The sequence below is a fragment of the Coenobita brevimanus genome, chromosome 45, assembly GCF_032717465.1.
Source record: "Coenobita brevimanus isolate Jiangsu-jjx chromosome 45, ASM3271746v2, whole genome shotgun sequence".
In the NCBI taxonomy this organism is placed as follows: domain Eukaryota; kingdom Metazoa; phylum Arthropoda; class Malacostraca; order Decapoda; family Coenobitidae; genus Coenobita; species Coenobita brevimanus.
Window position 1 is genome coordinate 12,274,178 of NC_136998.1, and position 72,089 is coordinate 12,346,266.

Below are 72,089 nucleotides of genomic sequence, written 5' to 3' on the forward strand. Positions count from 1 at the left end.
AAATTCTCATTTTCCTCCCGTGACGCCACCAACCCCACACCAGGCGCTAGGGGATCTGTACACACACACACGAGAGAGAGAGAGAGAGAGAGAGTAAATATAAAATTGGCAAAAACAACGTGGTCCCTTGCAAAAGAGGAGATAAGGTGTGACAGCCATCGCTCTTCTCTCTCTCATTGTCCATTCCATTCCTTCTCTCCTAGAGAGAGAGAGAGAGAGAGAGAGAGAGAGAATAAAATAGAGGACTGGGAGAATCAGCGTCCCTTCATCCTTTGTCCCTTCGAATGAATGAATCACGTCCCTGTTGTCTTTCATTCTCCATTCCCTGCATCCTCTTTCGGAGAGAGAGAGAGAGAGAGAGAGAGAGATAAAGGGCATTTTTCTGAGTGAGGGAGAGAGAGAGAGGGGGGGGGATCTGCGCGTGCGCACGCACGCACACACACACACACACACACACACACACACACACACACACACACACAGAGGCAGTCAAAGGAGGCAGACGTGCGACATCGGCGCTCCGTACCGAACCAACATGGCCAGTGGCATTACCTAAATTAGTATATTTGTATGAGTCAAGCTCTGTACCAGGTTAGACTAAATGATTTTTCATTATTAAAAGAAAAAAAATAATAAGAAGGTTAAACAAGACTTGTTCAAACAGAAAAGAGAACCAAGACAAAAGAATGCGCTCAGTCAGCTGAGGTTTGTTTACAGCAGCACGGGGAATGTAAGTACATACTCTGTACTTTTAGTATTGCAAAATGGATACAAACTTTAGTAAAGCAAATTTGGAAAAGAAAAGGGATAAAGGTAGAAAGCAAAATGATGATTTCTACCAAGAACTGGTTGAAGTAGAGACTCACAACAGACTGGTTGAACGTGTACACAAACTAGAAATGGCTTTCAAAAATGAAATTGATGAAATAAAGAAGCAGATGCACTTGCAAAAGGAAGGAATAGAAAAACTAGGAAGGGAGGCCAACAAGAAAAACACAACCATCAGTGAACTAACACTGGAATTGAGTACACTTAGGAAGAAAATGAGTGAAATGGCAAGTACAGTAGTCAATCACGAGAGTGTTATGGAAGAGTTCAAAAATGACACAGAGACAATTAGGCAAGTAAGCAGTCTGATAGACCAAAAGCAGTGATATTGAGGAGAAGATAACACAGGTGAATAAAGCTGTGCAAAGCTACAAAAATGATGTGGAAACCACGTATGCTGAAATGGTGAAAGTAAAGAAAGACTTAGAAACAAGGGTGGAGGAAAAAAGCATTAAACAGGAAGTGAAAAGAATAATCCTAAACAATCCAAAGTTAGTCAGAGATTCAGTAGATATAAACAAATCTATAGTAATCACTGGTATAGAAGAGGAAGAAGTAAACAACAAGATCACAAGAGACAAAAAGGAGATGGCAAATGTAATGAGCTTACTGAAAGAAGTATCAGAGGAAATCTGTAGTTAAGGCATAGAGGAACACAAAAGGTTAGGGAAATACGAGAAAAGCAAGGCAAGACCTCTAAAGGTGACTTTCCAGAGTGTAAACACTGTGGAGGAGATACTAAGAAATGCAAAGAATCTTATGGAAAAAGAGGAGTTCAAAAATGTATGGATATAAAGATGCCTAACAAAAGAGGAACCGGAATTACTGAAAGAGAAAAGGGAGGAAGCAAAAACAAAAAATGAGGGAAGATCAGAAGAGGAGAAGAAGAATTTTTTTTTACAAAGTAACAGGATTGCAGGTACGAAAGTGGTACACAAACAGGATGGAATAAAAAGGAGGAAGATAGTAAAACCATGTCATGACAAGTATATAAACAAGATGATAAAGTTGATGTACTCAAATGTGGATGGAATGGTATCTAAATTACTTGAGATGAATGATTATGTCAGAGAAAATGAACCACAAATAATATGCCTAACTGAAACAAAATAAACACCAAGGATATCCAATGACATACTAAACTTAGAGGAATACAATATATGGAGAAGAGACAGAAATTTAAAAAAAAAAAAGGAGGAGGAATTATAATATTAACTAAGAAAAATCTAAAAGTCAATGAAATAAAACTAGATATACCATCACAAGTAGAACTGATTGCAGTAGAGATCAACACATCTGAAGGGCAAGTAATTGTAGCCAATTTGTACATGCCACCCAGATCAAACACATGGGAAAGAGATGAATATGAGGACCTGGCAGAGAGTACAATTCAGAATTTAAGATCATTACTACATAAAATGGAAGAGAAATCGGAAAGAATTATACTAACTGGAGATTTTGATACAAATATAAATTGGAATACTCTAGATATAATTAGCCAAGAAAGCTGTTGGGACCAAAAGCTCCTGGATCTCGTGCAAGAGTTTTTCCTAACGCAACATGTGAGGGAAACCACCAGAAAAAGAGGACTCAATGTACCTTCAGTGCTAGATCTAATATTTACTAGGCAAGAAAATGATATTGACAGTTTAATATATCACCCTCCACTCGGCAAAAGCGATCATGCAGTACTAAATTACAACTTCAGGATAGCATAGGACATAGTTAACAGCAATGAAAGTTACAAAAAGAGCTTAAACTATAAAAAGGGAAATTATCAAGACCTAAAGAAGTATTTCTTAGAAGTTGATTGGGAAAATGAGCTTAGAGGACAAGATTTAAATGCTGTATATAAAAAATTCTGTGAATTTCATGAAATAGGAGTCCAGAAGTACATCCCACAGCACAAAGAAGCAGATAAGAAAATACAGAAATGGTTCAATACAGAATGTAAAAAATCAAAAGAAAGAAGAGATTTGTTGTGGAATAGATACAGAAGACACAATAGTGAAAGGGCATATAATAATTACAAACCGGCAAGAAACGATTATACAAGAATAAGGAGGGAAGCCCAAAAACAGTTTGAGGAGGATATAATAAATAAAAGTAGTGATCAACCAAAGCTGTTTTACAGCTATATCAGAAGCAAAACCAAAGTAAAAGATATAATACAAAACATTACGGACAAGGGAATCACTTATACACAAGAAAAAGATATTTGTGAAGCACTAAATAAGAATTTCCAATTAGTTTTTACAGAAGAAAAAAATTTTGAGAGGGACTATGTGGAACATGCATGTCCACACATATTACCAGATATACAAATAGCAGAAAAAGTAATACAGGAGGAGTTAAGTAAATTAGACAGAGGAAAAGCAAGTTGTCCTGATGAAATTTCATGTTTGGTACTATGAGAATGTGCAAAGGAGTTAAGTAAACCATTATTTTTAATTTTCAAAAAATCCTTGAGTCAAGGTAAACTACCTGATATTTGGGAAAAAGCAAATATTGTCCCCTTATTCAAGAAAGGAAATAGACAAAATCCACTCAACTACCAACCAGTATCACTGACCAGTGTTGTAAGCAAGGTATTAGAAAAGCTTATAAGAAAAGTTTGGGTAAATCATCTAGAAGAACACAGTATGATAACAGAAAGACAGTTTGGTTTCAGAAGAGGAAAGTCATGAGTAACTAATCTGTTGAGCTACTATGACAGAGTAACAAACATAATACAGGAAAGAGAGGGATGGGTGGACAGTATCTATTTAGATTTCAAGAAAACTTTTGACACAGTACCACACCAAAGACTTTTATGGAAACTGTACCATCAAGGAGGAATTCGAGGCAAACTGTTTCGTTGGATGCAAGATTTTCTCATAAAAGGAGAAATGAGAACAGTACTGAGAGGAAACTACTCATCATGGAAAGAAGTGACTAGCGGAGTACCACAGGGTTCAGTGCTGGCACCAATCATGTTTTTAGTGTATATAAATGATATAAACAGTAACACTGGAAATGAGAGCTATCTGAATATATTTGCAGATGATGCAAAAATACAAAGGAGAATTACTAACAGACTCTTGTAAAGAGCTACAAGAAGAATTAAATAAACTTCATGAATGGAGTAATACATGGCAAATGGAATTCAATGTGGACAAGTGTCATGTAATCAAGTTTGGTAAAAGTGGAAAAAGACCTGATTGGGATTATAAGTTAGGAAATAAAACCCTATACACATCAGAAAGAGAGAAGGACCTAGGTGTGATTATCAAAAACAGACTATCTCCGGCTGACCACATCAGCGAGAAGGTACGGAACATGTATACAATGCTTGCAAATATGAGAATAGCATTCACATACATAAATGAAGACATGCTAAGAAGGATAATAACATCATTCATTAGACCAACCCTGGAATATGCATCAGTAGTCTGGAGTCCTCATCTCAAAAAACACATAGACAAGATTGAAAAAGTTCAAAGGGCCGCTACAAGATGGATACCAAGCTTAAGGGACCTAAGCTACGAAGAATGACTAAATAAACTGAATCTACCAACACTGCAGGAGAGAAGGAAAAGAGGTGACATGATAATGCTACATAAGTGCATATCAGGGAAGGAGAAAATAGACATAAATGATTACTTAACATATGGAGAAGCATCAGCAAGAGGACACTGCAAAAAACTGCATAAGAAGAGAGGTGATAAAGACGTAAGGAATTTCAGTTTCCCAAACAGAGCAATTGATCAATGGAATGCACTACCGAATGAAATAGTGGGTGCCAAAACAATTCACAAATTTAAGGATATGTACGATAAATATGGTTTAAGACACGGGACAGTACGAGCTTGACTCATTCCTGTAAAGATACAATTAGGTAAGAACAATTAGGTAAGAACACACACACACACACACACGAGACAGACAGACAGACAAAGGGTTGATGATACAGTAATCACGTCATCCTTGCCGAAGGCCATTGTAAATATAGGCTGTTTTTCCCGGCCAATCACCAACCTCAATCACCGCTGGTGGTGGGTTGCTCGCACCACCAGCTGTTCATCTTCTGACCATTTTATATCACCACCACATGACTTTATGTGGTCATATATATATATATATATATATATATATATATATATATATATATATATATATATATATTGCCGGAAGCACGCGAACATTTCTAAGACGATGATGTGTGCTTCATTCAATTCTGTAAGACTCGTACTTTCGGCCAAATCGTCGCTTCCAAGCAGGTACATTACCTACAGAACGATCTTTGCTCTCCACAGGTTAAGAACAGGACTGTTAATCATAACATACATGCTTTGGATCACTTATGGCTGATTACATTAGGGGAGGACGTAGTGCTACTAGGCACGAGTAATGATGGTGATGACTGATCATATACATTGCTGTACATTACAAAACTTAATGCTTTAATCACTTGCCAACCTTGAAGGCCTGATTGTTTATTAAGAAGGCTTTGCAGCACCTCTTCCTTACCATGTATGTTTTCATCTCTTCTGTTACTATACTCATACAGATTCATTTTGTAACCCATGTCCCTCTAAAAAAATCATATACAGTATATATATATATATATATATATACTGCATCCAACCGAATAGTAGCTGCATTATGATAAATAAATCACAGGTTAGGATGTCCTGGAAGCCTTAGGAGTCCATAAAATACGGGTATCAGTCACACTCCACGCCATGATACTGACTGTGAGCACCACATTAACGATTTGAAATATAGCAGAAAGACACCGATACTTTCTCATCCATATCACTCATCCAACCCTCCCTCTGCCTCCAACCTCAGCTCATGACGTATACTATTCCTCCTCCTCTACCGCCCTCCTCTCTGCTACTCCCCTCCCCAACTCTTCGTATCTCAGAAGCGGCCAGTGTGCAGTAGTTGAGAGTCTTTCTACTTTTGTGTGTTGCTGATCATGAAAAAGTCTGGTATATATACTGTAGAAACTTTAATCCTCATATACTGGATGGCTACTTCAGCAAATTATAGAAGCAAGTAAGCAATAATTTTTTCGTTTGCTGTTGCTGTTGACGTTCATATTCTGAAGTAAGTAATGATGTGCTATGATTATGGAAATCTACATCACACTGACTGATGCCCATCTGTATGGAGCAAAACAACGGATCTACACATTTGAGTTAAAATTTTGTCTCTGTTCCACACTAGTATATTGTGTGCCGTAAAGTATGAGGTACAGCTAAACACAGGTTTATTCAGTGATATGTCAGTTGTAAGTTAAAGTCACTGTGCGGCAGTATGAAAAGATGGTGTCAACAGGAAAGGATATTTAGAGCCAGCCTACGCTTTCTGATGTACTGTGTTTTTGAGCTGTGCATTTGTGCGTACCTTCCTCTGATAAAAAGCTTTTGGTCTACAGTATATGGAATACCACATGGTGGTCAGTATCTGTTTGGATCTATTGGTTATACCACCTTACATCTGTCGTTGTAGCAAGTTGATGAGAGGTTGTCTTGGTGTAAATGTTATATTTAACATATCGTGACAGAAGTTTTGGACATCATCGCGTGATGACGATCGAGAATGTGACGCCTTTCAGTTTAGTTGGTCCATGATGCTTATGGAGTTTCATTATGTGAGAACTGCTGTATAGTTATGATTCATATGTTTTGAGTTACTGTAGTGCTTCCCTCTGTACTATTTGCATTGTTTTATTATGTATATTTGACAGCGTATGTGATCATACATGCCTGATGAAATCTGTTGTTCAACCAATAATATACTGCTAATAAATTTGAGACACTGTTTTGTTCTGAAGTGAGAATTCTGAGTAAACTGAGTCTTTGAATTCATTTGTTTTCTATTTTACAAGTTATTATCCAGCGGTGTGTGATGACAATCAGAGTAGTGCTGTATACACTAGGTGGTATTGGATGCTGCTTAGCAATCAGTGAGGTGTTGAACAGTGCCGCATACCGCCTATGTTCTGGCTGGAGTGGAATGTAATTGTTTAAATCGTGGGAGCTACGTTGAGTCTAGAGGTAGCAGTGGTACTGTTGGTATGGGCAATGTCCTCTGGGCAGAAATGTATCTGAACATTTAGATTTGTTCGTTAACCCGCCGCGTCCCGGAGACGTGAATTCACGTCCTCACTTGATGTGCACTTATATCCCGGAGACGTGAATTAACGCGGCAACATTGCAAGGTCCCTAATTTGCACAATTTTCAATTTTCGCAAACGATTTCGCGAGTGATTTTTGGCACGTATACATGGGACACCTTCCTCTATTCCTCTACAAGATGCCAAGCAGGGACAATGCCTTACACCGCATAACCCCTCCCCCCCCTGCACGCCACTGTCTTGGCAATTCACCTGTTACCAGTGATCTGACCAATAAAGACATTCAGGGCCAGAGTGATTCCCCAATCGATGACAATGTGGAGGACAAAGTTTACATAGCATTAGAGGAAGAAACAGTCAGAAATGATGATCAGGTAATGTGGGAAAAAAAGGTCATGAATGGTGATAAGTTAGTGAGTGAAACAATGCTTATAATGCCTATATTACTGTTTGAAAACCAATATACTCTTGTACTACATATAAATTCGTACCAAGTAAATAAATAAATACTGTTTATGAGTGGATAAAATAGTTACCCTCCCATAGAACTCGTTTTCTTTGGTGCCAGCCTGTTAGAAAACCCAGTCAGGTAAGGAGGTACTGGTACCTAGATCGAGTATTTTAAACCTCAGGTGAGCGATTTCTCTATGAATTTTCGATGTTTCACCAAAAGCGGATGTCTGAGCCAGAAAAAAAAAGGTCCAAAAATGTCAGGACTGGGGCGTACCAATGCCCAGAAAACATCGGGATGGGACGGGTTAAAGGGAGTGGGAAAGATTGCTGATCCTTGAGAAGCATCATTTGTATCTCATTCTATCATTGTCCTTTCTATCTATCTATCTATCTAGAACCAGACGCCATAATCCTGTAAGGGGTGGCCATTTGTCTCTGAGTTTGTTCTTTTACGGGGCACTAACACTCCACCAGCCCACTGCTTAACCTGCCGCATGCCAGCTATTTTTAGCCCTATTGGTAAAACCCATGCTGGCCATTTTTTGACCTTTTTTTCTTGGCTGAAATGATAGATTTTGATGTGAAAACGAATTTCACCATTAAAATAGTCACCAAAGCTCAGAAATGGGTTTTATTGAATCCTGCATACACGTATACAGGTATTCCCATTCTCTCACGCTTGCTACGTAGGTGAGAGAAAGCCATTTTCTGTGTAAGGTAGATTCAGGTATTTATGTTGGGAAGGTATAGTAATGTTCAGAACACTTTTCTGATTACTTATTACTTCAACATCTGTCACAATTTGCATGTCTCTCTCACTGTCAATGCGTTGTCTTAAACTTACTTGATTATAAGTACAACCTGACTTCACTGTGAACTCTTGGCACTTACAAGAAGGTATTTACAGCTAGACATCACTATGTACAGTTCTTACACTTACAAGAAAATATTTACAACTTGGTTTCACTATGTATAGTCCCTTCACTTACGTGAAAATATTTACAACATGCCTTCGCTATATACCGGTACAGTACTGGGTAAGGCACACAGGCAGAGTGAGGCAGAGCAAGTGTGAGGGGGAAGTGAGTGGGTGTTTGGCCTTGACTGCCTGGGGCATGACAGAGGAACAGTTAACATACATGCCTGCCAATTTTTACCCGCGAATCTTGAAAAATTTGGTCACATTGAATGTTTTAATTTTAAACCATTTTAAAATGGAACTGGCACTGGCAGCAGATATTGGTTAGACCGTTTTAAAAAGGCACTGGCATGCAGCGGGTTAACACCTGGGGAAAATGTATGTGTTGGCTATGTGGTTACAACCCACAACAACCCACCATTGTAAATGGCTTCCTAACTTACAGGAAATCATTAGGGTTTTCACTCAATGTAAAGCCACCAGAATATTTGACAGGAAAGATGGGAGAAATAGGGAGAGAGGAGGGCAACCACAAACAGAGAATGATAAAAGTGAAATAATGGACAGCACTACATCAAGTGGGCAGATGATGGTTGCCTCCACCTACCACTAATCATTCTCCTACAGATAAATTATTAAGCCATAATTTTATGTCGTGTATGTAGTTTGGCATGAGATAGTGAGAAACTTGTGGCAAATCGATAAGGATATAGCCTGTTCTAAGAAGATACGAGTTTTAAGCTTTTGTAAGCTGGCAGCTGATTGGTGGTCAGAGTGATTTCATGGTTAACGATGCATTTTGAATTATTTTTTTTTTTATAAGCATTACAATAACCGTTTGGTAAGATTACACAAATCAAATATTATGTATAGTTATTTGTATAGATTAATTTAAAAGCGGCACCTTACAAAGTTTATCAGATCATCTAGACACATTTGAAATTTTGATTTCAGGGGACAAATAAAAACACATTGAGGTAAACTTTTACGAGTACCTTGATTTTTTCCCCTCCATGTTCTGACAAAGTGAATTGTCGTTACTGCGACATTTGTAAAATCTAACTTAGTAAAACATCGGAATGTCAATGAATAATGACTGGTAGACATGGATGAAGAAGCTATATATCACCGTCCCTTTCAAATATTCCGCAGCCCATACCTTGTCAATGCTCTGTTTTAAGTTGTAACCAGATATTCTAAACTGGAATGGTGGAAAACTTACTGATGACAGTGAAAATAGAAAACATAATGTAAAGTGATGCAACAACAAAATGCTCTCAAATTAATTTGAATATTTGTCTGCTTAAACAGAACATCCCACGAACGGCCTAATACCCCCCCCCCACCATCATATTTGCTACGTTAGGTTTTACAGATTGAGGCAGTAGTTACAATTTACCTTAAAGTGCCTGAACACAAGAAAGAAATCAAGGCAGCCATAAAACATTACATGGATATGTTTTGATCTGTCCCAAGAATTTAAATTTTCAATCGTATCTAGGCCATCTGATAAACTTTGTAAGGCCCCGTTTTTTAATTAGTCTATACAAATAACAATATATAATATTATATTTGGGCAGCCTTATCATCAAACGGTTATTGTAACTCTTATAATAAAAATAATTTTAAATGTGTCATTAATAATCAGTAAGGGTTGCCATACGTCCCGACTTCCTCGGATATGTCCTGCATTTAGGTGCCTAAATCCTCGTCCGGGAGGAATTTTAAAAATTCTCCAGAAGTCCAGAATTTCAGTTTCCCTCACTTTTTCTCGAAAAAAATTTAATATACCGATAAATTCTGTAACGGCGAGAGAGAGAGAGAGAGAGAGAGAGAGAGAGAGAGAGAGAGAGAGAGTTGTTTTCGTCAGCTGGTAAGTGTTGCCAACTTGGCTGGCTGAGCGCTAGCAGCTAGCTAAAATGTCCTGCCTTTTCTTTTGATCAGGCACGAGCTTGTTTTTTTTTCCCTTCGAACTTAGTGTTGTTATAGCCATAAAATACATAGTAATTGCACACAATTATTGGTGTAGTTTTCATTTTTACACCGTAGCATTTGTTATTCTTCTGATCTTACCCTGCATCTAAGGAGCTTCAGCATTTTTCATTCATAAATTAGCCAGTTCTTTTCTTTGTTGTCCATTATAGGCTATTGTAAAAGGATTAAAGTTTGTGAGTACGGCAGTACTGGTTTATATATATATATATATATATATATATATATATATATATATATATAAATATATATATATAAAGATTGATAGATAGAATAGATAGACAGAGATAGATAGATGCTAGCTTGGATACACGGCGTTACAAGGACAAAAAGGCTAACACTCTAATCCTATTTGTTCTAGTTCAATCTTTCTTTCTACTCCAGAATGACTATATATTAAGAGGGATTATAGGAGGTCCAGGAACTTTCTATTTCAACTTTCGCAGACTAACGCTTAGTACATGCATGCACTTGTTTACTATTACCGGTGACCTCAAATGACCTCTGACTGGTGACCTGAAATGGCCTCGGAGGTCAACTTAACATAGCCTATGTCCGAACTGGAGGTCATGTGTCTCCATGCCAAAAATTGGGTTGCAGGGGCACCCGGCGTTGCCTAGGCCAAAAAGGTGAACACTGTACTGGTGGCCTCCATTGACTCAGATCTGAATCTTCACCCTCCTAAAATATCCTTGGGTCACCCTGATTCAGATCATATATGGGTCTGAGGGTTTCTGACTCATGGTTTGAGCGTGATTGAAGGACAAACAAACAATGTGGCTCTCTCTCATACATATATATATATATATATATATATATATATATATATATATATATATATATATATATACACATATATCTACTGTATATATATCCATATATATATCTATCTACATATATCTATATATATATCTATATATATCTATCTACATATATATATATATAGATAGATAGATAGATAGATATATATATATATATATATATATATATATATATATATATATATATACCATCGAGTTCCATATAATTTTCATTTAGTAGTACAGTTATCATCAGCAAATAACAGTACAAGAACTTCCAGAACCATCATTTTCACACTGAGAGTAAAGCGACATCCACTATCCAATCCTGTATTTCATTCATAACACACACACACACACACACACACACACACACACACACACACACACACACACGAGTTTATATATATATATATATATATATATATATATATATATATATATATATATATAATAACTATCTAGCTAGCTAGCTAAGGAGAAATAAAACAGTCCTGTTTCAAATAAGCATTCAAGTAAAACAACTTAGTTCGCGTTTCACACTGACAAGAGCCCTTGCCCTCTCATAAACACTATTATTACCATTAACAATTTTCCATCTACTCCATTATTTTCAGCACCTATATCCATTTTCTATCCCGTGTGTATGTCTTTCTCTGTGTCCATGAGAGCTATGTACAATTTCTTTCCCTTTTCTGAATAATTTTCCACTTGCATCTTAAAACGTATCTGATCTATACATCCCCTCCCTTTCCAAAAGCCCATTGTTCTTCGACAACTAGGTGCTCAGTCATCTCCCAAACTCGGCCAACAACAATCCTGTCATATATTTTTCCTATTACACGAAAAGATTGGTTTTTAATCTATGGGTCGCGGCATAAAGGTGGGTCGTGAGGAGAATTTCGTGGGCAGCAGAGGCAAAGAAGAGACTTTGCTTTCAATGTATATTCTTTACTTCACTGAAATTTTAATTTCCATTATTACAATATTCATGGTAACTGCAATAAGACTGTTTAGTGGCTCCAGGACTATTAGATTTGTTTGATATTAAACTTTTATTCCGCAAAGTCAGAAATATTTCAAACAGGGTCACACTCGAAAGTTTGAGAATCATTGCCCTAAGGACAAGTAACCTTATAACTGCTACACACCTCTCTTTGCCTTTTCTTTTATATTAGGGAACAATTATACCTAAATTCGAATCATCAGGAACTCTACCTTCATCTCATGTGAATCTGCACATGTTCCATATCCATTCCATTATCATCTTTCTTTCATTCTCCATCAGTTCCCAGGATTTTTCCAATTTGGCCTTCTTTAATAGCTAACAGTTCCGTCCTCATGATCTCATCATCCCGTCCCTTTTCTCTTCTTCTCCTAGTCATTCCCAAACCACTTTTACTCGCGCTACTTTCGTGACCTATATTCAACAACTTAAAATGCTGCCTTCGTCTGCTCCCTTTCTCTCACTTCTCCACCAGCAATCCAACATAATTATCTTTCCTCCATCGGAACCTTCCCTTATGACACTATCTAATTTCTTACTTCCTTCCAGAGCAGCTTCATTTGTTTCCTAAATGCTACACTCAGATTTCTTCCGAACTCGTCAGCCTGTATTTTCTTTTTACTGTTTCTTCCTAGTGTATGAACCTGTCTATTCCTCACAGCATAAGCTCATTTCCGTCCCTCTACATCCTCCATTTCTCTACTGCACTTCCAGTCACTGCAAGCTTTCTTCTTTTCCACTCCTCATTTCAACTCTCCATTCCACCGCGTTGTTCCTTTCGCCTCATCACATTTTTTCTTTGCACACAACCTCACGTACTGCACAAATGCTTTCTGTGAATACTTTACACATAACTTCTCCTCATTCAGTTTCATATCATGTATGTCCAGCTGCTCCAATACTTCTTCCTTGTACTTTTATCCCATAGAGCCTTTCTACTTACTTTACAGCAATTATTTCCTCCTGTCTTTCACTACTGCTGTCCATCCATCACTTATGCACCTCTCACTTTGACACTAGTATGTGGAGATCAGACACTCCACTTCTGCAATCTGTGCATTCTCGTGTCGAGCACAAACCAATCACTATTACATGCTCGTGTCGAGCACAAATCTTCTTATTCGATCAATCCTCACAAACATAATAATTACCTTACGTGCCACCAGCTGTGCCCCCGGTAATCCTTATCAACTGTCACTTATACCTTTGGACTCTTGCTAAGCCCTTTCTTGCACGGTTAAATGTATATAGATAGATAAATAGATAGATAGATAGATAGACAGATAGGTAGATTGATTGACTGATAAAGATAGATAGACAGATAGATAGAGAAAGAGATAGATAATGTTGGGTGCATTAAATAAATGTCTAAGACAGGGGTACCTAACTGGGAATATCCATACCCCTCGGGGGAAATGGAAATAAAAAACTGGGGGTATGGGACCTGTTCCTTGAATAAGTAAATAAATTATTGTATTATTTTTTCATTTAAAAAACAATTATTTTGGATATAATTGAGACTGACTTGAATAAAGCTTGCGTTTTAGTTTTGTTTTTTGTTCATTTTTTTTTTTTTATATAAACTTGTCAGTTCTGAGATGCGAAGTTACTGTTCTATAATCTGATGTAGGTGAATCAGAGTTATGCTATAACTGTAGCTAGCTTGTTTATTTGTTATTTCCCGTTTTCTCCACAAGGAATTAAATAGGATAAAACCATGGTTATTTAATTGCCTGTCCCTTCCTAGTTTTCATTATGTAAAGTAAAACCAAAGCTACTGACATCTTTTGAAGTCGTACTGGTACCTAATGGGACTGGTGACAGCGATTATTACGACAGTCTGATGAAAGGAATATGGGGACATCATCAGCAATCCACTGGGGGTCTGGATAGCGAAAAAGGTTAACACCCCTGGCCTGAGAGAAGAATGGAAAGAATAACATTCGGTATCGAGTGGATATTACGAAGTGATGTTCTAGGAAGAGGGAAGAGAATGTAAACGATACTAGAATTATGAAATGGAATTGAAAATGGGTAAACGACGGTATTCATAAAATATAAAATGAAGACTATAATGTCCTTGGCAGCCACACGACTGAAAAAGAGGATGAGACAGTCCAGAGAGTAAAATTGAGAAATATAATATGCAGATATGCCAGGCTGACAACTATTAGGCCTAAGTGAAAGGCTGAGGGAGATCTATGTATCTTGATTTGACATGTCTTTGACTGGAAGAAGTATACTCGCAACCTTATTACCTTAACCTGTCCTATCGCTCCAGTACGGCCTGCGGACCCTCCAGGGAAAGGTCGTCTCTGGCATTTTGGAGCTGCGGACTGGGAGGCCCTCAGGCAGTACTTCTTTGATTTTCCCTGGAATGATTATTGCTTCCATGGCCGTGAGCCATCTGAGTGTGCCTTGCGCATTACGGAGGTTATTCTCTCGGGCATGGAAGCATACATTCCTTTCTCATATCCTTTGACTAACGCAAGAAAGCCTTGGTTTAATCACGCTTGTTCTAATGCTGTCCGCAACAAGGAGAAGGCCTACAAAAGGTACCGGAGCCAACCCACCCCTGAATCACATAATCTTTACGTTTCTGCCCGGAATCGTGCTAAGTCTGTTCTTCGCTCTACTAAAAATAATTTCATCCATACTAAATGCTCTCAACTCTCCAACTCGAATTCTTCCCGCTCCTTCTGGCACCTTGCCAAAAATCTTTCTAACAACTTTACCTCATCATCCTTCCCTCCTCTTTTCTACTCTGATGGTTCTGTAGCTATTTCTTCTACTGATAAAGCAGATCTCTTCGCACAGACTTTCTCCTCCAATTCCACCTTAGACGATTCCGGTGCTGTTCCTCCATCACTTCCCCCTCTGACTTCCTCATGGCTGACATTAAAATTTCTTCAGTTGATGTATTTTCTGCCATTACTGGCCTCAGTACTAACAAGGCATATGGGCCTGATGGGGTCCCTCCTGTTGTTCTCAAAAACTGTGCTTCTGTGCTTACACCCTGCCTAGGCAAACTATTTCGCCTTTGTCTGTCAACTTGTACCTTTCCTTCTGGCTGGAAGTTTGCTCTCATTCAGCCAGTCCCAAAGAAGGAGTGACCACTCCCAACCCTCCAACTATCGTCCAATTGCTTTAACGTCCTGTATTTCAAAAGTTTTCGAGTCAATTCTTAATAAAAAAATTTTAAGGCATCTTTCCTATCACAACCTTCTTTCCGATCGTCAGTATGGGTTCCGTCAGGGACGCTCCACTGGCGATCTTCTCCTACCTTTCAGACTCCTGGTCATCCTCCTTTCGGGACTTTGGCGAAAGCTTTGCCATTGCACTTGACATCTCAAAGGCTTTCGATCGAGTCTGGCATAAATCTTTAATTTCCAAACTGCCCTCCTACGGTTTCTATCCTTCTATCTATACCTTCATCGCTAGCTTCCTTTCTGGTCGTTCTATAGCTGCTGTCGTAGACGGCCATCGTTCTTCTCCTAGATCTATCAACAGTGGTGTTCCTCAGGGCTCTGTCCTATCACCAACTCTCTTCCCTTTTATTCATCAATGATCTTCTAAGCTGTACATCTAACCCTATCCACTCATACGCTGATGACTCCACCCTTCACCTTTCCATTCGGTTCCCGCAACGCCCATCTCAACAGTTACTTCAAGAAACAAGGGATGAGGCTATGGCACACCTAATGTCTGACTTGGCTCATATCTCTGACTGGGGTAAAATAATATGGTTGTCTTTAATGCTTCTAAGACTCAGTTCTTACACCTATCAACCCGACAAAATCTTCCACAGGTATACCCACTAATGTTTAATAATATTCAGATTAATCCTGCATCATCCTTGAACATGCTTGGGGTTTCATTTACTCAGGACTTATCTTGGAAAGATCATATTACATCTCTTGTAAAATCTGCTTCCAAGAGATTGGGTGTGCTAAGCCGACTCCGCTCTTTCTTTACCCCTGCACAATTGTTGACTCTATACAGGGGTTTTATCCGCCCCTGTGTGGAGTACAACTCTCATGTGTGGGGAGGCTCCCCACATACAGCTCTTCTCAATAGGGTGGAGTCAAAGGCTTTTCGTCTCATTAACTCTCCTCCTCTTACTGACTCCCTTCAACCTCTGTCTCTTCGCCGCACTGTTGCATCTTTATCTCTTTTCTATCGCTACTTTAATGGTCACTGCTCCTCTGAACTGTCTGCTTGCATTCCTCCACCTCTACGACGGGCGCGTAGCACCCGTCTGGCAGCAAACTCTCATCCCTTTTCTGTCCAACTCTCTAATGCAAGAGTTAACCCAGTCTTTCATTAATGCAACAGGTCAGCTCTGGAACTGTCTCCCTCTGTCTGTATTTCCTGCTGCCTATGATCTCCAGTCTTTCAAACGCAGTGTGTCCAGGCATCTCAAAATGATCGGATCTTGAATTTGGCTCTCTATTGTATTTTGTTTTTCTCTTGGAGGGAACTGTTACTGCGGGCTCATGGCCTTTGGTTCCTTCTTCCTCGCATAAAAAAAAAAAAAAAAAATACGACAACGCTTCTTGATGTGAAATACAGCAGCTATGACCAAGGCACAAGCGGGTTCAAGTGTTGCCGGTAGTGTTGCATATCCTCAGCAATGAAAAAGTGTCCGTATGTCAGCATAATTCTTTTAGATATTTCTAAAGTGTTTTGACAGATAATGATGATGATGATGATAATGGTGATGATGATGATGATGACCTTATAGCCACTTACCTGTTCCTTGATCTCCAGATCCATATAGTCACACTCTACTTCCTTGACCTCAGCTGCTGCCTGACGTACCTGTGGTGTGCGAGGACAGGTCTCAGTAAACGTCACTGACAAATAAACCTACCAAAAATTCACTCGTACAGTGTAAATATTTCTTTCATGTGTCCACTTCTTTGCATAAAGTGCACTTGACATTCTGTTCCGTCGGATTTTCCATGTTCATTTTTTAACATTTTTACTTTGGCACCCCAACGTTATTATCGACAGGGGAGGACAGGGAAAGGCAAAGCATGGCAGGGGAAGCTAGAGTAGGGTTAGGCATGGCATGACGGTGCTACACTTACAACTTACCACTTTAGCCTACTTGCCACGTAAACGAAGTCGTATTTGCGGTGACAACACATAGGCTTCCTTATAATTTTCAGCATTTTCTCACTAATACATCACGTATTTTTATCACTTATTAATACAGTGTCACAAACAACGTACTGAAGTATCATAATGATGCAGATACCACTTGAGGTGAAAAAAATGTAGCACTTCATGACACCAAAATTGTCATTTATCTCACTCGGACGGAGTCTGACGAGGGATTGTTTTTGGTCGAGTTAATTTGTTTGTTTGTTAGCAACATTACGGGAAAACGGCTGAATGAAATTACATGAAACGTTCAGGATATGTAGGTACCGGTCCCCTGAGAAAGTGATTAAATTTTGGAGGTAATTGAGTGACTCTGAAGGGTGAAAATCAAGGTCATGGATTGTGAGAGGGCTATAACTTGAAAACGGTTGAAGATAGAGATAATTACTATTATGGTCATACAGGAACTCGCAATATAGGCCTTCATTTGACATCAAGAACTTTGTCCTTGAATGATCTTGAAAGGTCAAACTCAAGATCATGGATATTCAGGGAGCTATAATTTTAAACTGGCTGAAGATAGAGATATTTTATATAGGAAATCCCATGTGGGTTTTTCTCTGATTCCAAGACCTTTGACCGTATGTGACTTTGAAAGGTCAAACTCAAGGTCACGGATATTCAAGGGGCAATAACTCAAAACTCGTTGAAGATAGAGATATTTACTATCACCAACATGTAGGAAGTCTCACATAGGCTTTCAGTTGTCACAATGACCTTTGATCTTGAGCGACCTTGAAAGGTCAAATGCAAGATCATGGAGGGCGTAACTTGAAAGCATTTGCGCCATTATCCTGGACTTTAATTGTGCACTTACACTAAATGGCAGAAGCGAGTCAGTATTTAGCAGTAAAAAAATAATAACTGCTGATGGAAGAGGTTTGTTGTACCTGGCGCTACTAATTAATTATTCTTCTACCACCAGTTTTGAATGAAGGCCATTTTCTTTTTCTTTCAGATGTATCTTTGGTTTATGACAATAGAGGTGTGAAATGATAACGACACGTTACCATAACAACCGCCGTGCTGGGTCAACACAAACATCGACAAGGGGCTTTGCAATGTCGTCTCTTGTTTCTCTCTTCTTGGAGAAAAGCAGTCAATATATAAATTTAAAAGAAACACTAAATATAATCATATATCAGCCTTCTCTTACTCTAGTGATGTAATACTACCGTAGGTAAAGTTAAGGCTAGCATCAAAGAAAGTTTACAACACTGGCGTTTCTGTAATGTGTCAAGCTTGGCTGCAAAGCTTTTCTTAATATATACCTCTTCTTTATTTTATGATAATATTTATCATTTCTGGCAGACATAAAGATTCTTTAGGTATCCATATCAATTTTCTGTGACTTGCAAAGCTTAAGTGGTGAATATACTGTATCATCAGATGATATTTGCTGTACTTTGGTTCGGTGACACATTGATAGCACACAATAATTCAGCACAGAATAAAAATGAAAGAAATCACTGAGTTAAGTGATAACGCTGTCAGTCTAGGAGATGCTGTAGTACCAGTTATCAACCGCTTAATCTGGTTTTATTTTTTTGTCACAGTACCTTATGGTCACCGGGTCACACTGCTGTAGATATACTGTGTGTCCAGAAGTCAGTTTAAATTCATTTACTGTTACTTCGGGTTTGCAGGTTCCCATAGATTTGGTCTGCAGGTAAAGCTACAGGAAGTAAGGTCAGGTCAGAAATTGATTTTGTTAGGTCAGTTTGTGTCAGTCAGGTCGAGTGACAGTTTGTGTCAGTAAGGTCTAGTGGCGGTCTGTGTTAGTTAGGTCAAGTGATAGTCTGTGTTAGTTAGGTCTAGTGGCAGTCTGTTTTAGGTCTAGTGGCAGCCTGTGTTAGTTAGGTCTAGTGGCAGTCTGTGTTAGTTAGGTCTAGTGGCAGTCTGTGTTAGTTAGGTCTAGTGGCAGTCTGTGTCAGTTAGGTATAGTGGCAGTCTGTGTTAGGTCTAGTGGCAGTCTGTGTCAGTTAAGTCTGGTGGCAGTCTGTGTTAGGTCTAGTGGCAATCTGTCAGTTAAGTCTGGTGGCAGTCTGTGTTAGATAGGTCTTGTGGCAGTCTGTGTTAGGTCTTGTGGCAGTCTATGTTAGTTAGGTCTAGTGGCAGTCTGTGTTAGTTAGGTCTAGTAACAGTCTGTGTTAGTTAGGTCTAGTGGCAGTCTGTGTCAGTTAGGTCTAGTGGCAGTCTGTGTCAGTTAGGTCTAGTGGCAGTCTGTGTTAGGTCTAGTGGCAGTCTGCGTTAGTTAGGTCTAGTGGCAGTCTGTGTCAGTTAGGTCTAGTGGCAGTCTGTGTCAGTTAGGTCTAGTGGCAGTCTGTGTCAGTTAGGTCTAGTGGCAGTCTGCGTTAGTTAGGTCTAGTGGCAGTCTGTGTCAGTTAGGTCAAGTGGCAGTCTGTGTCAGTTAGGTCAAGTGGCAGTCTGTGTCAGTTAGGTCAAGTGGCAGTCTGTGTCAGTTAGGTATAGTGGCAGTCTGTGTCAGTTAGGTCTAGTGGCAGTCTGTGTCAGTTAGGTCAAGTGGCAGTCTGTGTCTGTTAGGTCAAGTGGCAGTCTGTGTCAATTAGGTATAGTGGCAGTCTGTGTCAGTTAGGTCTAGTGGCAGTATGTGTTAGGTCTAGTGGCAGTCTGTGTTACTCAGGACAAAATTTGATTTGGTTAAGTTACAGTAGCACCATCCGTAGCCTGGATTAGTCACCTTGGCTACTTTAGCTTGGTTAGGCTGGGTGAAATGGTTGAGTTGTGGTATCCTGAATGATTAGTCAGTTCCACCATTAGTACTGCGTTCTGTGTCAAAAGGTATAAACTCTTCCATGTACTTTTACCAAGAGTTTTGCATAACACCCGAGACAAGTTGGTATTTACTGTATTTCAATATCTCACCCGATCAGTCAAAAATATTTCATGCGCGTTCGAATTCTTTTTGCCGTTTTTACTTTGACACTGAAATATTCTTTACTGTGGAATAGATGAACAGTTTTAAAGACACTTTCAGGTAACGTGTCCAGTTAAGACAAAAAAATGCTAAACTGTATCCCTGTATAAAGAAGCTTTCTTTCTGCCGGCTATGATTAAGTAAATATTCTAGTAAAAGAAAAGGTATCTATTAAAAAAAAAAAAAAAGTTTGCAGCCAGACCTGATACATTCCAGACACGCTAGTTTTGTTACCTATCTCTAGGGGGCAGGGTGGCTCAGTGGTAGAGCGCCTGACTCAAGACCGAAGGGTCGAGAGCTCCCCCCCAGCCCGGGTAGCTGCCCTGCTGGGAGGGGTAGCGCTCTCCCGTCACCTAGCGGAGCTATATGATCGATCAAGATCTAGCTCGGGGAATTCATTTTTCCATTTGATGCTATCCTTAACTTTTCTTGATATTACCACACTAGAGTAAGAGAAGGTCGATATTTGAATACCTTCATAGTAGTTATCGCACTTATATTTTGACTGCCTTCCCCCCTTAAGAATGAAACAAGAGGCGAGATTGTAAACCCCTTTGTCGAACGTTGTGCACAACCGGCATGGCGGCTTTCATGGCAACCTGATTCCACACATCGGCTCTCTGTAGGAAATTAGAATAGCTTCATAGCGTCCACTTTCTCACATGTGTAGTACACTGCTATATCACTTGCCATTGTCTCCAACAGGGTCTTTACAGATATTTACAGGATCTCCCGAAACATTCGCACGTCCTTTGTGTGATGAAAGGTAAAGCTGGGGTGGAGTAATTCAAGGCATGGCAGGGAAGGGCATAATACAGTAGGGAAAGACAGTGCATGGCAGGAAAAGGCAGGGTAGATTACGGAGATGCAGTGTAGGGTAGAGAGAGGGAGGGGGGTTAGAACTGGGAGATGCACTTTTGGGTAAGGAGACTCAGGTAGTGAAACGCAAAGTATGGCAAGGAAAGGCAGGTAGAGTAAGGAAAGGCAGGGTAGAGTGGGGAGATGAAGGGTAGGGTAAGGAGACGCAGGGTTGGATTGGAAAAGCCAAAGCACTGCAGGAAAAGGAAAGGTAAGATAGGAAAAGGGAGGGTAGAGTAGAGAGATGCAGGGCAGGCTAGAAAAAGGGAGGGAAGGATACGGAAAGCCAGCATGCAGTAGGGAAAGGCAGGGTAGGGTAGAGAGGTGCAGGGTGAGGAAGGGTAAGGTAGATGCAGGTTAGGGTGGGGTAGGGTAGGGTAGGGAAAGGGAGGGTAGTATAGAGAGGATAAGGTACAGAAAGACAAGGCATGGCAGGATAGGATAAGGAAAGGCGCGGTAGAGTGGATTCAGTATTGGGTAAAGAGAGACAGGGAAGGGTAGGATAAGGCAAGGCATGACAGGGAAAGGCATAGTAGGATAGGGAAAAGGAAGGCAGGGTTCAGAGAAGCAAGATTATGTGTTCCAATAATTATACCCATGTTCTCCTCTCTTCCATCTCCTCCCCTTTGGCAACACTGTTCGAGGTGTCATTAGGCATTATGTGGTGCCGCTCAGGCAACTGAGCATGCTTCCCGCCTGCTTGGACAGCATTAATGAGAAACAGGGGATTATCTCCACTCGACGGTGGCCAGTGGCAGAGTGACTGGTGCAATACCTCCTGCAGCCTGGGAGGGATTCACATGGCCCACTTAACTAGCATGATAAAAAAATTAGGCAGGTATAACTGAGCGCAGAGAATAAAAAAATCCCCACCGTCTTCTGAGTGTGAGCTACAAGAACCTGAAAAAATAATGCTCACATGGATCAGATGTAATTCACCCTACTATTCCACATTCCTCTGCAGTGCTACACCTTCTAATGCGATGTTACACTCCAAGATTCGTAGGATACATTATCAGCTGTGAAATATTGTCTAGCGTTAGCCATAATCGTAAACGAGCAAAGTTATGGTGCTCCAGTAGGTTAAAATGTACAGTACCATAACTGTGACTCAACTGCACGAAGGCAGATAGTCAGTGTGGGTTTAGGAATGAAGAAGGTGGGTTCCTGTACCTTCCATCTCCACAGAGAATATACCGTTTCTGATGACAGAAGTGTTTGAAGAAAACCCAGACCCATTTTCTCATTGGTTGAGGAAGCACCCGAACACAGTTTCTTAACCGATTTATTCTTTATTACACCTTACCATCGTCCTGTGTGTTACATGAATCATTCCAACATCACCATACTGTGCATAAACAATGTACAGAGAGGGACACAAATACCATCCCAAAGTTTGATAAATACATAATAGTACTAGAGGGGCACTCAGTGCAGCGTATCTCCCTGACAAGGGCAACGCAATTTCGAAACCACTCTTCATAATGAGTGAGGCTTTCTCATCGTTGATTATTGTCTCGCAAAAAGTGTTTTCCGGATCCAGAATACGTAATATGACCAGGATCGGTTCCAAAAGTTAATCGATTGTTCCCTGGGACATGGGCTATCTACCTACCAAATTCGGTCCAAATCTCTCTTAGGTTTTGAGTAATTCTGTAAGCAGGCAAACAAACACACATACAGACAAACAAACAGGGGTGATAACATACTCTCTTTGTCGGTGAAAAAAATCAAAGCATCTGAAACACGCTGTAGTAGGGTTTTCATTGTACTTTGTCCGTTGTAAAATTCCTTCAAACGAAACTGGGAATGCAGATATTTCTTTGACTGTGGAATGGGAATATGACCAGCCATATCAAAGAATAAATCATCAAGGAAGAGGTGTTTGGGAGCTTTCTTAACCACGAGAATACGAGCCCCAGAGTTGAATAAGTTTGTCGGAACGTACTATACCAGATAGTGTGTGTTTCTGCCTTGTCCCAGGTCCCGCAGCCTTGGATGGACCACTGACTGTTGGTAGCTGTACTCTAGGTGCAGCGTGGGTATTAACAATAATTGGGGGTCTGCCTCAATAACGCCTTTGCAGAAAATTGGCATTAATTTAAGCTTTCTTCCATGCCATATTATATGGTGACACCATTCATACCTGCAGTAAGCATCGTTTCCTATTCACTGTACTTAACAGATTTATGCAAATAATGAATTGTATACTTACAGTCAGGGACAATATGTTCACCGAATTTACTACTTTACACTACCCACTTTGTATTTTTTTCTTATTTTTTATGATATTCAGTATCCTTTTCTGTTATACCTACATGTCTGCAAGAGAAATGTGACATATGCCGCTAATGTGAAGTAACCTCTGAGGATTAGTACTGGTATTTATGAGTCCGACCATATCCTTAATAGTTTCCTTAATATTACCAGATTATTCAGTGTATACAAACGTAAGTAGCCATCACTGGGGGAAAAATAGACTTCCCAGTCAAGTCAAACGAATGTCAGGCGCAAACATTTCATCACATCATATGGTCTAAGCCAGCGTTTCTCAAACGTTTCCCTTGATTCCTCATTTGTGGAGATCTTAACATCCTCGCGGCCCCTCTTCAGTTTTCTCTCAAACCCCTCACAAATAATGATGAAGAAAACTGTTTCAGTGCTCTCTATTTATATTAGTGCTTATCTTTATCAGTTAGAATGCATATTTTGTTACGTATCAGTGGGATGAATGACACTGTTTGCTTTCAGTCGTTCAACTTATTCGAGGTTAAGTCACTGATAACGCACATCTCATGGGTCCACATCCAACCGGTTTCTTCTCTTACTTTATATGCGTAAAAGGGTGGAGAAACCAGATTCACATAAATGTGATGTGGAAAATGGCAAGAGGACTCTAAGTGCGATTTCACTAACTTTTGGATAAACTGATACATGGAACACCAAAATACAGTCAGAGATTTTTCCTCATAAAGGCATCTGGCGGCAGAATCATTCCTGAGTTCAAGGGATTCGTCATGAACATCATCGTTCATCGCAGAAATATCAAAAGTGTCAGAGAAAGCATTCCTATGATGGTACCAATCTTAAGTGGCGGTTTGGGTGGGGCACGAACCTCTGTACAGTGTTGCCACATGTTCCATACCCGCTATGTGAACGGCTCTGATATATGTAATAGGCATCACAATAAGATAAACACATAAGAATATAATGGTAGCGTGTGTATTATAATATATGAAAGAACAGTGGTGAGTGTAGCCTATACACTGTATATACACTGTATATGGCTAGTGAGGGAGTGATCGCCCTCTACCTACACAGATCAAAAGCCCTCGGGAGCAGGGGGGTGGTTGCTTTCTCAGGCAGAGGAACTCCTTGAGAGTGAAATGGCTGGGAAGCATGCCGGCACGTGACTGGCTACAGCATAGCTGGGTCTTTCGGGTGTGGGCAATCAGGCAAGTTAGCTGCCTACTGCGACTGCAACACAATGGCGAGGTGTTCAGGAAGTTAGCCAAAGAAACCTTGATGGACTCTGAAAGAACAATAATGGCCCCCAGTCCCGTGCAGCCCTTAAATGGGCAGGGGGTGCTAAGAATCTCACGGTTGCCTCAGTTACAATCTAATTCCTTTGTCAATGCAAAAAATACAATTAAAATTGGTAACTGGAATGTGAGAACGCTAAATCATGACGGTAAAATCGATGAGTTAGTGAAGGTTTTCAAAATTACGGACTTGATATTTGTGCTCTGACAGAAACTAGATTAACTGGAGTCGATAAGTTGGATTTGGAGGATGGTATACGTTTATTGATATCTGGCCGACAGGACGGAATGCATTATCAGGGAGTAGGATTGTTGCTGGGTTGTAAAGCAAATAAGGCTTTATGTGAGTGGGATCCTATAGATAAGCAATTGCTATACGCACGGTTTAAATCAAATCATGGCAACATCAGTCTGTTTGTGTGTTATGCACCTACTAATGATGCACTCGATGAAAGGAAAGACACATTTTATGAAAAGTTGCAAGAAGGAGTAGGAAGGGTACCTAGACATGATGTTTTGATCTGCATTGGAGACTTTAATGCAGTAATGGGCTGTTCAAATGAGGGATTTGAGGCATGTATGGGTAAGATGGGAGTTGGTAGTAGGATGAGTGAAAACGGAGTGAGGTTTGGAATGACAGGAAGGAATGCATTATCAGGGAGTAGGATTGTTGCTGGGTTGTAAAGCAAATAAGGCTTTATGTGAGTGGGATCCTATAGATGAGCAATTGCTATACGCACGGTTTAAATCAAATCATGGCAACATCAGTCTGTTTGTGTGTTATGCACCTACTAATGATGCACTCGATGAAAGGAAAGACACATTTTATGAAAAGTTGCAAGAAGGAGTAGGAAGGGTACCTAGACATGATGTTTTGATCTGCATTGGAGACTTTAATGCAGTAATGGGCTGTTCAAATGAGGGATTTGAGGCATGTATGGGTAAGATGGGAGTTGGTAGTAGGATGAGTGAAAACGGAGTGAGGTTTGGAAGCTTTTGTCTAGCAAATGACTTAGTCATCGGGGGCACACTCTTTCAGCATTGCAATATACACAAGACAACTTGGGTGTCGCCGTGTGGAAAATATAAAAATCAGATTGATCACATCGCTATCAGTAGGAGGCATAGAAGTTCTCTGCTAGATGTTCATGTTAAACGGGGAGCGGATATTGGTAGTGACCATCAACTCAGCATTGCAAAAATAAGGTTTAAACTTAAAAATCAGGAGAAGGAAAAATCTGGTGTTGGTAGATACGATATTGTTAAGCTTAGAAGAGAAGGAGAAGAAAAGGAGGAATTCAGATTAGAATGCAGAAATAGGTTTTTGGTGTTGGAAACGTTGGAAGAGGGGGAGAGAAGTGTAGATGAGATGTGGGAGGATGTGAACAAAGTTTTGCATGAGACTGCTGAATGTACGATTGGAAGGAGACATAGATTCAGGAGAAAGAAATGGATATCAGAGGAAACGTGGGATATGATAAAAAAGAGAGGTGAGGCTAAATTGAGGAGTGAGATGCAATGCGTTGATGAACGAGAGATTGAATTAGCAAGAGCTGCGTACTGGAGTTTGAATTCAGAAGTAAGAAGGTTAGCTAGGAGAGATAAAAGAAGATGTGTGGATGAAAAGGTTGCAGAGACTGAAATCCTAATAAACAAAAATGATGGACAGAGTCAAAGAATAGCATATGAATCGATTAGAGAACTGAGTGGTAATGCAGGTAAACGCAAGGAAATACCAATTAGAGACAGGGAAATTTATTGACCAAAGATGGAGATATTAAAAATAGATGGAAAGAGCATTTTGAGACAGTTCTTAATAGACCAATACCACCAGAAGAGGATATACCGTCTGCTCAGGAAGATTTAAATATAGAAACAGGAGAGTTGAGGCTTGCAGAAGTGGAGAAAGCAGTAAAACAGTTAAAGAATAATAAGGCACCAGGGGAGGATGGTTTATTTCGGAAATGTTTAAAGTGGAGGGGATAGATTAATAATGATCTTGACCAAGCTATTCAATAAGATATGGGTGACGGGGTTACTACCATCAGTTTGGAAGAATGGTGTAATTGTTAAAGTTCCGAAGAAAGGAGACCTGAGTGAATGTGGTAATTGGAGGGGAATCTCTTTGTCACCGATAGCTTTGAAAGTTTTCAGTAGAGTGTTGTTAAATAGGTTGGAGCCGGTGGTTGAGGGTATTCTGAGGGATGAACAGGCTGGTTTAGAAAGGGACGTGGTTGCAATGATCAGATCTTTATAGTTAGGCATTTGATGCAGCAAGTTAATGAAATGAGAGTACCGTTAAGTCTTTGTTTTGTTGATTTTGAAAAGGCTTTTGATAGTGTTTCGAGAGAGTCTATGGGGAAGATCATGAGACATTATGGAATACCAGAGGAGTTTGTGAGGGTCATTATGAACATGCATGAGGACACATTTTGTAAAGTGATGGTTGATGGTTGTCTGAGTGATTCGTTTGAAGTCAAGTCCGGAGTAATTCAAGGTGGTGTTCTATCGCCTTTACTATTTATATTGGTCATTGATTACATTATGAAACGTGTTGGAACAGAAACCGGTGCAGGTATACTTTGGGAGAGAACAGGAAACTTTTGGATTTAGATTATGCAGATGATATAGTTTTGATTTGTGATGGGCCAGAAGAGATGCAGAGAGTGTTGGACTGTTTGGTGAGTGAAGGTCGCAAGGTGGGTTTGGTTATTAATTGTGGAAAAACTGAAATAATCAATATGAATATGGAAAATGCGCAGGAATGTGTAATTGGAGGTATGGTTGTAAAGCAGGTTGATAGGTTTAAATATTTAGGTACTTATTTAGCCAAGGATGGTTCTTTGAACTTTGAATTCGAGGAAAGGTTAAAGAAGGCTAATCAGGCAATGGGAATGCTTAAAAATATTTGGAATAATAACAATTTCTCTGTGCATACAAAAATCAAACTTTATAAGGTAATGGTTAGGAGTATCTTAATTTATGGACACGAGTCTTGGTACAGCACAGTGACTATGGAAAATAAATTCTTGGTGTTTGATAATAAAGCACTTAGAAGAATATTAGGAGTTAAGTGGTGGGAAAGGATACCAAATAGTAGAATTAGAGAAATAACGGGAGTGCAGCCGATCGATGAATATGTTAGATTCTCACGATGGAAGTGGCTAGGACATGTGTATAGGAGACAGGGAATAGTACGAGGTACACCAGGGTGGGTGGCACCTGGTAGGAGAGGTAGAGGAAGGCCAAAAGAGACGTGGGTGAGGACAATGAGACGGGAAGCTGGAGATGAGTGTTGGGGAGATCTTGAGGAGTTAGCACAAGATAGGATGTGGTGGTGTGAGTTCATCGAGGCCCTATGCATCCCAATGGGTGCCACAGGAAATGATTGATTGATTGACAGTAAACCGATTATGCGTAAAATATTTATACGGCAATACAGAAACGTGGCATAATTATTTTACAGTGTTGCTTTAAAAAAAGTAGTCATTTTTATTGGCCGTTACCGTATTTCTGGGGTTGGTAATAATGTCACAATTATGATTATAAGATAATGTGCAGGAATATAAGCAAAAATATGCCAGTTTCTTAGTAAAAAAAAATATATATACATTAAACCCTCGTGAGCGGCAACACTCACACACACCCAACCCGACCTGGTCATCTGTGAGGGATAGAGGAATAGGCCTGTTTGAGGACACCTCTTAAAAAAAATGCGCCAAGACTTTAACCTCCTGGGTGGTGTGGAAATAAAATCAAATTTACAATATGTGCATTATAACGTAAAAGAAAATAACCAAAATCTATCCTAAAATACCACAGACGAGAGAGAGAGAGAGAGAGAGAGAGAGAGAGGGGGGGTGGATGGCAGACCAGGGGCAGTGTTGAGTGCAGCTGAGTGAGAGATGAAGGAAGGGAGGGAAGGAAGGAGGGAGAGTGATTGAATGAAAACAAATTATGGCACCACAACAAGGAAGTCATCTGGCACCATATGTAAAACAATAATATTTTTAAATATAATTAGATATAATAAAAACAAAATAAAGAAATGAAAGCGCAAGTTTATAAGTCACTCATAAAAGAAACAAAATTCCCAAGGGTGACGCACATCTCCCCAAGGAGAGAGAGAGAGAGAGAGAGAGAGAGAGAGAGAGAGAAGGCAGGCAAGGGGCAGTGTTGAGTGCACTGTCAAGCTGAGGGAAAGATGAAGGGAGGGAAGGAAGGAGGGCGAGAATGATTGAATGAAAAGGCGCCGTAACACCGAGGTCATCTGGCGTCATATGTAAAACAATAATATAATAAAAAACAAAATAAAGAAATGAAAGCACATGTTTATAAGACATAAAAGAAACAAAATTCCCTAGGGTGACGCACATCCTCCCAGGAGAGAGAGAGAGAGAGGGGCATTGCGAGTATGGAAAACGTGGCAACACTGTACAGAGGTTCGTGCCCCACCCAAACCGCCACTTTAGAATGGTACGACCATAGCTTGTTTCTCTTCTTCTTTCTTGAATTCTGAGAAGTATCTTTTGAGCTCACTATCCAAGGATTTCAAGTACTGGATTATTTCACTTTTGAGTGATGAGCCACGAAGGTAATCCTCTTCAATCTCGTCAAAAACATTGGAAAGATACTCATACATGGCTACATTTTCTTCACTCACTTTCCTCTGCCAGTTCTCGAGTTGAACAAGAAATTCACGCATACAAAATTGGTAGCTTGCTATTCAGGCTGTTTAGCTGCCCAGAACTGTCCATGAGGTGAAATACATCTCTTTCCTTGCCTTCAAGCTAGAGATTCAGCCAATTTAGCTTATCAGAAATATCAGCCAGGTATGCAAGTCGTGCCTCCCAACTCCAGGGTGAAGAGACTTAATAGATCATCCTTCCCTTTCATTTCCAGGAAAAGTTTACATTCTCTCTGAAGCTCAGATACTCTGTTCATAATACTGCCCTTAGGACGCCATCGCACTTTGGAGTAAATGAGGAGGGATTCATGATCTGAATCCATGTTTTCACAGAGTTTCTGGGAAAGGTGAGAGTTCAGATCTCCTATCTTCACAAAGTTGACACATTTTACCATTGACTTTTTGATCTTGCAAAAGGTATTAGGAAGGGTTTTTGACGCCAGTACAGAACGATGGATCATACAGTGAACCACTTTTGCACTCAAAGCTGTTTCCTTGACAGGCTTCTGTAACCCCGATTTTTATCCCAGCATCGCCGGAGGCCCGTCAGTTCAGTCTCCACAACAATTTTAAAGGTACTTCTGTTAGCTGCGAAGAAAGAAAATATTCCGTCACATTTAAAGCATTTATGGTACTTTCAAGCTGTGTACAGAACTGATATTCATCATTGATCCCAGGCATGAATACATAACTAACAGACACGAGTAGCTGTGAACAAGAACTCACATCCATTGACTCATCCAACTGTACTGCGAACGTATCAGTTGAAGACAGTTTAATCTCCTATATCACTTGTTGCCTGGATATCAGTTGTTGCCTGATATCTCCTGACTTTTCAGGAGATATCAGGCAACAATTGATTCTCTATTTCACTGTGTCGTTTGTGAAGAAAATCTGCTGAATCTTATATGCACTTGACTCACGAAGAAGCCACTTGACCAGCTTTACAACACACGGCTAAATTAAAATTGCACCAATCGTGTGAGCCTTTTTCTTCCTTGCTATTTCAGGAGAAATTTCATGTGATGCCTCTACTACACATAAGTTCTGTTGTTGCAAAGCACCACCCCCATCCAGTCTCTGTTTTCCCAAACCATTTTCATGGCGCTTAAAGAACCTGGGGTCTTTCCTTCGCATACTGAGGATGGATTGTTGTTAGATGATGCTCCAGCTTGCTAGGCCTCATAGAATCATTCCCAGAACTTTGAAACACAGCACATACTGAGGTTTCTTAATGCCATCAAGGAAGATTGATGTAAATCCACAGTTAATGTATTCATTATTGTACTTCCGTTTCTTAGCAATACAGGCAGCCATCGCAGAACTATACAAAAAAGCGAAATAGACAGAAACAGACGAATAATAAAGTTTAGTATTATGCGGCCACATGCACCAAAGCGAATTAATGGACTACACTGATTTAAAATCGGTGTCGAAAAAAAATCATCAGCAGGAAATGACTCATCAAACTTGCATTTTTTTTTTTTTTTTACGAAACCCAAGTGAATAAAATTAAATGCAGTATGAAGTCGCTGGTTTTCAGTATTTGATTTTTTTTGCAAACCATTTTGCGTTCATGTGTTCGTTAATTTTTGTTTTTAGAAAGGTTCTTTCGAGTTATTAATGTTGATGTTACCTCTAGCCCAACTGAAGCATCAGGATAATGATTAAATTCTCCGAACTCTCAGCGTGTGGTAGCCAGGTTCCGTCGTCGCCTATACTTATGTAAATATTATATAAAATCATGGTTACACTGTAAGAAAATGGTGTGAAATATCGTGTGAAATTGCTAAGTGCAGCATTACACTCTGAGTAGTCATATTTAATTATTATCGAATTATTTTCACACCGTCACAAATTTTGACAGTAAACAGTAAATGTTGATGGGAAAAAAAGGCAAAAGGTATCATACGCAGCAAAAGAAACATAAGATATCACAAATGAATGTATAAGAAGAAAAGGATAATTCTAAGAAAGTAGCCAAAAAATAAAAAAAAGTCTTAATTTTGTAGCTGGCTCTACCCCACATTAAAATTTCACATTGCTTATCATAAGTTTCCAGTCAGAGCTGCCAAATCTGCATTGAAATTGGGTTTTGTGAAAGCCTGTTGACTGAAATTCAATGGAACATGATTATTTTTCAGCACTGACTTTAAGATCGTTTGGTGAAAGTGAATCAGCTGAATATTATCATGTATTTTAAATCAATTGTCTTTTTTTATGCTGGAGCCCAATGATAATAAATAAAATACTGAAAAAAATGAATAGAAATGAGATTACAGAGAGAATATATGAGAGCACTATTAAAGGTAGACGTGTGACTGGGAGACCACTATTGTGCTGAGAAGGCAGAGTGGAGGAATAGATAAACTATACATCTAAATCTATATCCAAATTTATCTATAGTTAGATAGCTAGATAAATAGAAAAGTCAGTTTCACAATACTAAAATCAATTAAATATCTCGCAAGTAATAGTGGAATACTGTACAGAAGGCAGTAGCTATTTCTCACAAACTCATGTATGCGGGCGCCAAGTGAGGTCTTGGAGCGATAGGGATTTTACAACAGGGAGCTAGGGAGACACACGGGCACCCTGTACACAGTCCTGAGTCGTTGGAAGAAATCCTTCGACAGAAGAAAATGGGACTTTATATATGGTTTGCACGACAACAGGTTCACTCCTGTACAGTGCATACAAAGTGTTGCCACTTGGCCACATTTTTTTCTTGTCTGCTCATTGGTCCAGTGGTGTCGAAACGTAGAAAGCATACGCTGAAGTGAGAGGAAGCAAGGCGAGAAACTTAAACACGTGGTCCCCCCATCCGAGTGTAAGGCAGACACACTCTGATGTGCTAATAACGTTAGCCCACCATGACCCCCATAAAATCCTACCGTGGCTCCCTTGGGGTCCTTGCCTCCCAGTTTGAGAACCTGTGGTCTAAGCTATCAAGGCAAATTTATAAGATTTCACATTACCACAAAAAAAAAAAAAAGAAAGATGTAAATGTATCGATGTTTATTTTATCATAGGCAATGACTATAAAAACTCTTTCCAACCACAATTACAAGTTTACAGAAACTTAAAATTCCATGACCTCCAAACCCATCCACGATCTATCCATCCAAAGATAATTACTTCCCCAGCATCGACTTCCAACACTGTAGTTAACCACCAAAACATGAATCAGTTTCGTCTGCCAGGGGTGCAGCCAAAACTTGGTTAGCAAGGCGGGGGAGGGGGTGAATTTGGGTTTTCCTTGTTCATGAGAGACTCTTATTGGTCCTGAGAGACAAATACTTGGGGAGAGAGAGAGAGAGAGAGAGAGAGAGAGAGAGAGAGAGAGAGAGAGAGAGTGACATATTTAGGCGGTAGGTGACAATGGCTAGCTCCAACTGGACCAAGCTTTGTCTGCGACCGAAAGTGGATTTCGACACTAAAAGCCATTTCTATATGGAGGCACTCCTGTGCAACATTCCACCCAAGAATCACGGCCCTGGCTTAATTTTTGGAGCCTAAGCTGGTCATAATTTTAGCACTTTTCATATATTCTGCACTTGATGACCTATGACCCCTGCCCTGGCGGATATAGGTCATTCATGTACGGAGCATACTTTTAGTACTCTTTAACATCTATAAGCATGCAAACTTTTATTCGATTCCATCCACCCAGTATGGAGTTAGGGAACTTGAAATTAGCAGAATGGCCCACCAGAGATACAGCTTATTGGTGGCATTGCCAGCGACTGGAAGTGAGTTTCGGTAGAGAGACGGTCTGCAGTCCTAAAGGACCCAGGTTCTAATCCTGGCTGGGGTAGGGAACAGTTTAAGGATTTGAATTTCATAAAAAGCATATTTTTCTGATTTACCAGATGCCCCACCGACATGTCATAAAAGTACCCTCGCTAATATCAGTACAACAGTCCTCTATGAGACAGCCCTTGCATGCATTCAATATGGATGGTGGGTGTTAACGCCAAAGTGGTGACATGTGGAGATGTAGGAGGACTACTGAGCCCCAAGGAGGACTACTGGGACTTGGGAATAGGCCCTGAAGCCTTTACCCAGAAGTTGGACCCGTAAAACAAACAGACAAACAAAATTGTATGGAAATAATCCAGTGCAACATTCATCCAGGAATCATGGCCCTGGCTTAATAATTTTCGGAGCTTTAACATTCTGTGCGGGCATGTTCATGATTTTAGCTATTTTAACCATTTTCATATCTGATGACCTCTCACCCCTGACCTGGCCAATGTAGCACACAGGTGTACAGTAAAAAGTTGTAGTACTAGTCAATGTGTATAAGCATCCAAAACTTTCATTAAATTCCAACAAGACATTGGGGAGCTACAGTGGCATTCTTGAAAACCGGTATTAGTTGCAAGGGACGGCTAGGCCAATTTTTGCAGGGTTGCCACTCGAAAACTACAATAGAGAGGGGAAAAAATGGATGGCACACTTCCGATCGAGAATGACCTCAAGATTATGCCTAAAGAAGTCATAGCTTTCAACGCCTAATAGTAATGCTTCTACAGCTCAAAACGTGAAAAGTACGGAAAAAGCGGGTCTTCGGCCGTTGCTACGGAACGAGTAGTTGTCATGCAACCAAAACCATTCGGACTAAGTCATAAGCTGGTTATTGTGTCAAAGTTTTGTCGGATTCTGTTAATTCTGAAAAGTAGAAGTGCCTGCCACAATTAAACAAGACTGAGTACAAGAAGGTAGGAAAACACGACAAACAATAAGGGCAGCATGGAGCTTTCCAGTATCTTTCAGTAGTAAAGGAACCAGCACTGGAATCAATTATTAATGTTCAGACGAGGAAATGAAAAATAAATAAGAATGCCAGTTTGTCTACATTTTATGCACTTGAATGACTATCTAATAGGAAAGGGGTCTAATTCGACCCGTCAAGTGCTCCCCTTGGATCTGCCAAGGTCAGTCAGTGTATTGTAACCTTGCTTACCTAGGAAATAAAAAACGCTCCAAACCGTCCATCTTCTGCCAGACTTCGTAACCACCTAAGTTTAATTCAAATCCCATTGATAGTGAGTTACTGTACTTAATGTTCAAAATGGATGAAAATGAGTAAAAAGCACATTATGAGGTCACCTTGGTACTGTAGCTATGAGTGAAGGAGCAGGTGGCGCCGATGTGAAGAATAAAATTCACTAAGGAGGTGATGTCGAAGGGATGCCAATCTCGCAGCATGCGATAGGAACTGGTGATTCCCATGGACACTTGGCAGAGCAGCAAACAGATCAGGAGGGGAGAGAAGATTCCAGTGATATGGTCTCGTGCTCTTTCCATCTAATGAGATGAATAAGAGAAATTAATTTGGGTTAGTTTAGCTTAGGACAGGAGTGAATAGTGATACGGTCTCGAGTCCTTTCCATCTACAGAGAGAGAGAGAGAGAGAGAGAGAGAGAGAGAGAGAAAGAAAGAGACAGAGAGAGAGAAAGAGACAGAGAGTGAGAGAGAGAGAGAAAGAAAGAGACAGAGAGAGAGAGAGAGAGAGAGAGAGAAAGAAAGAGACAGAGAGAGAGAGAGAGAGAGAGAGAGAGAGAGAGAGAGAGAGAGAGAGAGAGAGAGAGAGAGAGAGAGAGAGAGAGAGACAGAGAGAAAATCCATTTATCAAAGATCCACTGGAGAACCAGACCTTTTTGTAGGTGAAAGAGTGATAAGTAAAATAATCGTGCAATTAGAGAATGGGATACTGCATTAATGTAAAATAATTTATAATACAAAAAGTAATAACGACCACAATCATATTACGCATTTTGCTCATACTTCTGCAAAATCATTATTATTTGCTGTTAAAAAATTAAGGCGATTGGCTGCAACTCTTACCTTCCTCAGAAGTTTCCCTAAGTTGTTAAGTTCAGTCACTGTAATTGTTTTCTTAGGAGCATACAGTGCCTGTGAATCCGTCAGCTGAACTTCCTTAATCCGAACCAGAGCATCCCTCACCACCTGAGAGATTAAGACTGACAGTAGACTGAGAGCCAAGAGGAAGATCAGAAGCCCCAGGAGGGTAGAAGGCAAGGAAAGCAGGATCGCCATGATCCCCAGAAGTATGGAAAATGCATTCAGATTTGGGTCCTTCAAGTATTGGTAGAGGTAGCAGACTGGAACAATTATGTACATCAGGAAGATAAGGAACAAACGCTTGCTTCTTGCTCTAGCAGTGAGGTGAACCTGGTCCATATGCTCGTAGTCGTCAGGTAACAGGGTGTCCAAAATGTGGCATAAAATTATTATATCCGCACTATACTTGGTCATATAAAGGGCTGTAATGTACACACTCAAGTGCCATGCTGAGAGAGACAAGTAGGAAAAGAATTCTTGCATGTCTTCCAAGGAATATGTATCGAGATAAAATCTTTGTTGTTTCAAAATAGCTAAGATAATGCCCATGTTAAGCACAATGGTCCAAAGGCAGAGCCCCAGACTGAACCTGGGTTGCTGGCCAGGGGATTTAGGTGCCTTGAAAACACAGATGCCAAAGATTTGTAGTGCCAACACCAGGGGTCGCAGGTGGCTAGAGGGGTGCCAGCACTCCTTCACTACACTCATCTCTTCCTTTCGTAGTGAGAAAGTTAGTTTAGGAGTGTATTTTTTTTATTCTTCATACAGCTAAATATATATTGAGGATATGCAAGATCTTTTGTAGTGAACAGGTTAGAATTAACTTTCTTTAGATCCTCAAGTTTGACGATGTATTCTTTGCTTTACTATTGTTATTACTCGGTGAATGGGATTCGGTTTCCATGAATTTTCGGACTAAGAGTCTGAAATTCCTTCACAACCAACTTATGGATCAATTATTCCTAAGAACAATGCACTCCAACATATTCTGTTACTCCACCGTCCTGACTTGCTTCCTCATTCTCGTCAGCAACACTGAGTCAACTGGTCGATCCTCCTCACACCACCCATTGATCAACGGCATCAATTATGCATCCGCTCATATGTGTTCGCGCTGTAAGAAGCAACATTATCAAGATGAGCCTGAAGGAAATTTCGTTTCATGAACTGTTTAACAACCCCCTCAGTACTCGAGCGTCTGATTGCCTGCATCATAGGACAAGTATATGCAACAGTCATGTGTTTATTTACTGGTGTTACTATTACTGTTGTTGTTGTTGTTGTTGTTGTTCTGCATCTGTTGCTGGACATAGCTGGAGAAAGTTATAAAATTAATCAGTTGTACGGCCACAGTAGTTTAACCCGCCCCGTCTCGGAGACGTGAATTCACGTCCTCACATGATGTGCACTCATATCCCGGAGACGTAAATTAACGCGGCAACATTGCAAGATCCCTAATTTCCACAATTTTCACTTTAATTTGCACAATTTTCGATTTTCGCGAGTGATTTTTGGCATGTATACACGGGACACCTTCCTCTACAAGATGGCAGGCAGGGACAATGCCTTACCCAGCATGACCTCCTCCCCCCGCTGCATGCCCTTTTCTCAGCAATTCACCTGTTATCAATGACCTGGCCAGTAAAGCCATGTCATGCCACAGTACGAAATTCAGGGCCAGAGTGATTCTCCAATCGATGACAATGTGGAGGACAAACATTAGAGGAAGAAACAGTCAGAAATGATGATCAGGTAATGTGGCAAAAAAAGGTCAGGAATGGTGATGAGTTAGTGAGTGAAACAATTCTTATAATGCCTATATTACCGTTTGAAAACCAATATACTCTCATACTACATATAATTCGTACCAAATAAATAAATAAATACCGTTTATGAGTGGTGTGGAATAGTTATCCTCCCATAGAATTCGTTTTCTTTGCAGCCAGCCTGATAGAAAACACTGTAAGGTAAGGAGGTACTCCTACCTGGATCGAGTATTTTAAACCTCAGGTGAGTTATTTCTCTATGAATTTTCGATGTTTCTCACCAAAAGCGGATGTTTGAGCCAAAAAAAAAAAAAAGGTCCAAAAATGTCGGGACTGGGGCGTACCACTGCCCAGAAAACGTCGGGATGGGGGGGGTTAAGCAAAATGCAATGATCTAAAGTAAATAATCTGGAAAAAAAAATCAAGAAAACTTAATGAGGAGAAATGTATATTCTGTATCTGCTTATTATCAGATACCTGACCACATTATCTTTAAAATACTGGAAGCCATCTCTCTCTCTCTCTCTCTCTCTCTCTCTCTCTCTCTCTCTCTCTCTCTAAGGAAAGGCAGACTTAGAAACACACATCCGGACTGACCAGTTCCATACACGCAAATACTGAGAGGATTAATTATAGTTAGGTTAAGAAAGGTGGGCAGAACAGAAATGATAGTTTGTAGCCAGACGGGTGTTGCGACAGATGTAATGAGACTGATGTAAGCAGGGAGTTCATTAGAACAGTGACCAGAAGAGTAACGATAGTTCAAAGAAAGGTAAAGTCAGAGACATAAGCCGTGTCCTGAAATCTGATGAATGCATTTGCTAAAAGACTAAAGTGTGCGTTCTACTTTGCGTCATATGGACGGTTGGTAGCACTGGCATGAGTTGTCATTTGCTCCTGGTGATGAGCCTGTGGATGCCAGTATACTGTTCATTACTATGCAAGATCAGTACATATAGTTATGTTTTACGGACAGTTAATTTTGCTAGATACATACGTGAATAATTTCTTACTTGTTCTCTTTTTGAAATACCATGTAAAAAAGTTTGCAATTCATTTAGCTAAAATCATGTCCGGGTTTTCGTTCTGCTTCTTTATTAAATATATTTCTGGTTAGTTAAGGCGAATACCCCTTAGAATGACGCACACAAAAAATTGTGCGTAGACTTCAGTCTCCTGGGTTGTTTTCAAACCCCAGCCTGTGGGATTCATTTCACCACTCATAACAACATTCGATTTTCATTATACTGTACACTAACTCTATCCTCACATGAAACAATGATGTTTGGTGACAGATAATGAAAATCACATCTTACAATTGCTATCTTAACCCTTTCGTGCGTGCATAAGTTTTAAAAGTTTTCTGTGGCGTGACACATCAGCATTTCTCCCCCCCCCCGCCCACTGTGCGCTTCAAAAAAGCGCATTCTTGGCTTATTTTCACCACCCAAATATATTTTTTTTGCCAAAAAACCCACATATTCTTATTCATCAATGCTTGTTCTACACAATAAGCAAAAAAAAACACACACACACACAAAAACACTATATGTATGTTCGAGCCCCAAGAATAAACATTCAGGAGCAAAGATCCCACTTCCCAACATCATAAGTCGAATGTTTACTAATCAATCTCTGCATCTTATACAATCATTAGAAAGAGAATTTTCTTAGCTATAGAATTCCGGGGGTCCCAGTTTGATTCGATGTATGGTGTTCGAGTAATAAGCGAAAAAGTAAAACCCATTTCCGACAGACAGCAGCTTTTTTTTTTCCGCAGAGCTCTACCGAAAAACTTTTATTGCCATTGTTATGTTTTTATTTTATCATTCTATGCAGAATTTCATTCACTTTCATATGAGACCACACTGGTGATCGTAGGCCTCAAAGTTTTCGAGGAAAATGCAAAAAACTACGGTGTATTTTCCTGTGTGCTGACTCGCCGTCAGCTGCGCTCACTAATGTTATTTTCTTGTAGCCCGCTAACATATTTATGCTTGCTAGCTACGCTTTCTTTGGTTTTATACCAACAACTATTTTATATAATTACTTCTGTTTTGTTTTTAGTCCTCTCAGAAACCACACATAAACACTAAACCTGTTGCTACCTGTCACGAGTTGGTGCGATCATATATCTAAACAAACTCATAACATTGAACTTGGTGGGAAACCGCGAATTCTAGTGGAATCCCAGTATGTATCACTCAGTCAACCGCCATGGATTCACCCGATCGGGAGTGTTTCAGAACCATTTTTCACTGATTCATAAGTGATCGTCTTTGTGTGCTACATTAGCACCTCCACTGAGTGATTTGTTATGGGTGTGTTTCGCTCATTCTAGCTGTTAGCAAGTGCAGCTCGACACTAGCCTCTCTTTCACGATTTGAACTCAGTCACGATTTGAGCGCCGTGGAAGCAGGTTAGCAGCGTGTGTGGCAGCGTCCTTCCTCAGCCGACGCCCAGTTCCTGCCGCCGCCGTTGTCCAGTTCCTGAATACCCACCTAGCGTGATTTGGCGAGAGGCTCAGCGTGTGCAGCGTCCTTCCTCGGCATCGACGCCCAGTCATCCGCTTAGTCCACTCTCTGACCAGTATTTCTTTTCGTTTTCCTAGGTTTAAGAGTTTAGCTTTTGAGTGAGCAAGTGAGTGCAATCTCCTTATTTTGAAGTCATTTGAGACGCATGTAACGTAAATTTATTTCATTGTAATCAATAAATTTACAGTTCTTTTCTCTTGAGCTTAATGTAATGTAAACTCGTGTTTTATTTCTCCACAAGTTTATTTCACTTATAGCTCCTAGTTTGCATAAACGCTTTGCATTATTCATAACTGGTACTTAGGCCAGTCCTTTTTATTAACTTAAATCCGTTGTGCAAGCAGGAGTTAATTGCACCAGCAAGAACTTGTTTATCATTAATAGTATTAGTTATTGATTGCCAGGGGTGGAGTCACTTTCTCCAGAGGCCAACAGTACTAAACAGCATGTGCGAGTAATTAGTCTCTGCTGTGTACTGTTGAGAAAGTTTATAAATTCTCGTCCTTAGAGGATCGGCGAAGTAAGGCGGCATAAAGTAATCATTGCTTGATTTTCACTAGTCAATTCTTTGTCCCTTTTCTCAAGTACTCTTAAAAACTCCGTGACATTTGGCGACCTCATTCCAGGATATTAACTCCTAGCTCTAAAGCTATTCATGAGATAATACTCACTCACTCATACTTAGGTATTTATCATTAAAGTCTATAGGCACTATCTTACTGGTGATTATTGATTCAGTTCTATTGATTTACGTAATAGTTTTCACAGTCAGTTCTTTGTTTAATTTTCTTTCTTTACCATTTTAATTAGATAAAACTGGTCACCACTAACCTGTGCCTATATTCTATATTCTCGATTATTGGCATCTTTCTCTGCAAAATTGCAGTCAGTACTGAGTCTCTAGTTCACTTAGATTGACTTAGCATCATGTCTACCAGCGTCTATGTACAGGAAGCTACAGATATAGGGCTTACAGACCCCGAGAAAATAAAGGACTATGTCCTCTCTCGGTTTAATTACGAGCAGCAACGCAAGAGTGATGCTCATGAGGAGCGTCGAATTCAGCGTGAGGAACGCAAAAAAGAGCGCGAATACGAGCGAGAACAGCGCGAGGAACGCGAGAGAGAACGAGAACACGAGCGAAAACAACGCGAACTCGAGTTAGAACATGAGCGAGAACAGCGTGAGGAACGAGAGAGAGAACGAGAACATGAACGTGCCGAGCGAGAAGCACACGAAATACATGAATTTGAAATGTTGAAGCTCAAGCGAGATTCCTTGGCTTCAGACACATCTGTTGCAACTGGCCCAAGCTCCACGAGCACTATCCCTGCACATATTATGGCGACCCCACACATCAAGCTTCCCCCATATAAGGAAGTCGAGCGAATCGAACCATACATAGGACGTTTTGAAGACATGGCTCAACTTTACCAGCTGGATGATGCAGCTAAGCGGCTTCAGTTTCTTGGCCTGTTTGAGGGCCCTGCTCTCGATATTCTCCACAGAATTCGTGGAGACAATCTCATGTATGAGATGGTGAAGGCCACACTCGTCAAAGCATACGGTCTCACAGTTGAAGACGCCAAGACTCAGCTCATGAGGGCGCGTTTACAGGAAAAAGAGACTGCCGTTCAGTTTCTTGACCGGCTTACTGCTTACTTAGATGAGTGGATGGAGAAAGATGAAACTCCTTCCACGTGCGAGGGGATAATTGACCTTATGCTGTGCCAGAGCTAGAAAAGTCGTGGCCTACTGAACTTATGGCTCAGCTTAAGATCTGCCAGGTAAGAGATGCCAGCCAAATAGTGAAGAAGGCTGATGCATTCCTCACTGCATACGGGTATCAAACTCACAAGTAGCATACCTGGAACAGGAAACCTGACAAATCTGGGAAACCATCTCAGACTGAACCCCAGCAACAAGGTCGTTCTCAGAATAATGGCCAAGGTCCAAAACCGCAGAAGAAGGACCAGGGGCAAAACACTCAGAAACATGAATGAAAGAGGTACAACAGGTACCCTGAGCAGCAGCAGTATCAGCAACGCACTGGACCGTCGGGACAAACCTTTTCCGCACCAGCCCCAGTGTATCGGAGGCAGGAGGCGAATGCAGCCTTCGTTCCTCAGCAGCAGCAAGGCGGTGTCGTCACTACCAGTACGGGTACTCCCCCACAGTTCACTAGTCCCACAGCGACAGTGAACACTCTGCCACAGGTCAATGCTCCATCTTCCCCGACAGTGAGTACGACCCCTCAAGTATCTAATTCTCAGGTCACCATGTTTGCCGCATCATTTATTCAGCAGCGTAATCAGTGGCTAGCTGCTTCCTCCACAGGCCCTCCCACAGGTGACAGTGCCTTCCTTGTTCAGCCAGGGTTTGTGGGAGACATTCCTGTGAAGGTCCTGAGAGACAATGGTTCCTCAGGTTGCTCTGTCAGGCAGAGTCTAGTTCGGCCTGAGCAGCATACAGGTCGACAGATCCAAGCTAACCTTATTAATGGATCAGTGAGATTGTTCCCTGAGGCACGTATCCAGGTGGCATCTCCATTTTACACTGGTACAACAGTCGCAGTTGTCATGCCAGAACCTTTATTTGACCTTATCATAGGCAATATTCCAGATGCCAAGCATAGTTGCACTGAAGATGACGCTACTCAGACTTCGGCTACAATAACACGAGCCATGGCTGAGGCTCCACACTGTGTCACCCATGTGACCATTGAATCACCGCAAGATCTGATGTGTAGCCAAGTTGTTGTTCAAGAACAACATTCTGACCCGACACTTGCTGCCGCCTGAAAGAAACAAAAGGGTTGAGTGATAAAGTATTCACAGGGAGGTCAAGCCAGGTTCCTTCGCAAGCGAGGACGGCTATACCGTGAGTCACAAACACCCCAGGGCAAGGTTCGACTGCAGTTCGTCGTTCCCGCGAAGTATCGCTGGGCAGTGTTCGAATTAGGTCATTGTTCAGTGATGGGAGGTCATATAAGCCAAAAGAAAACCCCTGACTGCATCCATGCTGACTTTTCCTGGCCAGGAATGGGACAGGAAATAAAAAGGCTTGTGCGTTCCTGTGATGTGTGTCAGCGTACCACTGACCGGGGACGTGTTCGTCCTGCACCACTGAAACTAATATCTGTAATCTCTGAACCGTTCGAGAAAGTAGCAGTTGACATTGTTGGGCCAATGTCTCCTAGGGCAACTGATGGATCAAGGTATATCCTCATTATTGTTGATTTCAGCACATAGTGGCCTGAAGCCGTGGCCCTTAAGAATATAGAGGCCGTCACTGTTGCCGAGGCATTGATCGAAGTGTTCTGTCGTGTATGTATCCCCAAAGAGGTCTTAAGCGACCAGGGTTCACAGTTCACCTCTGCAATGATGAACGAACCATTCAGGTTGTTGTCCATCCGAGGCCTGCAAACTACGCCTTATCATCCCTTGTGTAACGGGCTGTGTGAGAAGTTCAATGGGACTCTCAAGATGTTAAAGCACATGGCCGCCGAACAGCCAAAGGAATGGCCGCGGTTCATTGCTCCTCTTTTGTTTGCTTATCGAGAAGCCCCACAGTACTTCTTGAAGTTCTCACCCTTTGAACTGGTGTATGGAAGGTCGGTCCGTGGACCACTTCAAGTCCTTCGCGAGTTATGGGAAGATGAAGAACCCGACCCTGAAGCCAAGCCCACCTACACCTACGTCCTTGATCTAGCTGACTGCCTCCAGTCGACGTGCGAGTTAGCTAAGGAAGAACTGATCAAGGCGCGCAAAGTTCAGAAAGCCTATTATGGTAAGAAGGCAAAACTTCAGAAGTTTAGTCCAGGCAATGAGTGCTTGGTTTTACTCCCCACTCCCAGAACAAGTTGTTGGTGCAGTGGAAGGGTCCATTTGATGTAGTAGAGCGCATTTCAGACCTCAACTACATAATTCAGATGGGGAATCTTCGCAAAAGGTTCCACATTAACATGTTGAAGGCTTATCATGAGTCAAACCCCGAGGAGACTGGCCTACGAGTAGCTGATGATAGTGACCAGCCACTGGAAGAAACCGGGGCAGCCGCGGTGATCCCAGCTGATGACCATGATGACGAGCCCTTAACCATTCAGTCCCGTCAGGAAGAGACTGTCAGAGATGTTTTACTTAATGCTGACTTAGCATTAGGTGATCAGAATGCCATAAGGTCACTGCTCTGTCAGTATGCTGATGTCTTCTCTGACCAACCTAGACTTGCAAAGGTTGATTGTCACAAGATTGAGTTGACCAGCAATACTCCTGTAAAGGTTAAGCCATATCCGATTCCCATGCGACTACTGGGCGCAGTAGACAACGAAATTGCTGACATGGAGATTGCAGATGTTATTGAAAAGTCCTCATCTCCTTACTGCAGTCCAGTGGTAGTAGTCCGCAAGAAGGATGGTGGAGTCAGGATTTGTGGCGACTATAGGAGGCTAAATGCAATCACCAAAGTGGATACTGAGCCAATGGGTGACCACATTGCCATCTTCTCCAAGCTGGCAGGGTCATGATATTTCACGAAGCTCAATTTGGCGAAGGGATTCTTCCAGATTCCCCTTCACCCCGAGAGCCGTCAGTTCACTGCCTTTGCTACTCCTAGGGGGTTTTATCAGTATAAAGTCCTCCCATTTGGACCTACAAATTCCCCAGCAGTATTCAATCGTGCCATGAGACAAGTGCTCCATGGTATCGTAGGAGTATAGATGTTCGTTGATGATGTCCTCGTTCATTCTGCCATGTTGGAGGAGCACCTCAGACTCTTGGAAATTGTCTTCAGTAGACTCCAGAGTTTCAACATGATTGTGAAGCCTAGCAAGTGTAAAATTGCTCACAGTGAGGTGGAGTTCCTTGGACATATTGTTGGTAACAATCGCTGCAGGTGTCAGGGTGACAAGATCAGGAAGGTTAGAGAAGCCCCGAGACCCATGACGAAGAAACAAGTTAAGGGATTCCTTGGCCTAGTGGGGTATTATAGGAGTTTTATCCCCAACTTTGCTCTCATTGCCCAACCGTTGTACGAGGTGGTATGGAAATATGCTCCAAACACCATTGAATGGGGAGAAGTGCAAGAGAGATCTTTTGCCACCCTTAAAAACATGTGCAAGGAGCCTATTTTGCAGGTGCCTGATTCCAACAAACCTTTCATACTGCACACTGATGCTTCACAAGATGGAGTAGGTGCCATATTGATGCAGGAATCGGAAGGTGGAATCTTCCCGGTGGCATACCACAGCCGTGAGCTAAAACCCGCTGAGAGGAATTACACTATTGTTGAGAAGGAAATCTTGGCCGTGGTTGATGGTGTTAAAAAGTATTACTATTATTTATATGGAGCACCATTCACTCTGGAAATTGATCATATGCCACTCACTAGTCTCAGCACGACTAAGACGGCTAATGCAAGATTGACACGCTGGACATTGTATTTACAGCAGTTTAACCTTGTTGTGGGATACATCAAGGGAAGTGATAACGTAGGTGCAGACCTGATGTCTCGCCTGCTAACTGTTGACTAACACGGGCAACTGCTGTTTGCTGGGTTCCGTAAGATAGGTGTCCTAAGAGATATGAGTAATCCAAGGACCAGCCTGGTTCTCAGATAAAAGTGTACCAGTAGTTGCTGACGTCTCGCCCGTTGGTCCCACAGGACATGTTACTTCCAGGACCTGTATATACATGTATACCATAAGTTAAGGGGGAAGTTTGAGAACCCCGCAGAGACAGTCCGAGGCTGTGTATGAATTACCTTGTGGAACATCTCGAGCTGTGGGCCTCTCTGAGGATTCCCGGAGAATGCACAATATCCACATGAGTGTTCACACTCATGGTGGGTGTTAAAACATGACCTGCCAGAGATTGCGTAGCGATTCACAGCTTCCTGTCGTTAATTGTATCGGGTTTAACCAGTAAACTGGGTCCCAAGTGAATTGCACCATTTGATGTCCTGCAGAAACGCCCAGTTTTTTCGCTCTTGACCACGTTCCCTGGTTAATTTAGCGAATTGCAGCGTTTGATGTCCTGCAGAAATGCCCAGTCTTTTCACTAATTAAGTTTAGGGTTTAACCGGTAAACTGGGTCAGCGTTTGATGTCCTGCAGAGACGCATTGACTACATTTCCTGGTTAATAATGTAAATACTGTACTTTTTGTAATATAAGTACTGATTGCTAGGCAGAGAGAGAGAAATGACACTTTTCATGCTCCACCTTGATTGCTTTCGCAGGTGCAGCTGGCGGGTGGAGCATTGCTGTGCAGAACAGCTGATCGTCCCTGACACATGCTGCCACCTCTTCTCTTCTGCCTCGTCGTCATCATTTACTATTGACTTGCATTATGTAATTTTACAAGTAGGCAGTTACACCAAAACTGTCACACCTACACCATGTATTACATACGTCACACTACATAACAAATAAGTTGTTAATGTAAATGTAGCGAACTTTTCGCTCAGTTTGACCTGAGTACAGGATTTTTCACCGTTGTCACAGAGTTTTTCCCTCAAGTTTGTTTTTATTAATGTAAATACAAGTTTTTTTTTCGCTCACTGGCGACTGTGACTTTCTCCTGTAGCAGGATAGCACACACACACCAGAGTGTGAATCTTGTGTGACTGAGCAGGATATATATGTATGTATATTGAAATTTTTTCCTGAGAAAAATTCATTTTGATGGGGTGTAATGTCACGAGTTGGTGCAATCATATATCTAAACAAACTCGTAACATTGAACTTGGTGGGAAACCACGAATTCTAGTGGAATCCCAGTATATATCATTCAGTCAACCGCCATGGATTCACCCGATCGGGAGTGTTTTCAGAACCATTTTTCACTATTTCATAAGTGGTCATCTTTGTGCGCGACATTAGCACCTCCGCTGAGTGATCTGTTATGGGTGTGTGTCGCTCATTCTAGCCGTTAGCAAGTGCCGCTCGACACTCATCTCTCACGATTTGAACTCAGTCAGGATTTGAGTGCCATGGAAGCAGGTTAGCAGCGTGTGTGGCAGCGTCTTTCCTCAGCCGATGTCCAGTTCCCACCGCCGCTGTTGTCCAGTTCCTGAATTCCCACCTAGCGTGATTTGGCAAGAAGCTCAGCGTGTGCAGCGTCCTTGCTCAGCAACGATGCCCAGTCATCCGCTTAGTCCACTCTCTGACCAGTATTTCTTTTTGTTTTCCTAGGTTTAAGAGTTTAGCTTTTGAGTGAGCGAGTGAGTGCGATCTCCTTATTTAAAGTCATTTGAGGTACATGTAACGTAAATTTATTTCATTGTAATCAATAAATTTACAGTTCTTTTCTCTTGAGCTTAATGTAATGTAAATTCGCGTTTTATTTCTCCACAAGTTTATTTCACTTATAGCTCCTAGTTTTGGGGGAGGTGGTGGCTGAATCGGTAGAGAGGCGGCCTGCAGTCCTAATGGACCCAGGATCGAATCCCGGCTGGGGCAGGGAACAGTTTAAGGATTTGAATTCCCTAAAAGGCAGACTTTACTGATCTACCAGATGACTCGCCGACATGTCGTAAAAATACCCCCGCTAATACCAATACACCAGTCCTGTATGAGACAGCCCTAGCATGTATTCAATATGGACGGTGGGTGTTAGCGCCGAAGTGGTGACATGTGGAGGTGTAGGAGGACTACTGGGCCTTGGGATAGGTGACTGCCTCCAAGAATAGGCCCTGAGCCTTTGCCCAGAGTCGGACACGTTAAAAAAAAAAAAAAAAAAAAAAAAAGTTTGCATAAACGCTTTGCATTATTCATAACTGGTACTTAGGCCAATCCTTTTTATTAACTTAAATCCATTGTGCAACCAGGTGTTAATTGCACCAGCAAGAACCTGTTTATCATTAATAGCATTAGTTATTGATAGTCAGGGGTGGAGTCACTTTCTCCAGAGGCCAACAGCATGTGTAAGTAATTAGTTTCTGCTGTGTATTGTTGAGAAAGTTCATAAATTCTCGTCCTTAAAGAATCGCCGAAGCCGGCATAAAGTAATCATTGCTTGATTTTCACAAGTCAATTCTTTGTCCCTTTTCTCAAGTATTATTGAATATTATTCTTTAATGTTGTATACTCTTAAAAACCCCGTGACACTACCAACTGAAACTGAAGCTGTACTTATTTTTCTGTCATTTGTATTGAGATAAATAACAATATATATGTATGTGAAATTATACTGACATAAAGATAGGTAAATAGAAAAATAAAAAGAATATCACGTACTTCTCCAGTGGCTATGATCTTCCTGCAGGACCAGATGGGTTGGGAAGTGAGTTTTGTATTGTGTGTGCGTGTGTGTGAGTTCTACCCAATTGTTCTTACCTAATTGTATCTTTACGAGTCAAGCTCGTACTCTCCCGTGTATTGAACCATTTTCATCATACATATCCTTGAATTTATTAATAGTTTTGGCACACACTACTTCATTCGGTAGTGCATTGCACTGATCAATTGCCCTATTTGGGAAACTGAATTTCCTTACGTCTTTATCACTTCTCTTTTTATGCAGTTTTTTACAATGTCCCCTTACTGATGCTTCACCATATGATATATATTCATTTATGTCTACTTTCTCTTTCCCCGAGATGCACTTATATAACATAATCATGTCTCCCCTTCTCCTTCTCTCCTGAAGCGTTGGTAGATTCAATCTTTCTAGTCATTCTCCATAGCTTAGATCCCTTAAGCTTGGTACCCATCTTGTAGCAGCCCTTTGTATTTTTTCAATCTTATCTATATGTTTTTTGAGATAAGGATACCAGACTACTGATGCATACTCCAGGGTTGGTCTGATGAATATTATTCTTCCTCAGCATATCTTCATTTATACACAGTATGTAAATGTTATTCTCATATTAGCAAGCAATGTATACATGTTTTGTACCTTTTCACTGATGTGTTCATCTGGAGATAGTCTGTTTTTGATAATTACTCCTAGGTCTGATATGTGTAGGGTTGATCTTCCTAACTTACAGTCCCAATCTGGTCTTTTCTTATTTTTACCTAATTTAATTACATGACACTTATCCACATTAAATTCCATTTGCCATTTATTACTCCATTCATGAAGCTTGTTCAATTCCTCTTGCAGCACTTTGCAAGAATGTATGTTAGTAATATTCCTTTGAATTTTTGCATCATCTGCAAACATATTTAGATAGCTTCCATTTCCAATGTTACTGTCTATGTCATTTATGAACACATAATTGGTGCCAGCACTGAGCCATGTGGCACTCCACTGGCCACTTCCCTCCATGATGAGTAATTGCCCCCGTAATACTGTTCTCATATCCCTTTTTCTGAGAAAATCCTGCATCCAACAATACAGATTGCCCTGGATGCCTCCTTGATGGTACAGTTTCCATAAAAGTCTTTGGTGCAGTACTCTGTCAAATGCTTTCTTAAAATCTAAATAGGTACTGTCCACCCATCTTTCTCTTTTCTATAATGTTTCTGTAACTTTGTCATAATAACTCAAAAGATTAGTAACACATGATTTTCCCTTCCTAAAACCGAACTGCCTCTCTGTTATCATACCTTGTGTCACGATTCAGGTCATGTAAATGCTAGGATTATATATTAACGATAATTAGCATGTTCGTGACTCCAGTGTTCTTATAGAAAAGACCCTCCGATATCATGCACATCGTTAATTGGGTACTGAAAGAACACATGTGAAGAATTGATTTATTACAATTAAGAGCATTACCCATATTAATAACATAACCTAAATATCCTTAAGCCCTATAATCCTTAACCTAAACCTTAATACTAAAAATCAGTAACAAAAGAACAGATCTGCACATGACAAGGTACACAATACCTCTGGACTTCAGGGTGCATGTCCGCAGGTGTTTCAATACACCTGCATTACACTGGGTATGGGTGAGGTGGATAGAGGCACGAGTGAAACGAGTGGCTGGAGCACTGATAGCTAAGGCGAGGTATGGTAATGTGAGTGGCCAGATAGCAGACAGCACAACACCACTTCCCACACGCACAGCTCAGGTGAATTAATGGAAGTGGGCTCCATACAAAGCTCCGCAATGGAGAGGGAACAGCTGCCTACCACTCACTGCCAGTGCTGGTCCCCCACTCCCGTGTTCTCCACTCCAGTCCAGTCATCGCCACCCTTCAACTCCCGCCTCATCCAGTCCCGAAGCATCGAAACATTGAGTTGAAATAACATGTATTACAGGCAGCATAGAACATACAAACATTGACTTGACAATACCCCTTTGACAATAGAACTTACATTCATGTTAAGTTCTCACAAAACATTTATAAGCAAAGTGCATATGACATACTGCATTACAAGTACTCTCCTATAGTACATTCCAATTTATGTTCACATTGTATCTCTCTGAAATAGCATCATAGGCCTCAAAATCCACACAACACATACCTACATGATCTAACATGTCAGAATGCTCAGCACGGCTTAAATAATCTGCTCCAATATTCTCAGCTCCCTTGATATACTCTGTGGTATATTCAAATTGTTGCATATAGAGTGCCCACCTCATAATGCGAGGGTTTCGGTTAATTGTAGTTTATTAGGAATGAAATCTCTGTAATAGCCAGAAAGTCCAAGAAATGAGCGAACTTGTTTCTTTGTCTTAGGTGGCAAGGCTTTAGTGATCTTCTGAATCTTGTCACTTTGTGGCTTACAGATTCCTTTTCCAACTATATGTCCAAGAAAGTTTATGTCTGACTGACCAATTTCACATTTAAGTGGATTTATCTTTAGCCCAGCTTCTTTTAGGCGTAACAGAGTCTGTTCAATGTGTCGGAGATGTTCCTTAAAAGAGCATGAGTGAATCAAAATATCATCTACAAATACTTCAACACCTTCTAAGCTTCCCAAAACTTCCCTCATAACTCTGTTAAAAACAGCAGGAGAATTACACAAACCAAATGGTAGAACATTAAAGTGGAATAATCCCTTACTTGTACCAAAAGCAGTGTATATTCTACTATTCACATGCAGAGGATCTGCCAGAATCCCTTTGATAAGTCTATCTTAGAAAAGTATCTAGAGTGGGCTAATTTAACCATTATATCCTCTTGTAAACACATGGGTTCAGCATCAAACTGAATCACTTTATTCAGCTTTCTGAAATCACCACATATTCTAACACCGCCATTTTTCTTTTTGACTACAACAACTGGACTACTGTATGGAGAATCCGACTTCTCTATAATCCCGGCTCTCTCCATCTGGTCTAGTTCTTCGGCTACAGCACTCTTCAGATTGTGAGGCACATGGTACGGTTTACACCTGATTGGTCTGTGGTCCGTCAGAACTATTTCATGAGGTTTAACATTGGCAAGTCCTGGAGTGTTTGAAAATACATCAGAATAATGATCCAGTAATCCACGTACCTCTTCCTTTTCCGCTAGTGATAAACACTCTGAAAGTGTGACATCAGACCAAACCGTCGAGGATTCTATCTCTGGCAGTAATAACTGCCCAACCTCTTCAGACTCTTGCATTACCACTGCCGCACAATCCTGAAGTTCATTAGCAGCCGAAACATTAACATGGTTAGGAAGACATTCTTCTTCATTATCTTCCTCATACTTCTTTAACATGTTAATATGGAACTTCTTTCTCTCTCCACCAAAGTCTATTACATAATTCAGTGGTGACGAACAATCTAGTACAACATAGGGTCCCTTCCACTGCATAAGTAGCTTATTCCTGTCACTTGGAAGCAATAGCAGTACCCTGTCTCCCACTTTTAACTTTCTGTCAGAAGCCTTCCTATTATAATAGCTTTTGTCCAATTCCTGTGCCTTCATTAATTCTTCTCTAGCTAATCTACACGTTTCCTCCAGTCGCTCAGCTAAATCAATGACATATTTGTAAGTGGTTACACTTTCTGGTGTGGTCACAGTTCCATCCCAGATTTCCCGTAGAACATTCAGTGGACTCCTAACTGTCCGACCATAAACTAAATCAAAAGGAGAAAAATTTGTGCTCGCCTGAGGGGCTTCTCTGTAAGCAAATAAGAGTGGAGCAAGGTACCTTGGCCATTCCTTTGGAGCTTCTTTACACATACGTCTAAGCATATTCTTTAAGGTTCCGTTAAACCTTTCGACCAAACCATTCGACATGGGATGATATGGGGTGGTTTTCAAAGATTTGATAGACAAAAGTTTATTTACTTCAGCCATCATTCCTGACGTGAACTGGCTACCCCTATCTGAAAGTACTTCATTTGGAATGCCTATCCTAGAATAAACATCAATCAGGGCATCCGCTACAGTTGTGGTCTCGATATTTGGTAAAGCTACTGCCTCTGGATATCGTGTGGCAAAATCAACCAACGTAAGAATATATCTTGCACCATTGTATGCCCTGGGTGTTATTGGTCCAATTATATCAACTCCTACTCGTGAAAATGGCACCTCAATCACTGGCATGGGAGTAAGTTTTCCTGGTTTCACACTGCCTTTGTTTACCGTTCTTTGGCATTTGTCGCATGACCTGCACCACCGTGTTACATCAGATACCATTCCTGGCCAGAAGAATGAAGCTTGGATCCTGTCTAATGTTTTCTTTGTCTTCAGGTGTCCACTCATGATGCTCTCATGTCCTAGTTTAAACACTTGCTTACGATGTCCTCGGGGCACTATTAGCTGTTCTTTCACATCACCTCTGAATTCTGTTACTCTGTATAATCTTAGGTTTCTCTCTATAAATTTAGAAGTCCTCCCCTTTGATTGAAATGTTCTTCTTGTAAAAATATGTTTTCTCACAGAATTTAAGGATTTGTCACTCTCCAAAGCCTTTAAGAATTCAGAAGTAGACACAAAATCACACTTATTCACCTTTAATGGTTGTGGGGGTTGCTCACCTCGTCGAGTTTGTCCCCTGGTTACAGCAGAAACACAGCTTTCATCCTTAGTCGGCAGTGAATCTTCATTCGAGGAAGAAACAGGAGATTTTTCACTAGCCTCCGATGTCTTCCCAGTAGTCGCCACAGATCCCGTCGTGCTACCAGTCGCCGAACTTTCTGCCAAACTACTAGTTGCTGTGGGCGAGACCTGTTCTAATGAAGGAGCATAAGTTCCTTTACGAATTCCACCCACAACTAGGTCATACACAGGTGACTGGCATACAGCTGCTTGCACAGTCCCCTTCAACCAGGGAGAGTCGATCCCTACCTTTACCTCTGGCAAGATCACTACTGTTCCAGTGGCCAATTTCAGTCTTAAGGTACGACCCGTATAATGTTCTGGGGTTACTAGCTTCTCTGCCACAAGACATAATGTTGCTCCACTATCAAGCATGACATTCACTGTGTGCCCCTCAACACTACCAGTAGCCAGTGTTAAGCAGTCATCGTTCTTAAGCTTACGTAATTCACTGGAGACAGTACCACATACATTTAAATTACCTTTACCAGATAACTTAGACTTAGCATTATCATTCAAATGACAGTTATTTCTCCTGTGACCTGGTTTTCCACACAACCAACACAAACCTGTTTTCCTTCCCTTTTCGTCCTTCCCAGTAGATGGTCCTGCTTGAGGAGGCTTAATTGTGTCCGTTTTCTCCTCTCCATCTCCTGTTCTCCTGATTGGCTTCATCTTATTCGTGCTGGCAGGGTGTCCGTGGGCATCCATCCATCGATCAGCTTCCACTGCACATTCTTCCAAACTACGGACATGGCGCTCCTTTAAAAAAGTAGTTAGTGGAAGAGGACACAGTTTGATAAATTCCTCCCTCACTATTAAGTTCGTTATTCCTTCAAATGACTGTACACATCCGTCTGCTTCAACCCACTTGATGAAATGTTTTTTCAACCTGCATATTAACTGTTGAGCAGACTCACCTTCCCGAAACTTAGAAGTTCGAAATCTTTTTCTGCATCCCTCCGATGTAACATCGTACCCCTTCAGTAAAGCAGCCTTGAACTTACTAAAATCTGCCACCACATCGTCTGTGAACATATGGTACATCTCAAGTGCACGTCCTGTTAAGAGAGATGCTAAAGCAGTAGGCCAAATAGCATGTGACCATCCAGCACCTTCTGCTACTCGCTCGAAACGAGAAATGAAGGTGTCAATATCATCTTTAGACTCGTCAAAAGCTGGCAGTTTTGGTGGGTGCACCACATTGGTAACTGGCTGAACAGCAGTACCAGCCGCAGCAGCACTGGCAGCGGCAGCAGCTTTAGAAGCTTCAATTTCAGCTTCTAGTTTTAACCTCGACAGTTCCCTCTCGGCAGCCCTTCTTTCCCTTTCGGCTACCTGCATTCTCTGCCACTCCTCTCTAACCCATTTATGCAGTTCTTCACCAGAGTAACCTAACAGTGAGGCCTCATCATGCAGATCTTTGATGCTCTTTTCCTTATTCATGTTTTCAGGAACAAAGGTTCAAGCAATACCTGTATAACGTATGCAAAATATCAGTCGGGTCCCTGTTCGGGCGCCAATTTGTCACGATTCAGGTCATGTAAATGCTAGGATTATATATTAACGATAATTAGCATGTTCGTGACTCCAGTGTTCTTATAGAAAAGACCCTCCGATATCATGCACATCGTTAATTGGGTACTGAAAGAACACATGTGAAGAATTGATTTATTACAATTAAGAGCATTACCCATATTAATAACATAACCTAAATATCCTTAAGCCCTATAATCCTTAACCTAAACCTTAATACTAAAAATCAGTAACAAAAGAACAGATCTGCACATGACAAGGTACACAATACCTCTGGACTTCAGGGTGCATGTCCGCAGGTGTTTCAATACACCTGCATTACACTGGGTATGGGTGAGGTGGATAGAGGCACGAGTGAAACGAGTGGCTGGAGCACTGATAGCTAAGGCGAGGTATGGTAATGTGAGTGGCCAGATAGCAGACAGCACAACACCACTTCCCACACGCACAGCTCAGGTGAATTAATGGAAGTGGGCTCCATACAAAGCTCCGCAATGGAGAGGGAACAGCTGCCTACCACTCACTGCCAGTGCAGTCATCGCCACCCTTCAACTCCCGCCTCATCCAGTCCCGAAGCATCGAAACATTGAGTTGAAATAACATGTATTAGAGGCAGCATAGAACATACAAACATTGACTTGACACCTTGTTCTTCTAGATGTTTTACCCAAACTTCCCTTATCAACTTTTCTAGTATCTTACTTACAACACTGGTCAGTGATACTGGTCGGTAGTTGAGTGGATCCTGTCTATTCCCTTTCTTGAACAGGGGAACAATGTTTGCTTTCTTCCAAATATCATGTAGTTTACCTTGACCTAAGGATTCCTTAACCCGCCCAATCCCGACGTTTTCTGAGCTTTGGTCCGCCCCAATCCCGGCTTTTTTGGACCATTTTTTTTTTTTTTGCTCAAACATTCGTTTTTGATCAGAAACCAGGGAAAATCACAAAGAAAGGTGTCCCTTGGGTCCAGAAATGGCTTACCTGGAGCAGGTAAGTTTAACAGGTACTGCCATGCTCTATGAGTAGTCTTTTCGCCGTGCGTTTTCTATGGTGGCACGGGTACTCTGAACTGATGCAGTATACGTTTATTATCATGTATTCATATGTCGGAAATACGTATACCAGAAGTATATTGGGTTTTATACAGAAAAAAAAGAAATAAGGTATGTACCATTGTGAGACCCTAGCAAAATCGGTCGATTATGTCACCGATGGATAACAAACATCATTATTTCATCAGCTATTGTATTTTTTCATGTTTCATATTACTTCCACAATAACATCATACCATTTTCAACTTTACATAATTGTTTGTACATATTTTGAGGCATTATGACAAGAATTAGCATAAAAGTAGCGCTTATTTACCAAGTGAGATCATTTTATTTCATGCTTTTTTCGGCTCAGATTCTATTTTTTCACCTTTTAGATTACTTATAATATATATCCCACTTACATGTTATACAATTAGTTTTATAGATGTACTTGCTTTACGAAAAGAATTAGCATAAGAATAGCGCTTATTTACCAAGTGACAACTTGGTCTTTCATGCTTTTTTTCAACTCAGATTCTATTTTTTCATCTTTTTGATTACTTATAACATAACATATTACCCATTTACATGTTAGACAATTGTTTTTACAGAGGTACATTCTTTATGAAAAGAATTAGCATAGAAGTAGCGCTAATTTATGTAGGTAAATCATGTCATGTCATTATTATTTCACCTCTGAATTTATTTTCTCCCCCTTTATAGTACATTTCACATTACATTCTGGCCTTTTCCATATTAGACATTTGCTTTCACAGTAGTACACGATTTACAGTAAGCCTTATCCTAATATATATATATAGAGAGAGAGAGAGAGAGAGAGAGAGAGAGTGAGGTGGGATGGTGGTACACTGGGAGACAGCTTATCCCATAATTGGTGGCTAAATTTAGAGCCCTTGGGGAATTTCCCAGTCCTCTTACACCGTGAACAGAATTACTGACTGTATGTTCTATGACTTTCAACTTAGACTATTTTTCAACTTACATGCTAACTTTACAGTAACTATACCTTTCATGCTTTTTTCAACTCAGATTCTATTTTTTCACCTTTGTGATAACTTATAACATATAACCCATTTACATGTTAGACAATTGCTTTTACAGATGTACATGCTTTATGAAAAGAATTAGCATAGAAGTAGCGCTAATTTACGTAGGTAAATCATGTCATGTCATTATTTTTTCACCTCTGAATTTATTTTCTCCCCCATTATAGTACTTCTCACATTACATTCTGGCCTTTTCCATGTTAGACATTTGCATTCACAGTAGTACACGATTTACAGTAAGCCTTATCCTTATATATATATATATATATATATATATATATATATATATATATATATATATATATATATATATATATACAGAGAGAGAGAGTGTTGCCTCCCCCACACCACTCTCGCTTTCACAAATCTGTCTGCGCTCTCCCGCCCCAACACTTTCACTTTCTGCTGCCCTAACCATCCCCACACCACTACTTCCTGCCACAGAAAGAACACATAGAAGGAACATACCTGTGGAACAGTCGCGATGTGACGTCTGTCCCAGTCCCACGTGGCGATATCTTTTCCTTCCCCAGCCAGGAAAATACGCCACCATGTACAGCTTCCTCGTCCTCGTCCTCATCTGATGGTATGTGTTGCTGCCTAGATGCAGCACGTGGTGCAGGCTGGCCGTCCCCTGCCCTCCTATATGTTATATATTTGACCTTCCTTGGGGAAGGGACCTCCTCATCACTGCTGGTGGTAACCTCCTCAGGCTGCATGTAATCGACATCGAGAGTGTCGTCGTCCAGTGGGGAATCACTATCCCCTGTAAAGGTATCCAGGGCGACTTGTATCTCCTCGTCTGACAGCCCATGACACGCCATGTCTGACCTGGGTGACTGCTGACAGGTAAGTGGAGGATCACAGGGTCAGGTGGGGTTAATCTGGGTCTAGTGGATTATCCGCCTGGGGGCGAGTAGGTGTGGCTTGCATAGGCAGGCGAAACAAAAATCAGGCGCGAATTTTGAAAAATGTGAAAATTATGCAACTTGCAATGTTGCCGCGTTAATTCACGTCGCCGGGACATGACTGTACATCATGTGCGGACGTTAATTCACGTCGCCGGGACGGCACGGGTTAAATATTAAATACAATGGTCCTCATAGCTCTTCTGCACATTCATGCGACGCCCAACCTGAAATTCTATCGGGACCATTTTTTTCCTTGGTCGAATTTACGTAACTCCACCTGTACTTCTTTTTCTGATATTTGCATATCTGGTAATACATGTGGGCATGCATATTCCATATCATCTCTCAAAATTTCTTTCTTTTGTAAAACTGATTGAAAGTTTTTATTTAGTGTGTGTGTGTGTGTGTGTGTGTGTGTGTGTGTGTGTGTGTGTGTGTGTGTGTGTAATCCACTAGTGAAGGTATTGCTTGGTATGGTACCATGCAAAGCAGCACATCACATACAGGACGCATGTTCCTTGTGTCCTTCACCCCCGACTTGAAGCACAAGTCTCACCTGATCCTCTTCTTGTTGGGGATCCTTGCCCAGTGGTGACCCAGAGTGCAATCCAACCTTATGTCGTCGTCGATGACCCGGCGACACTTGCTTGGATGCCCTTGTGCTCTGTGGTCCCGTCGTGCGGGAGCTGCAGGCCCAGGCATGGGTTCTCCCAACGGACCAGCCACTGGAGGTTGTGGCAGTGCTGTCATCCCTGATGGGCCTCCCGCAGGCGGTGCTGGTGGTGACGATGGCACCTGTAATGGTCCTGCTGCAGGTGGTGCTGGTGTTGGTGATAGGGCCTGTGGTGGTTGTCCTGCAGGCTGTGCTGGTGCTGGTTGTGGGTGGGCCCATCCAGGCGCTGATGCCTGTGTCTTCTGGGTGCCAGGTGTTGCTGGTGCTGGCTGTCGGGTAGGTAGGTCTGGGGCTTGGTGAAGTACGTGTCCAGATGCAGGCCAGTCCTCTTCATGGAAATGCAGAAGATCGTATATGATCTCCACTAATTCAAGGCGAGTTACTGTCCTGCATCTGTACTTTTTTGTACAAGGCAAATTCATTGAAGATTGCCATGTGGACAAAGTAGAAGGTGATCTTCGTCCACTTGATAGTTCGCCGTTGGATGGGATAGTTTTTGACCATCTGTTCAAAGTGATTCACCCCACCCAGGTACCTGTTGCAGTTATCCACAACGACAGTCTTGTTAACTACCTTCTCCACATAGGTTGTTCGCTCACCATTATCCTGCACCTTCCCTTGAACCCTCTTCAGAATGGTGTCTGTGGTGTGGAAAGTGGACACCATGTTCATAATGCACTTGTCCTTCCACAGCAGGACTAGCACATTGTCCTTGTGCCTGTACGCCATGCCCCCCTTGAGCAGGCTCTTTGCCCTGGCGATGGCCTGCAGCTGGCGTGGTGCTCCTCTAGGCAACCGTAGGGTCCCACACACGTAAAGGCCTGCAGTGAAGAGTCATTTGCACAGGCTACAGAATTGTAGTAGTTGTCCACGAACAACTTACGGCTCTGGTCCTTCAACAGTTCCACAAAGCCCCTCATGGTGTTGTCGAGGGCCCTCTGCACCCTCGCATAGACCACAAGGTTCCAGATGTAGCCCGAGGAGGACTCGGCCAACATTTATAACTTGATGAAGTACTTGGTGGGCTTCTGGGGGTTGTAGACATGGAAGGACAGCCAGCCCTTCCACCCCAGAAAGCCCTCACCCAGGCTGAGCTGCTCTTCATGTTGGTATGCTGACTGGAACTGCTGATGGAGGTACTCCATGACCGTGCAAATTCGGATGAGCCGATGTTGGTTGTCCTGAGGTATGGTGAGCAGTTGAAGGTGTGGAAGTGCTTCATGATGGCGGTGAAGTGTCTTCCACTCATCGCCTGCTGGACTCTAGGGTAGCTGTGCAGCTCGAAGCTCCTCCAATAGTGCCTGATGGTCTGTATGTGCACGACCCTCGTGAAAAGGTATAACCCCAGGAACTTGGCCATCTCCTCTTCATTGCAGGAGAACCAGGCATGCAGCCGAGTCCCCATGAATGTTGCGTACCAGTTTGTTTCCATGGTGGGATATGACAACAACTCCCACGTGAAAAAGAGCTGCAGGGGAGTTGTTGGAATATCCAGCTGGATCCCTGGGGAGCCAGTTAACAGCCCGTGGTTCGGTGTGAACGGGCCACTGCTCCACCCAGGATCTTCTTCAGTGGCGGTGGCAGCGGATCAACCTGTCGACATTCTTCGGCCTGCCCTCTGACCCCTTGGATGTCCCCTGTGTCCAGGCAGCAGACCACGGTGCCCTTATCTAGGAGGGGACGCCTCGGATGAGGACAAGGACGAGAAAGAGGGCTCTGAGGACACCAGTCTCCTCGGCCTGGTTGGTGAGGATGTCACCGTAGCATCCTACATGGAAGACGCGGGTGGAGGGGCCATCATAACAAACGTTGGCCTGGCTTCCAGTGACACTGGCTCGCCAAAGGGGGCAGAAGGGCCTGGAGATTGGGAGCCGACAAAGAGAGTGGTGGGACCGGCAGGTCCTGGAGGTGGCGAGTGTTCTCCGGTGGGGGCAGCTGATGATTGTGGTGTCCTTTCCTGTGATGGAAGGTGGCGGGGCAGCTTGCCTTGCTGACCAAATGGTGTCAGGTCCACCTCCTCCACCCCAGAATGGTCACTCTCAACATCGCTCTCTGACTCAATCTCGTTGAGGAGCATCTTCCACTGGTGTGGTGCCAACCTGCGTATCATCTCTGCAAGACTTGTGTTGATGCAAGACAACTGGAGAATGGATTGCAGTCAAAGGGAGTGCATACCTCAGGCTAGGTACTTTAGTATGCTGTGCTAGGGGTGTGGGCTGAAATAAAGGAGTTACAATATTTTATTCACAGCCAGCCAAGAAATTTGCTCAACACTGGCACAATGCAAGGATTCATAATATACATGTATGTCCTTGAAAAACATTGTCTCCTACACCTGACTTAGCGCACAGGTAGGGGCCACGAGCACGTGGTTCGCTCTTTCATTTCCTTTTCACATTACACATAACCAAATCTATCATTTTTATGAGATACACAATGCATTTCATCACTAAAATGTAAACTCACAAGTTTCGTAGGCCCTTACCTGTGTGCTAAGGTGTAGCAGATGGTGTTTCCCTTATGAGAACACGTGCAGTCGTTACACTTTTATTTCACATTACACATAACTAACTCTATCATTGTATGAGAATTACAGTATATTTCATCAATAAAATGTAAATTCACGTGTTCCTAACCTCGCATTGCATGTCGCTACCATTGTGCTAACTCAGGTGTATGAGAATCCCTCCTCCTTACGAGCACGTGGGCCAATCTTTCACTGTCATTTCACATAAAACATAACCAAATCTATCAATATGTGAGATACACGGTATATTTCACAATAAAATGTAAATGCACCTGTTCCATACCTCATGTTGCATTTCACTACCTTTGTGCTAACTCAGGTGTACAAGACACAGTCTTCCTTACGAGCACATGGGTCAGTCTTTCACTGTCTTTTCACATAAAACATAACCAAATCTATCAGTATATGAGATGTACAGTATATTTCCCTAATAAAATGTAAATGGACGTGTTCTGTACCTAGTGTTGCATTTTGCTACCTTTCTGCTAATTTAGGTGTACGACGCGCTCTTCCTTACAAGCACATGGGTCAGCCTTTCACTGTCTTTTCACATAAAACATAACCAAATCTATCAGTATATGAGATGTACAGTATATTTCCCTAATAAAATGTAAATGGACGTGTTCTGTACCTAGTGTTGCATTTTGCTACCTTTCTGCTAATTTAGGTGTACGACGCGCTCTTCCTTACGAGCACATGGGTCAGTCTTTCACTGTCTTTTCACATAAAGCATAACCAAATCTGCCAATATATGAGATACATTGTATAATTCCCTGATGAAATGTAAATGTATGTGTTCTGTACCTCACATTGCATTTCTCTACCTTTATGCTAACTCAGGTGTACAATGCGCGCTCTTCCTTACGAGCACGTGGGTCAGTCTTTCACGTTATTTTCACATAAAACATAACCAAATCTATCACTTTATGAGATACACAGTATATTTTACCAAAACAAGTACATGCACGTCTTCCGTAGGTCAATTAAGTGGCTCCTATCTGGGCGGTAAGGTGTACCAGACGATGATTTTCAGACGATCACGTGGGTCACTCACTTTTTCACATTACATATAACCAAAGCTATCACTTTATGAGATACACAGTATATTACACCATCTAAAATTACATATCTCTCGTTGCATACCTTTGTGCTAACTCAGGTGTACAAGACCTTCTCTTTCTTACAAGCATGTGCGTGAGTCTTTCATACTATTTTCACATAAAACATAACCAAATCTATCACTTTATGAGATACACAGTATATTTCACCACAACAAGTACATGCGCATCTTCTGTAGGTCAATTATGTGACTCTTACCTGTGCTCTAAGGTGTAGCAGATGATGTTTCCCTTATCAGAAGATGCTGCATTTCACAATACACATAACCAAATCCAATATTTTATGAGAAATACGGTATATTTCACCACAACAGTACGTGAACGTGCTCTATATGTTACATTTGCAATACCTAGGGTATCGCAGACGATATTTTCTGACGAGCACTTGGTGCAGTGCTTATGTTCATTCACACAAGCATATGATAAACATATCACTATAACACACTCATGCTTTAGTTCACACAAAAAACATACGGAATAAATATAACAATTGATAAAATGAAGTATCCCTATAAAAACCTCCTTTATTTATTCCCTCCTGACAATGGCGTGTCATGGCTGTAAAGCGTACGTGACTCATACCCTAGCCAATATTTTATCGTGTACACTTGTTGCACCATACTTCTATCTGTTGCACAATAACACTATCCACCATATTTCAGCATAAAGCAAGGATTTCATCAACACCTTGGCAAAAATTCTGTTCAAGACAACGCCATGCCGTAAGGCGGTTTCCCGCCTCCCCCTGCTAATTGTTTCACCATGTCCTTGCTTACTAGCTATTGCAAACTATATAGACCTAATTCACTGTCACCATTGTTCAATGGTTGAATACTCACACTGGGTGCAGGGTAGAAGGAGTGTAGTTGTTGGGACATGGTGAGAAACAGGGTAGGCCTAGCACAATCTGGGTTGGGTCAATGGCTGATAACGCCCAGGAATGATTTACAAAAACCTAATTCCCTATTCCAAACTCCAAATCCAATCGCAATAGTGCCCAAAAAGTAAACACAAGCACTATTGGTATAGTGGAATATGACGCGCGCCCAGGACGGGGGTAAATAGAGTAAGATTTAAAGGTCCTACCTCGCACTACCTTCTCCCTCGACCGCCAATATGGTACTAATCAACCTGTCCAGGCTGCCGTGAGTCTGGGGCCCCACAGTTGCCAACTCCTTACTTTTGACGAGCAGCACGGAAAGTATGACACGTCCAAAAATACCAATCGGCCGAAAACTTTTTCTCTGAAGAAGTTTTTTATGCTTTATGGACGACAAACACGTCAACGAGTATGGGCCACCCCCATACCGAAAAGATGACAGACACATCAACACGGGCGAAGGGGTTAACTCAGTCATTTGGGACGAATGAATGGATGCCCATGACTGGCCAACAGAACAGGGTAAAAGTGGAGTGGTAGGGTTGGTGAGAGAGTGGTTGAATAGCAGTCAGTGTGATTATGAACCACCGGTCGAATGCTCATTGCACTGTAGTACCGACTGAGGGATAGAGGTCGGTACCATTCCGTATCCATTGTTCACGGCGCTTCTTGTGCCTTGTTGTATGGCAGTAACTGTCATAGGTACCCTCGTAAAAAAAAAAAAAAAAAATATCTGCACCGTATCAGTGTGAGACATTATGATAAACAGCCTATGATTTACGGGAAATGACACGGATATGTTGATGCTGTGGTTATGACAGAGTTATTAATTGGTATTATCAAACCCCACACTTCATACGGTTGTGCATTGTAATGGGAGATGTGAATTTTTGTGAATTAAACAGGCATGCCAACACTACCGATTGAACCAGAGACGAAGCCTTTAACATCTTATCCGACCTAACGGTGCCGATTTTTTTTTTTTTCATCTAGGATACATTGCAATGTACAATTGTGCTCATAAATAATCACCTATTCTCCAGTACCCCGTGCCTCAGGCTGGCTCCTTTCTGCGCGGCAAGTTACAATGGAGTAAGAAAGGCTGAGAGGGAGGGGCTTTAGAGAGGAGAAGGTAGGTAAGGTGACGAGTGATGGTGCAGGGGTGGAGTGAGGGAGGGGAGGGAAGGTAGGTAGGGGAGGGAGAATGAAATGAGAAGTGCCGATCACATTATTTGTTTATTGTCTGTCACTCAGGGCATGATATAAAAGAGTTAATATACGGTAGATAATGCTGCATTACATCTTGTATAGCAGCATCAGATAACAAGCTTTAGATATGTGGTGATATCAAGGACTGGTTCATGAGAGGAATGTACTGACATGACAGATCAAATGCGCAGCCAGACGTTTCCAGCAGAACACACTATTGCTTTGTCCACCAATTTGTTTAACTAGGTGTTCTTTGTCTGAGGAAAATATCATTCCGAGGTGATGAGAGGGTGTTGGGGTTTTTGGATGGCCATGCAAACCTATACCGGCATGGAGTCCAGGCAACGCCGTTCGGTGCAACGAGGCCACATTATTGGTATGTATGAGGACAGCCACAACATAGCCGACATTGTGAGAGACCTTTGGTTGACCAGGCAAACAGTTAAGCGCTGGATAACCCGCTTAGGAAGAGTCTGGTAATTTGGAAGACCAGCGGTGGTAAGATATCACGTAATTATATCGGTGTTTTTTGACATATTGAATCAGACTTACGGTATGTAGTATACTGTTATTATTTGGTTTATCTCTCCCTCCAGCTGTTTATTTTTTAATGTAATTTGTTTGTTTTACATATTAATTCATTTACATGTTTGTGCATTTGTTTTTGTTATCTACTGTGCTTCTCTTTCAGTTTAGCTACGACTTTATGTTTCGTGAAATCTTTTTATTTATTTTCATCTCTGTGTATTTTACTGTTCCCTTAAGTATTTGATAAATTTATTTCTTAACATACTTACTTATTCACTGCTATTGTTTTCTAATTTATCATCATATTTTAGCCCAGGAAGACCAAGACAGACGAGCGAAGAGGATAGTAGAAGTAGACTGTAGCACCAGTCGAGCAGGGCAGTACTCCCAAGGTGGATGGAAAGCTGATGACAGGGAGAGCTGTAGCTCCCGTTTCATCAGCCCTCGGGACTAGTTCCCGACCATCCCCCTTTGCTGAACTTTTTCAGTGTCTCAGTAACACAGAGAGTAGGCCAGCATACTCTCCAATACACGTTTCTCTATCAACACCAAACTACATGCACAGTACACAGTACACTTCCTTTTCTAAAATTCAAAAAGTAAAAGTGGCTGTGAAATACATAGCCTCCGAGTCCCCAGGGGGGGGGGGACCATAAATGCCCCCACCCTTCTTCATCTCTGCAACATTCGTGGCCTTTCCTCCAACTTTCTCCCTGTTGAGCACCACCTCTCCTCCTCTAAACCTCGCCTTCTTTTTCTAACTGAGACTCAGCTGTCTGAGGTAACTGACAGCAAACCCTTTTCTGTATCCTCCTACTTCTCTATACTCATTTCAAAGCCAAAGGTGGTTGGTGTGTACATATATGCAACGACTTATCTTGCTCTCATGTTCCTGAACTTGATTCTTCTGAATTCTCAGAACTCTGGCTATGGCATTTCTGCCATTCTTTGACTAAATATATCTGCACTGTTTACTTATCTCCTAGTTCTACTGACTATTAAAAATTATTCGACTATCTTACTTCTACGATGGAACACATTCTATCCATTTCTCCTTTCTCTGAAATCTCCATTCTAGGAGATTTCAATGTTCACCACCACCTTTGGCTCTCCCCTCCTTTCACTAATCCACGTCGTGAAGAAGCCTACACCTTTTCTATCTAATGACTAGAGCAGCTTGTACAGCATCCTACCCGTATCCCTGACCGCCTTGGAGAGAGCTACAACATACTTGACTTCTTCCTTACAACTAATCCTCCTGCTTACAATGTTAATCTTATCTCTCGGCTGGTCTCCTCTGATCACAACATTATCACCTTAACTTGTCCTACTCCTCCAGTGCGGCCTGTGGACCCTCCAAAGAAACGTCGTCTGTGGCACTTTGGAACTGCAGATTGGGAGGCCCTCAGGCAGTAATTCTTTGATTTTCCCTCGAATGATTGTTGCTTCCATGGCCGGGTGCCATGTGAGTGTGCCTTGTGCATTATGGAGGTTATTCTCTCAGGCATGGAAGCTTACAGTCCTTTCTCATGTCCTTTGACTAATGCAAGAAAGCCTTGGTTTAATCACACTTGTTCTAATGCTGTCCGCAACAAGAAGAGTGCCTATAAAAGGTACCGGAGCCAATATATATATATATATATATACATTCTATCCATTTCTCCTTTCTCTGAAATCTCCATTCTAGGAGATTTCAATGTTCACCACCTCCTTTGGCTCTCCTCTCCTTTCACGGATCCACCTGGTGAACAAGCCTACATCTTTTCTATCCTTAATGACCTAGAGCAGCTTGTACAGCACCCTACCCGTATCCCTGACCACCTTGGAGAGAGCTCCAACATACTTGACCTCTTCCTTACAACTAATCCTTCTGCTTACTCTGTTAATCTTTTCTCTCCGTTGGGCTCCTCCGATCACAACCTTATTACCTTAACCTGTCCTATCACTCCGGTACGGCCTGTGGACCCTCCAAAGAAACGTCGTCTGTGGCACTTTGGAACTGCAGATTGGGAGGCCCTCAGGCAGTAATTCTTTGATTTTCCCTCGAATGATTGTTGCTTCCATGACCGGGTGCCATATGAGTGTGCCTTGTCGTTACGGAGGTTATTCTCTCAGGCATGGTAGCTTACAGTCCTTTCTCATGTCCTTTGACTAATGCAAGAAAGCCTTGGTTTAATCACACTTGTTCTAATGCTGTCTGCAACAAGAAGAGTGCCTATAAAAGGTACCAGAGCCAATATGTATATACAGTGGAACCTCGGTCCTAGAACGTCTCACATGTCGAACAAATCGGACCTCAACCAAAAATTCAAGAAATTCTTGCTCCAGAGGTCGACCAAAATATCGGACCTCGACCAACCTGAACGTAGCCAAACGAAGGGAAGCTGGCCGACCAACAGTTACGCTTTCACCTTTGTTGTTTGTCAACATGGTCGTCATGCTGTGCTTCACGTTTTTCTTGATTCAGTGCAGTATTAGCCCCTAATAATGGCTCCAAAGAAAGCAAGTTCATCCAGAACGGCTACTGACAGTGAAAAGAGGAAAGTAGTGCGGAAAATAATTGAAGAAGTGGAAAAATTATTGCTTATCTTCATCAATGAGAAACAGTTAGCAGGAGACAGTGTCAGTGAGTATATAATTTGTGAAAAGGCAAGAGAAATATACAGTCACCTCATCAAGGAAAGCACTGGTACCAGTGCTGAAACTTAAATAGGTAAGCATCTGGGGTCTTGGAACGGATTAAAATGATTTCCATTATTTCTTATGGGGAAAATTAGTTCGGTCCTCGACCAATTCGGTCCTGGAACAGCCTTCCAGAACGGATTGTGTTCGAGGACCGAGGTTTTATTGTGTATATATATATATATATATATATATATATATATATATATATATATATATATATATATATATATATATATTCTGTCCATTTCTCCTTTCTCTGAAATCTCCATTCTAGGAGATTTCAATGTTCACCACCACTTTTGGCTCTCCTCTCCTTTCACGGATCCACCTGGTGAACAAGCCTACATCTTTTCTATCCTTAATGACCTAGAGCAGCTTGTACAGCACCCTACCCGTATCCCTGACCGCCTTGGAGAGAGCTCCAACATACTTGACCTCTTCCTCACAACTAATCCTTCTGCTTACTCTATTAATCTTTTCTCTCCGTTGGGCTCCTCCGATCACAACCTTATTACCTTAACCTGTCCTATCACTCTGGTATGGCCTGTGGACCCTCCAGGGAAGTCTGTGGCATTTTGGACTGGAAGGCCCTCAGGCAGTACTTCTTTGATTTTCCCTGGAATGATTATTGCTTCCATGGCTGGGAGCCATCTGAGTGTGCCTTGCGCATTACGGAGGTTATTCTCTCGGGTATGGAAGCATACATTCCTTTCTCATATCCTTTGACTAACGCAAGAAAGCCTTGGTTTAATCACGCTTGTTCTAATGCTGTCCGCAACAAGGAGAGGGCCTATAAAAGGTACCAGAGCCAACCCACCCCTGAATCACATCATCTTTATGTTTCTGCCCAGAATCGTGCTAAGTCTGTTCTTCGCTCTACTAAAAATAATTTCATCCATAGTAAATGCTCTCAACTCTCCAACTCGAATTCTTTCCGCTTCTTCTGGCACCTTGCCAAAAATCTTTCTAACAACTTTACCTCATCATCCTTCCCTCCTCTTTTCTACTCTGATGGTTCTGTAGCTATTTCTTCTATTGATAAAGCAGATCTCTTCGCACAGACTTTCTCCTCCAATTCCACCTTAGACGATTCAGGTGCTGTTCCTCCATCACTTCCCCCCTCTGACTTCCTCATGGCTGACTTTAAAATTTCTTCAGTTGATGTAATTTCTGCCATTACTGGCCTCAGTACTAACAAGGCATATGGGCCTGATGGGGTCCCTCCTGTTGTTCTCAAGAACTGTGCTTCTGTGCTTACACCCTGCCTAGGCAAACTCTTTCGCCTTTGTCTGTCAACTTGTACCTTTCCTTCTTGCTGGAAGTTTGCTCTCATTCAGCCAGTCCCAAAGAAGGGCGACCACTTCCAACCCTCCAACTATCGTCCAATTGCTTTAACGTCCTGTATTTCAAAAGTTTTCGAGTCAATTCTCGATAGAAAAATTTTAAGGCATCTTTCCTATCACAACCTTCTCTCCGATCGTCAGTACGGGTTCCGTCAGGGACGCTCCACTGGCGATCTTCTCACCTACCTTTCAGACTCCTGGTCATCCTCCATTCGGGACTTTGGCGAAAGCTTTGCCATTGCACTTGACATCTCAAAGGCTTTCGATCGAGTCTGGCATAAATCTTTAATTTCCAAACTGCCCTCCTACGGTTTCTATCCTTCTATATGTGCCTTCATCGCTAGCTTCCTTTCTGGTCGTTCTATAGCCGCTGTTGTAGACAGCCATCGTTCTTCTCCTAGATCTATCAACAGTGGTGTTCCTCATGGCTCTGTCCTATCACCAACTCTCTTCCTTTTATTCATCAATGATCTTCTAAGCTGTACATCTAACCCTATCCACTCATACGCTGATGACTCCACCCTTCACCTTTCCATTCGGTTCCCGCAACGCCCATCTCAACAGTTACTTCAACAAACAAGGGATGATGCTATGGCACACCTAATGTCTGACTTGGCTCATATCTCTGACTGGGGTACAAATAATATGGTTGTTTTTAAGGCATATAAGACTCAGTTCTTACACCTATCGACTCGACAAAATCTTCCACAGGTATTCCCACTTCTGTTTAATAATATTCAGCTTAAGCCTGCATCATCCTTGAACATGCTTGGGGTTTCATTTACTCGGGACTTATCTTGGAAAGATCATAGTACATCTCTTGTAAAATCTGCTTCCAAGAGACTGGGTGTGCTAAGCCGACTCCACTCTTTCTTTACCCCAGCACAATTTTTGATTCTATACGGGGATTTTATCCGCCCCTGTGTGGAGTACAACTCTCTTGTGTGGGGAGGCTCTCCACATACAGCTCTTCTCAATAGGGTGGAGTCAAAGGCTTTTCGTCTCATTAACTCTCCTCCTCTTACCGACTCCCTTCAACCTCTGTCTCTTCGCCGCACTGTTGCATCTTTATCTCTTTTCTGTCGCTACTTTAATGGTCACTGCTCCTCTGAACTGTCTGCTTGCATTCCTCCACCTCTACGACGGGCGCGTGGCACCCATCTGGCAGCAAACTCTCATCCCTTTTCTGTCCAACTCTCGAATGCAAGAGTTAACCGTTACTCACATTCTTTCATTTATGCAACAGGTCAGCTCTGGAACTGTCTCCCTCTGTCTGTATTTCCTGCTGCCTATGATCTCCAGTCTTTCAAACGCAGTGTGTCCAGGCATTTCAAAATGATCGGATCTTGAATTTGGCTCTCTATTGTATTTTGTTTTTCTCTTGGAGGGAACTGTTACTATGGGCTCATGGCCTTTGGTTCCTTCTTCCTCGCATATATATATATATATATATATATATATATATATATATATATATATATATATATATATATATATATATATATATATATATATATTAAGAACTGAGGTGCCCGTGGGGAGTCTTATACTATAAAGCCAGCCAAGGAGAATCAAGATGATTCTCCAATTCATATTTATTCCATGTGACTAGTTTCAGGAAGCATATCCCGTCTTCAGACCTAAAAACATTTAAAACGCATATGGCAAATTAGATGAAATGTTAAAATATTTCCATTAGAAAAAAAAAAAGTTACCAAAAAGAGCATGTGGCAATGACTGATTACTATGAGTAAAACGAAAATGTAAAACTATTTTTAAAATATAACAAACTCGAGAAATAAATGTAAGAGTGTTAACTCTGTTAGTTGCCGGCTAAGACTGATAATCAAGAACACAGGGTTTCTTGAGGAAATGTATCATGAAGCTTTTGAGACATCACTAAACCAGTTTGAAGAAAAAGAACCAAGTAAGAAAGCAATGAACCAAAAATCAAAAGATTGATTCATAACTACAAAATATTATAATCTTAGGGTATAAAACTTTGTTGATGATTCATAGTTATTTAATGAAGGCTTAAGTTTGTCAATGTACAAAGACTCCAAAATTCGCAGCTCCATTCTATCATTACTACTATGTAAAATACTGAAATTATCCATATTACATGTATGGCCCATATCGAAACAGTGGTTCCTAATCTCCGATAAAGTTGGGTTAGACAGTGGCAAAGATGTCCTATGAGAGAAGCCCCTGTGTTGACACACACGAATTTTGAGGTTCCTAATTGAACTCCCAATATATTTAGCTGTATAGCTAGAACAGGCATATAAATATACGATGTTTGAGCAAAGTGCCTTTGGGATATTGTCTTTACATCGACAAAATGAACCTACAGTAAAAGGATTTACAAATATAAATCTAAATGTGATTTGAGGATAGGCACCCTTGAGTATTTTCAAAAGCTGGTTCCTCATATTATAACTGACATGACCATAAGAGGGAAACCTAATATATGTCCTTAGCTGCAGTTGCTGCTTTCTTGGAACCACATAATATCTGGTTCAAAAAATCTTTTACCATTGTAGGAAACAACATAGTAGGGTAATTATTATTGGTGAAGAACTTACTAAGGAAATCAATTTCATCATGAAAAGATGTCCAGTTTAAACTAAGTGCATAGCATCTATGAAGTAAAATCCGTACTGAGTTCATTTTATATATGTTAGGTACAAATGATAAGAGATTCAGACCAAAACCAGTGAATATATATATATATATATATATATATATATATATATATATATATATATATATATATATATATATATATATATATATATATATATATATATATATATATATATATATATATATATATATATAAAGATAAACACCAACACTAATACGAAAACTTAAGTAAAAAAAACAAAGTAAAACACCATGTCAGATAAAAATACAAGTGAAGAATTATTATGATAAGATGAGGAAATAAATCATTCATAGTTAACGTTGGTGGGATGCTACTAAGTACAAGGAAAAAAAATACATGTAATAAGACAATACATAAGTCAAACCTTAAAAACAGAGAAGGGGCGTCGAACAGTCGTGTGTGCCCAGTGTGGGCTGTAGGTGGTGAGTAAGGAGTGATTCAGCCAGAAGGCGTGTTACCTCGTCACGACAGGCGTGAACAACAGAAAAATCAGATTCGCTTATGGGGTGGCTTAAGGCTTCACAGCAATTTCGGATGGCAGAGAAAGGTGGCTTAGCCATAGGTAGACCAGTTCTTGTCGTGACGAGGTAACACACCTTCTGGCTGAATCACTCCTCATTGACCACCTACAGCCCACAATGGGCACACACGACTGTTCGACGCCCCTTCTCTGTTTTTAAGGTTTGACTTATGTATTGTATTATTACATGTATTTTTTTTCCCTTGTACTTGGTAGCATCCCACCAACGTTAACCATGAATGATTTATTTCATCTTATCATAATAATTCTTCACTTGTATTTTATTAGACATGGTGTTTTACTTTGGTTTTTTTACTTAAGTTTTCGTATTATTATCATAGACATGGTGTTTATATTGATTTTATTGTATTTTCTATAGGTTTGAAAATGACAATCGAGTTGTCGAAACGTCACCAATTTATTAAGGAGTGACATTGCAATAAATGTCAGTGGGGTCCACCAGGACCCCACCTGGCCTTTCAAATGATAAACATTACGACAATGTCAATACCAGTAGCAAAGTTTTATGCCTCAATGGCGGTGGCAGAAGGTAACCAAGAAGAAAATTATTCAGATGGTGATTTATCTGTATCCAACTGTGATGATTATGAAGTGCTTGAACGATCAGACAGTGAAATTAGTGTGAGTAGTATTGAGTCTCCTGTGAGTGCTGATGATAATTCTGAAAATGCAAGTGGTGGTAGTAATACAGAAGATGCTCAACAAGATGATAAAACAAGAAGTTGTTGTACCAAATTTGAACATTATGGGGATAGTTTTATTTTATGATCATGCTAATTTACTTTACACATGAACTTGTTATTATTTTGAGAACCTGTTCCAAGAATACTGACAATCAGACATTCAAGTAAGTGTAGAATCAGTACTTCCACACTCAAACTTTATTAAAATTGATAACATAAAAAAAAAAATTGTTAAAATAATAGTAATAAAAAACAAAA

The 72,089-nt window shown here is 41.2% G+C and overlaps 1 protein-coding gene across 1 annotated transcript; it reads right to left on the minus strand.

The window, feature by feature from the left end:
- Nucleotides 1-50,482: 50,482 nt before the first annotated feature.
- On the minus strand, nt 50,483-53,872 carry LOC145398437 (uncharacterized). Its single transcript, XM_080271319.1, has one exon. The coding sequence runs from the start codon at nt 53,870-53,872 to the stop codon at nt 50,483-50,485; it is 3,390 nt and encodes a 1,129-aa protein (XP_080127445.1).
- Nucleotides 53,873-72,089: the final 18,217 nt, after the last annotated feature.

Excerpts from the sequence above, each read along its gene's own strand:
- LOC145398437 (XM_080271319.1), bottom strand. The coding sequence starts at position 53,872 with ATGAATAAGGAAAAGAGCATCAAAGATCTGCATGATGAGGCCTCACTG.